This window comes from Adiantum capillus-veneris, chromosome 25 (genome assembly GCF_014529385.1).
Source record: "Adiantum capillus-veneris isolate H3 chromosome 25, ASM1452938v2, whole genome shotgun sequence".
Taxonomy (NCBI): Eukaryota; Viridiplantae; Streptophyta; class Polypodiopsida; order Polypodiales; family Pteridaceae; genus Adiantum; species Adiantum capillus-veneris.
Window position 1 is genome coordinate 5065519 of NC_140955.1, and position 72089 is coordinate 5137607.

General features: G+C 42.3%; 1 protein-coding gene across 3 annotated transcripts; it reads left to right on the top strand.

Annotated features, from left to right (window-relative positions):
- The first annotated feature begins 13001 nt into the window (after nucleotides 1-13001).
- LOC147424354 (uncharacterized) lies at nucleotides 13002-41079 on the top strand. 3 transcript variants are annotated; one of them, XM_086500799.1, is made up of 5 exons: nucleotides 13002-13159; nucleotides 13233-13428; nucleotides 13565-13684; nucleotides 40250-40352; nucleotides 40454-40623. In XM_086500799.1, the coding sequence occupies exons 2-5, from the start codon at nucleotides 13254-13256 to the stop codon at nucleotides 40488-40490; spliced, it is 435 nt and encodes a 144-aa protein (XP_086356925.1). In that variant the 5' UTR covers nucleotides 13002-13159; nucleotides 13233-13253; the 3' UTR covers nucleotides 40491-40623. The 3 variants fall into 3 exon arrangements, with proteins under 3 accessions (XP_086356925.1, XP_086356924.1, XP_086356923.1); XM_086500798.1 differs by lacking the exon at nucleotides 40250-40352 and having other exon boundaries at nucleotides 13565-13624; nucleotides 40454-41079; XM_086500797.1 differs by lacking the exon at nucleotides 40250-40352 and having other exon boundaries at nucleotides 13003-13159; nucleotides 40454-41079.
- The last annotated feature ends 31010 nt before the right edge of the window (nucleotides 41080-72089 follow it).

Consider the following 72089-nt stretch of genomic DNA (forward strand, 5'->3'; position numbering starts at 1 on the left):
GGTAATAGTGAAAATGAGCTTGATAGTGAAGTGAAAAATACTTAATTCGGGCTTCCCGGATCACTTGTTACCAAATTTGACATGTGCTCCTATCTCGTCGTGAAATGCACTTTAGGATTTGAAATTTCTCAATTTGGACTCCATTTGACCTGTTTCTGAGAAATCTGTCCACTTTGCCAAAATTCTGTCATTTCGGGCTTTCCGCAACTTTTTCAGAATTGTACCCCATTTTTACCATGGGTTGCCCTTGTCATTAGGATCATCACCGTCTATTCTTTTCTTTTTTCCGATCTCATTTCACCTGCTTTTTTATTTTTCTTTTATTTTTATTAAGAAAATCATAAAAAATAAAGGAAAATAGCAAATTGAAGCCAAAAAATTCCAAACATACACGATAAATAGCTGGTAACCCTGTGTATATGAATATACACTTCTTTGTGATTTCTGGACTTGGATTACCACTTTTTTCCACTTTTTAGCTCCAAAAACACTCTTATTTAGTGATATTTACACATCTAGAGACCCAAATTCATCATTTGATCTCTTCTTGTTGCAAAACAAGGTATATAAGGGCATAAATATTATCAATATCCGCAATCAAACATAAAAAATTGCAAAATCATGTAAGACACTGCCCTTGTAATATAATTTTTGTTTTTCTTTGTTTTTTCCGCTTGTAGCTGCTTTGTAGCTCCTGTATACCTCCCCCCCTCCTAGTCTGAGTCCTCCCGGACGACTATGAAGTGTCTGTGGGTGAAGCATTGTAGTTGTTTTGGTCATAAGTTCCCAATGCAATTGTAGAGCGACGATACAACATTCTTTCCAATAAAGCTGCTCTTTGTTTGATTGAAGATTGGTGGTCGGGTTTTGGGTTGGTTTTGGCACTTCGGTAGTAGAATCAGTAGATGGATTCTTCATTACCTTGTTGTCTTTTTCACAATCCAAATCTGCTTCCGCTTTGCTTGTGCTTGCCACAAACTCTTTGCGACCCAAACCTGCTTTGTTCTGTGTGTTGATTCCTCGCCTTGAAATACCTAGGAGTTTTCGTTGATTGTATTGAAGGGAGTTCCTTTTACAAATCTTTGGGATCCAAATTTGCTTGCTGTAGCTTTGTGCCGTCATGAACTTCTTTGGAATCCAGATCTGTTTCACTGTCCTTGATTGTCGGGGATCACTCTGTTGTCTGGTATTGAAGACTCTGTTTTCCACCTTTTTGTTCTCTGGCACAGCCTTTTTTGGTCTCCATACCAACTTTGACTCCTTTTTTTCCAAGGTTGAGCTGTTATATTATTGCTTGTCTTCCTTATCCACTGTTGAGAATTCCTCGTCGAAGAGTAATCCGGTTGTATAGAAACTTTTGGTTGCCATTGCTTCTTCTTTTTCTCTGTTTGTTGTTTGCCCTTGTCCGTGGATTCTTCCTTTGGAGTTGGCTCTGCTCCTTTGGTGAACTTAACTGATTGACTTTCACCTTCGTATTTGATAAGCACTGATTTAGAACTCCAGTCAATCATTGCATTGTATTGCTTCTGCCATGGTTGTCCTAGCAATAATGGATGTTGTGTAGCTTGGTCTTCAACCACGTAAAACATATGAGGATACACATATTGGTTAATCTGTATATGTAAAACTGTGCATCCGACAGTTTTGATTGAATTCTCAGAGTAACTTTTTAACTCTTGCTTGGCAGTTTGTAATTTAGTGTCATTTGTCAATTGTCTATACAAACTGAGTGAAAGTAGGTTAGCTTGAGCTCCTGAATCCAATAGTGCTCTGGCTTTGATTTGGTTGGTTCCTACTTTGCATTCAATGATGGGTTCTTCTTTGTCATTCCCCATTTCTGTTATACTAACTGCGTTTATTCGTATTGCTCCTTCATTGCGCTGTTTCTGACGCAGTAGTCTTCTTTTCTCCATTCTTTCCTTCGCCTCGGCTTGCGCTTCCTCCTCAATCTTTTTCTTTTTCTGGACACGCAGCTTTTCTTGATGTATTTTGAGAAGCATGTCTTGTGTTAGCGGCAACAGATACTTTTTCACTCTGCATCCACTAATCCAATTGGGCATTTCTTCTCCGTCTAATGTAGCAAGCTTGACGGCTCCACTTGGTGATAGATCTTTAATCACCAGAGGTCCCATCCCTCGCTTTTTAAGCTTCTTAGCATGCTGTTTCAGAGTGTAAACTAGGACATAGTCCCCAACTTTAAACTCTTTAGTCCGCACATGCTTATCAAAAAATTCCTTTTGTCGCCTTTTTTGAGCGTAGATGGAAGCTACTGCTTTTAGGCGAAGCTCATCTAGCTTTTCCAGGTCATCTATTCTATCAGAGAGCTCGTGCCCTGTCCACTCTAGATCCTTAGCCACCCTTAAGGTTGAAATCAAGAATTCTATTGGTAAGATAGCATTTAGCCCAAAAACCATGTTATATGGGGTCGTTCCTATTGATGTTTTATATGCTACCCTATATGCCCATAATGTTGAATGCAACTTCTGGTCCCAGTCAGTTCTCGACTCAGATACAATCTTCGTAAGGACCGTGCATATGGTTTTGTTTGTTGCTTCAGCTTGTCCGTTTGCTTGTGGATGATACGGGGCTGATTTCCTATGGATTACCATGAATTCATCTAGAAGGATCTCTATCACTTCATTTATGAAATGTGTGCCTCGATCACTCACAATTTCTATTGGCAATCCATATCGTACAAAGACGTATTCATATAGAAATTGTGCCGTGGTCCTGGCATCTGCTTTTTGAGTTGCCTTTGCTTCGACCCACTTTGTTAGATAGTCTGTAGCCACAATGATGTATTGTGCATGAGTCTTATATGCAGGAGGTGAAATGGGTCCGACATAATCAATCCCCCATTTTGCAAAAGCTCTTGCCCCCATCATTGGTCTAAGCGGCATATCATCTCTTTTAAGTGGTACTTTGGTCCGCTGACAGTCATCACACCTTTTAACGTATTCCTCAGCGTCCATATGTAATGTTGGCCACCATATTCCTGCGGCTAAGACAAGTTTTGCTGTCTTATCACCTGAGAAATGGCCTCCACCTACTCCTCCATGAGCTTGCTCCAGGATTATCACATACTCAGACTCTGATGCGCAAATCCTAAGCTGGTTGTCTTTACCTCTCTTATAGAGTTGATCTCCTATTAAAGCGTAATCTCTAGCTTCTGTCTCTACAGATTTCTGACGAGCTTTTGACGTTCCTTCTGGGAAAGTTCTATTTGTGAGATATTCAACAATATACTGACTCCATTCTGGAGCGATCATTATCTGATATAATGTCGAATACTCTGCTGGCGGTTTTGATGAACATACAATACATACAGTGACATATTCATGTACGCTTTCTTTCATTCCTGGCCAATAGACTCCCAATTGTAACAAATTCCTATATGTGTTCCTTCTTGAACAATGAAATGCACATTCCTGAACATGTGCTTCGCGCAGATATATACTATATTCCTCAGGATTGATGCATAGTCGTAAAACATGATCATTTCCCAATTGATACAACCTTCCTGCAATCAATTGAAGATTCTTGGATTGCTGAATAGCAATATGTTTCAGGTTGTATTCTCTTCTATCGAACTCTCCTCCATAGGTTAATAGGTTAACGACATTTTGAGACCACTCGGTATCATTTCTATGTTGAACAAGTACGCGTCTGGCATGTCGTCATCTACTCCTATAGGGTCTTCTCCATTCGTCAATCGCGAAAGATGATCAGCTCTAAGATGTGTTTTTCCTTTCTTTACTACTACCGTGAAGTCGAATTCCAGTAAGATAATGAACCATCTCACTATTCTCCCGGTATTGCATGGTTTATTCACTAGGTAGAGCAAGGCTTGGTGATCCGTAAAAAACACAAACTTGTTGGCTAGAAGATAATGCCGAAATTTCTTCACAGCATATATCATTCCTAATCCTTCTCGCTCTGTTGTGGTGTAATTCTTCTCTGCATTGTTGAGCTGTCGACTGGCGTAACAGATAGGAAAATCCATGTTTCCTTCTTCTGGCTGAGCCAGAATGCATCCTATTGCATATGCCGAAGCATCTATATGCACATGGAATATCTTCTCCCAATCTGGTGATTTCAAGACTGGAGCAGTAATGAGTGCCTCTTTCAATTTCTTGAACGATTCCTCACACTCCTCTGTCCATTCAAAGTTCACTATTAGCCTGTAAAGTGGTTGGCCTATTATAGCGTACATGTAAATGAATCGTCTATAATATCCACAATGTCCCATAAAGCTCTGTACTTGTTTCGCATTGGTTGGTCTAGGCATATCCACTATAACTTTTATCTTCTCTAAATCCGTGGATATTCCGTTTTGTGAGACAATATGTCCCAGAATTCTGCCCTGTCGGACCATAAACACACATTTCTCAGGATTGAGACAAATGCGATATGTCCTACATTTCTCAAATACTTTTCTTAGGTGTTCTAGATGCTCATCTCTCAAAGAGAATGTACACATAAGTCATCCATGTAGATTTCTAGAAACAGCCTTAAGTATTCTTTGAAAGCATGCGTCATCAGCCTCTGGAAGGTTGCGGGAGCATTGGTTAGACCAAAAGGCATAACCCGATAAGCATAAATTCCCCACTCCGTTGCAAAAGCTGTTTTATGTTGATCTTCTGGTGCTATGGCTAGCTGGTTATATCCTGAAAAACCATCAAGAAAGGAGTATGCTGTTTTCCCTGATACACGCTCTAGAACATGATCAGTTATCGGCAGGGGATAATTGTCCCTGATTGTTGCAGCATTCACTTTCTTTAAGTTGACACACACTCGGAGTTTTCCGTTCTTCTTAGGTACTACCACAATCGGAGATACCCAATCGGTGTGTTCAATCTCGTATATGAATTCAGCTTCCATTAGCTTATCTATCTCTTCCTTGATTCGCTTAGCAAAAGTATCATTATATGTGTATGGTCTCTGTCTGCTAGGCTTTGCGTCTTGTTTCAGTGGGATTGAGTGTTGGCATATCGATGGGTCAACTCCCTTTAAGTCCTTATAAGACCATGCAAACACATCCCTATACTCTCTGAGAAGACTCAAAAGTCTCTCTTCCTCGCCTGGAGACAAATCTGTGGCTATGTACACCGGTCTAGGTGGCTCACCTGGAGCTGCTAAATCAACTTTTTTTGCATCCTCCGGTCCGTCATAAGATTCGTTCTCCTTTCTCTCTCGAATAGGTTGGGTTAATACCACCTTCCTATCCTCTATTGTGAATTTCCTATAGTGAGAGGGAACATCCATGTTTTCCTTGATTTTGGCGTTTTCGTCCTCTCCACTCTCAATTTCTGTCGTCCAAACTTCTTTCAGAGTTTTCTTGAGCTCTCTGTACTTGTTTCTACGTTCTAACTTGGACTCCGTGTATTCTCTGTTGCGCTTGTTCTTTTCTGATTTTTCTGTTTCAGTTTTCGTTCCATTCTTTTGAACTTGATTTCTTGAGCCTCTTTTGTCTTTTCGTAAGCTCTTTTGATCATTGCCTCTCATTCTTCCAGAAATCTTATCCTTAACACAATCTTCAGCCTTTACTAGCATTAGGAATTGATTTTTTCCTCTTATTCTAGGCATCGGATTGGTTCTAACCCCCTTTGTTTTTCTCTTTGCTCTATAGCGTTTCTGGCGTTGTTTAGTTTGGTTCGGAAAATCATAAAATCGGACATCCGTTATAGTTTCTTCGTTTCCGCTTGAATTGTCCGTTGACTCGTTGTCTGCTTCATTTCCCCACTCTGGATGATCGGGAATGTCGTGAAACACCTCCTCTTCATCTTCCTTTTCCAGTGTATCGTTCTTTTCAGTTTCTTTTTCGAGTACAGTTCTCAACATGAAATACGGAACCACGTCGTACCCGTCCTTGTCGCAAAATTTCGTTGTGGGACCATCCGGAATTGCACAAACATCTAGGGTTGCTAGAATGTGTGTCCATTCTAATGGTTCAAACGTGTCCTCTGGAAAGGGTTCTCTTACATAAGTTTCGTCTTCGATAGCCCTTTCTAAAACACATTCTTCTCGTTTCAGACTTCCACATTTCGAAGCTCCACACATCCATAACTCCTTGGGTTTACCTAACCAAGCTGGAAATTCGGATCCCGCCAAAGTAGCTGAATCAAACTCCTCTACCGGTGTTCGGTTCACATCTTTGTAGCTATGGTCTTTCAGGTTCACACGTGTAGTGGTTTCCATATTTCTCAAGTATATGTGATCGTAGCCCCAATCTTGGACCATTTTCAACTGTCTCATGAATGGTCTTCCCAATATGATATCATAGTTATTCTCCTTGGCAAAATCGACAATAGCAAAAGTATGTTCGTATTCAATGCCGCAAGAAGTCACTACAACTTTCTCTAATAACCCCATAGGTTTCTCCATGTGTCCATCTGCTAATTGGAGTTTCAACCTAGTCTTCCTTATTGCTGGTTTCCCCCATTTTTTCCAGATTTCTTTTGTAGCAATGGCTACCCCAGCTCCGCTGTCTAGTATTGCCATCGTCTTCACTCCTTGGAATTCAACTGGTAAGGTTGTATTCCCCTCTTCACCTTCGCAATACTCTCCGACCTTGTTTAAGGGTACAGGCTTAGCGTTCTTTTGTGGCTTGCTCAGCTCCTCAATGCTCTCTTGCAATCTCGATGTTGGATCTTTTATCCCGAATTTCTCCAAGCATTTTCCTACAGTGGTCCACATATGTGGTCTTAGCCTCAAAAGCTCAGCTAGAGTGATAGTGCATGTCACTGGTGTTGACAAAATCTCTATCAATCCTTGCGAGTCCATGACTTTTTCTGATGAGATTTTTCGTGAGGGAAGTGCTCTAATCTCGGATTTTGCTTCATACTCTCCTAAGTATGAAGGTAAGGTTTTCAGTGAATGAGGTTTGCTCTCCATTGTTCTAACAGAGCCCCCATCTCCCCAGTAAGATTGCAGATCCAAGTCCACTTGAGATCCTGCCTCAAATTCCACTATGGGAGGATTCCTGATGTCCTTTTCCCAATTTGTCTGATTAGCTTGGCAACTTAGCTCGTTTGCAAAGTTTGCCTCTCTCACTTGTTTCCAAAATTCATTGTAATCCTCATCTTTTCCGTAAATCCTCTGTATGACTGGATGAAAACTCTCTATCTCCTGATCGGTTGTGTTCAATACTATGCGGTCATCCTTTTGTGTATTTTCAGGCTTTTGTGCACTGGGAGTCTTTTCAGCTACCCGTGAAACGATAGTCTCTTGCTGAATTGGGTTTTCCTTCCACAATTCATTGTTTCTTTTGGTGGTTCTAATAAGGCTTGTGCAGTCTCGATCATTCTCTGGCACATTTCAAGTCTCTGCTTTTCCAATTCCGCGTTTGGGTATGTCATCCACCTCTGTTCTTGTGTTTGGTTGTTCTTTAACCTAGCTTCGTAAGCTCTCATCAGTGCGTCCAATGGTTCGTGTACTTTGTCGACTAGCACTGATCCCCCTGAGCTTAAGCTCGTTGTTTCTTTGATACTCTTTTGTTTCGTTCTTTCCGGGCTCATCTCTCGTTTCCCGTTTTGACTCTCAAGTTTTTCTAATCTATCTTTAGTTTGCTTTAGTTCCTCAGCTAGAATAGCGTCTTCACGTTCTTTTCTCAACTTCATGCGTGCTTTTCTAGCTTTCCATGTGTTTTTTGACTCCGCGGTCCTTGACTAACCACTTCAGTCGCTAACTTTCCATTCTCAGGTTCTCTAGTGGTTTTCTTAGCTTGAGCTCTAGTAACAACTTGCGTTGGTATCAGAGTTTCATTTTCAGACCCACTGCTGGTAGGAATAGTTTCTAGCATATTCAATGTCGTCTTTTGCACTTTGTTTGGATTCTTTGAACAATCCTCAATGAAGTGAGTAACCCCACACTCAGTGCAATAAGCGTTAATTCTAATGATTTCCGTATGTGGGCAAACATTCATCAGATGGTCACCTCCACACTTGTAACAGGGTCCTAGTGCTGGTCTTGGTCCCATTTGATTCGTCCTTTGTGGATAGGATGGTCTTTGTCCTGTTAACCCTCCATGAGCTATGAACATCAAGGTTCTTGCGTCCAAATTGTATCTCTCTTCATCAGAAGCACTTGTAACTGTTGGTGTTCCAACATTCCCCATCATGCCCCATGGTTCTGGTTGTTTTGGTTCTTCTGGTGGGTAATACACTGTCGGAGACATGTGTGCACCCGATTCTTCATAATAGGCTTGAACAGGCACTAAGGCTTGTTCTTCCTGATTCTCTAAGGTTGGTGCATATCTAATGCCCACTGGTCTTGCTCCTGGTAAAGGTGGTTGTTGTCCCAATACCGGTTGCGGTCTTTCTATCCCCATAGGTCCTGGTACATTTCCCGTTGGGTATCGAGGTACTGGATGTATCTGAGGTGGTGCTAATTGAGCAGGAGGTGCATACTGGCGCTCCCTTACATACCCTTTGTTGTAATAACACTCCTCTGTTGGATGATTTGTCCATTTTTGTTCAATAGCACACCATTTCAGTGTTTTTGGCAATGGTTTTTGGTATGGTGCCATCCTTTTTAGAGCATCTTCTATCATTTGCTCTACATTTGGCATGGTTGTTGTTTGAACATTCTTTTTAGTGGTAGTCTCGCTCGCTACGGAGGAGGAGCTACTGGATGCAAAATCTGTATCCGCTGACACCTCTCCATAAACCGTACAGTTATCCACTAAGTACAATGCCTCTCTCGTTACTTGCTCGAAACTTGTACAAGCTTTCAAGTGCAAGTCCTTCTTGAGAGTGTCGTTCCTCAGTCCCTCAATAAAGAGAACAGATAGTCTGTCATCTTGTGGTCGTTCACGTACTGGACATCTCTCAATGTATTGTTTGAAGCGAAGTGAAGCTTCCTTCACTTTTTCGTGTTCTCTCTGTTTAAAAGCATATATTTGTGAGACCGTATTGTGCTTAATCCCTCGTTTTGAGAATTCCTCAGCAAACTCTCTTAGCAAATGGTCAATGTCATGGAATCCCCCTATGTTCATTGGTTGAAACCATGTCAATGCAGTACCTTCTAGAGTAAGACCAAATCCCTCGTATTGTGTATGGAAATCTGTTATCTGCTCAGCTCTTAAGACTTGCTTAAAGAGTGACACATGTGCATACGGATCTCCTGAACCACCATACTTCTTTGGCATACACTTGGCTACTTGAGATGGTCTCATACGTCTATGATCTGCTACCAATCTCATTGCTCCTGTGTCTCGGCTAAAGCTTTCTCTAGCATCATGGACTTCATGGGTTACCCTTGTCGGTTCCTCTGCCCTGAATCTACTACTGGGAGGTAAATGTGATGGTTCCGCTTCAAACCTTGGACCTGGAGTGGTATAGGTGGGGATTGGAACTGCACTACCTCGATTCGTCTCCATTGACTCTCTGGAATGTAATGATCCCATTGGTCCGAGCTTCGAGTCCCAAGGTTGACTGAAAGAGTCAGCACCTGAGTTCTTTGTCCTCCTGTTGTCATTGAGTTTTGCACTCCAGTTGTTGGTGCTGGTCTATGTGAGCTAGAAGTAACATAATACTGATGTAGTGGTCCCCCAAAGTATGTATATCCTTCTAATTCTTTCTTGCCCATTGTTGAGTATTGCCTCCCATACTTGTCGTAAGCGGCAATTTTCACTTCCGATCCCTCTGTGTAGGTAAAGACATAGAGTCTTTTTTTGTCTGTCAACTCTCCAGTGTAGGGTTCTTCACATCTATAATAGAGATCTTGCTCCCCATTATTATATTTGTACAGCCCCACATAGATGTTATCAGTGTTGATCCTTGTAGTTTCATTCTCTCTTCTTAACCTCGCATTAGGGAAGTTCATTATTGGTGCTTTCTCCTCAAGTTCTTCATCTATTTTGGCTTTGGTGCCCATCAATCCCCACTTGTCCACAATGTTAGGGTTTAGGACTACCAAGTACATGGTACCCTCGTCATCTAGATATCTATCTCCGCTATAGCTCACAGGCACTAAGTCCTTGAACTCACTAGGTCTATCTTCTATCTTTACACAATAGCGGTCCATTCCATCTTTGTAGATCTTGGCACCTTGCTCATTGTCGTACTGGTATTTTATGAACAATAGCTTCATGGTGGCGGAAGGGTTTGATGATCCTGCTGCCATATTTTCTCTGTTGTTCAGGTTCAAGTGTTCCAAGTTTTCGGTGAAAATCTCGTAAGACCTCTCCGAAGAAGTATCAGAAACACTTCCTTCAAAGATCGGCTCTAATGGTTGCACCCAACTTTGGTTTACACTTCCCTCGGTTGATATGGCACTTGCTGGTTCCCCTTGTTTTGGTTGATTATTCCGGAGATTCCTGCCCGATCTCAAATTCATCAATTCCCCTAAAGGACTGTAACTTTTCCGTCTCGGCAATTTGTTTTCCCAGGTTTTTGTGGTTAGAATTGATCCAACCTGACTGATACTTGGTCAACTGTTTAATCTTGTCAGTTGGACAACTTCTGTTTCATCAAGTGAGAATTTTGTTGCAGTTATGCTGAAAAAGATATTATACGCGTATGATGTCTTTTTTCACAGATTTAGACTATTTTGGTTATGCTCACTCTCAGTGGCCCCTTTATGCTCTGTTCACTCACAAAATTCAGTTTGAACTCTGTTTGAGCAAGTTATGGCTAGTTCAGGCTTTTCTTGGCAATTTTCCGCTTTTGACTTGTTTTTTGGGTCAATTGTGATCCAAATGGAATGAAACTTGAAATATAACCTCTAGACAGCTATTACAATGGATCTGTGTTGGCAAAGTATCAAAATATGTCCAAAATTAGGTCAAAGACATCATACGCGTATGATGTCTTTTTCATCAATTTGGGTCCAAACTTGATATTTATGCTTCCCACAGTGTTTGTAACAATCTTGTCAGGTCAGATTTCAAAAATAAGCAGTGGAAGTGCCAAAAGACATTATACGCGTATGATGTCTTTTGTCCCAGATTTTGACTATTTTTGGTTTTAAGCCTTCTCCAATGTTTATAATTGAGTTTCAAGTGTTTTTGTCAGGTTTGAATGTAAAAACAAGATCTGAATCAAAATTTCTTGTTCTTTGCGTTTTTGGACTCCGACTTGTCTTTTGGGTTTCTTTGAGTGTTAATGCCCTTGTTTTAAGTTGATCTTAGGGTAAAACCCCCCTTCTAAACACTCTGGCAATGTCAAATTTTCAATTTTAGTCTCTGTTTAGGTCCTAAGACATCATACGCGTATGATGTCTAAAGTTGCAGATTTCCAGTTTTTCAGCACAGAACTCTTCCAATAGCTCTTTTAAGTGCTCAGCAACAATCAGTTACACAGAAAATTTTTCTGAACTTTGTTTATTGCATATTTCACTACCAAAGAGACTTTTTCAGTGATCTAACATGCAATCAAACACATCAAGCAAATAGAACACCAATCGATAGCTCTAGATCAGGATCAAATCAGGCCCTACCTAAGCTACTTCTAATCATAAAATGGATTTTTTGCAATTGAAAATATAAAGAGATTTACTATCACACAAGGAGTAGCAAATGCTTTTTATGTCAACAACCACTTAAACACCATCAAAAAACAATCTAATCTAAGCTAGACTAAAAATACTGTCAACACGGAAGACCCAGGAATACCCCACTTCCTAGTATCTTTCGAGATCTTCGGAGTCCACCACTCCTAGATCTTTTCTAACTAAAGTATACAAAGTAGTTTATACGACTCACCTCGTAGGATTAATCTAAGGTCACCTACTTAGGGCTCTCGTTCCCGGCAGCGGCGCCAAATGTTAAGGCGGTTACGCCGCTAGCGGAAGCTAAATAGCGAGAACTCAACCAACAACAGAATTTGTCAGACGAGGACGGAGCTTGACCCGCAGGCGCATGGAAACAACTAGGTGGGTGTCAAATCACCTACTCGACCTTCTAATGATAATCACTACCAAGGAAATCAAATCTAAGTTCTAAAATACGCAAATGACTGAAATCCGTACTACGAACGAATGCTATACGAAACAGGATCTAGAATCATCGAATCGATCTCAAACTCAAGGGGAAGTCTATACACTAGGTAAGAACAACACCCTAAAGATTTGAACTGCAAAATCAACCTATAACCACTCCGTGCGGTAAACGCGTATGAAAACAGGCCGAAAATTACAGGTGATTGAAACTTGACCCCGATGGTACCAATGTGTAGCTCTACTCGTTGTGGTTCTATAGATATGCTGCACGCTCTATTCCGACACACGAGTTGGAAGAAAACTCACACCGAAGCTCGTAGGAACTTACCACACATAGAAGCCGATAGCGCGCACTCTTGGTATCTGTGCGTAGCTCTCGCCGTTGCTAACACAATGGCGGTGTCGCTTCTCCAATGGCGGCTCCGTAGCTCGCGTAGCAAGGAGATAAGACTCTCTCTCTCTCTCACTCTCTCAGACACAGTCACGGCGCTCAAAAACTCACTTTGATTAATAATTGAATCTCTTTTTAGGTTACAAAACTTTGGCTTATATACCTCAGCCTTGGAGGTGAGAACATCTCTAATTATTTACATCAGCAGGTGAAATTACGTCGGGATTACAAGCTGGAAACTCAATTGAGTTCCGTTACTTAATGAATGGCTCAAATCAAAATTAATGTCGGAAAGACATTTATTACAATCAATGGTTACAAAATGATGGGTGTGAGCAAAAATGCGGGTGTGATCCTCTGCTGGCTCAACAACCACCTATCGTGTTTCCACTTTTGAGAACCTCTTCTTTCCTCCTTTCCTTGACGGCCTTGCCGCCACCTGGGAGGCATCGCCTCCAGATTCGCCTTCTCAATGAATTTTTTTAAAATCGAGCACAAATATTTCAAGGTAATCAACTTCTCCTTGTGCAATTGTAATTTTATTTTAAAAAGTCCCTCTAACATTGGAGGAGAAACATAAATCCAGCTCCAACTCTGGAAACAATAAGAACGACACACGTTCTCTATGGAATTATCTTTAAAGTGGAGCAAGTTGTGCCACCTCCACAACATCCGATGTATGGTTTTCTCTTTGTTTGATCCTACATCATCGAACTCCAATTCCAATTGTACGTGAGGTTATACAAGCTTTGGCAAACTGCTTTGCGGAGAGATGCTCCGGAGTCCGAAGTGTTGAGAACGTCCTGGAACCTCTGCATGAAGTGAAAGGTACAATTTTTCGAAAACAGCGACACATATTTGGAAATTGGTTTGATCCAACGACCTGCTTCTCTATACGCAGAGAACGGAGCTTAATAATGTAATGGAAGAGGAGGAAGAGAAAGGAAAGGCAGAAGCGGATGAGCGCGTGTCAGTGGTGCAGCTGCTAGAGGAGAATTTGGGCCTGCTTAAGCGTCTCAACGCTGTCCTATTCCCCATCAACTATCAGCAGCGATACTACGTGCAGGCTCTCGCTTCTGGACCCTTCTCTCAACTAGGTTTCCTCCGTCCTTCCATTTCACCCTCTTGGAAACATTCTCTTTGTCCTTCCTCAGCTCGAGTATGCATGCTATTGCCGGCCCTTTTGGCTTTTCGCCTCTTATCACTGATGCCTTGCTTACTGCTTGCTTGCAGCTTTTTGTGGGGATACTTGCGTAGGATCCATCACATGCCGCATCGAGAGAACTCTTGCAGGCAGGCGTCTCTACATCTTAACACTAGGCGTTCTTGCTCCTTATCGGCGATTGGGGATAGGTGACCTCTGTTTCATGCATCTGGTTGCTTGTGTGCTGGTGGAGTGCTTCATGGTTTCTTTAGTACAAAATGAGAGCCATTGATGATGGTACATGTATGAATATCATGGAAGGTAAATAGAGAAAACACTAGGCAGTTTATAATTTCTGAGTTTAACTCACATGGGTGTGATGTATTTATTGCTTTGGGGGGATCTCTGGGAATTGTATTTTATTATATTTGTCAATAAAGCCATGGCACATTAGAGGACTTGCATTGCATTGTCTTGAGCACATTGGCTTTGCTTGCCAGGTGGATCTGTTATATCTGCTGTGGTGTGGCATTGATGTCATTTCATCAATGTTGCCACGTCATTGTTGCAAACAGTAGCAGGTCGCGTCCCAGGTGACAACCATGTCATCTGTCTTGGGTTGCAGCTGGTGTGGCCCCAATAGCTTGAGCTATTGCCATGATATCATAACCATCTTTGCAACGTCATCATGTGATGGGCCATCACCAAGGGAGAATTGCTTCATCGGTGGAGCTCAAGCCGTGTACAAGGCAACAAACAAGGCATGGGAAATCAACCTTGGATTTCTATAAACACTTTTCGTGAAGAAAAGACAATGAAACACTAAAACAACTGAACAAAAAAACGAGCGGGATGCTCCTGCACAAGAGAGTCGGTGGCCCTGAACCGACACTAACAGCACCCTCCGTTGGTATTTTTAATGGATTTAGTTTGAGTACAAGCGGATGGCATTTTCTTTGTGTTGAGGGCTCAGTCTTCATGTGCCAATGAGCTACTATAACCAGCCAACACCATCTGCGAGCGTGAAAACAATGATAAATATTTTAGTAACTAAAAAACTTCACACTTTCCCTTGAGCTGACACATAAGGGGCGTAGCGTAGTTTCTGTTCAAAGCGTATGGGCCCTTAAGTCAAGAGCCCCGATGGTACTCTTTTTAATTCATTATCAATATCAATTGGTGTTTACATTTCTCAGATGAGGCCACTCACCACAATGTGAGTTACAACTGGCATAGGGGCCTTGAATTTATAGGCACTTAAAGAAAGCCCAAAGCAGTTCAAAAGCTTCACTATTAAAAATTGACCATTGAAGCATCTGCTATTAAAAAAATTGACAAAAAGCAAGCAAAAAAATTTAGCCACATCACTTTGCCCATACACGTTTGCGAAATCCGGCGCGAAATGTGGCAGTTGTCTTCTCTCTCTCTCTTCTCTTGCCTCTTCTTCCTGTGCTCGTGTGTTCTGCTCTGACCATGCTATGTGAGCAGCTTGTTACATAACCCCCCTCTTAGAAAAGAGTAATTCTCCTCGATTATACCTACAAACACTCAAAACTCAAGTGAGCATGTTTAACAGTTACTACTCCATGCATCATACCAACAAAATTCGACATTGAACAAACGACATTTGAGAAAGAGGGAATGCTGATAGACATTCATCTCTTGATCACGTAATCCTTGTGTTATGTAGCATCCTCGTCCGCATGAGTACCTATTGTTGGAATAGATTACATAGTTACTCATAATACATAGATTACAAAGCAAAGAACAAGGTTATGGCACTCAATCTCTTGCTTGATTCATTCTCCACAGAGTACGCCAATTCAAAGCCTCGTCCTTGTGCTGAGGAAGTATACCCAAGTTAAGTGACATCACAAAATGAAGAGCTTTGCCTAAGGTCCACATAGGTCAGTGTGAACCAACTCTAGCAGTGTAGAGGCTCGGTGTGTAAAGTGCTTTGGAGTAGCCTCTCTATGCCGCTTTCTACGAATGGAAGAAGTGCATTGTATTTCCTTATTTCCAACATATTGGGTAAGCCATCAATCATGTGATCACTAAAAGCACAATGAAGAGCATTGATATTCAAGTAACCAAAATGATAATGCCAAAAAATGCCAGCAGGAGAGCGTATATGTAATAGACTTGGACACTCCAAGCAGATTCTACCGCGACACGACAGGAATTCAATTCACCATTCACAGTTCACAGTTGATTCGACACGGCCCGGCGGAGTTCCGTGCCTAGAGATATTGGCCCTAGAGACTGGTGCCCCTTTCGGTATTTCTTTTTGTATTAATCTGTTGCACAAAGTACACTGAGTGGTTGGGTCTCACTCTCAGACTCTGCGTCCAGATGCTCTGAGAAGTGGGAGCACACTTATAAAGAGTTACAAGGGATGCCAAAAGCAGAGTCCCAAAAGCTTTCAAAATAAAAGCAATTTCCACTAAACCTCTCTCTCTCTCTCTTGCAATTTACGTAAAATAAAGCAAGTTAACTTTGCGTAGGATTCAGCAAGCACTTGCGTAGCCAAAAGCAAGCTGAACAGTTCCGCACATTCCGCCGTGAAAAGCGCCGCAAATTGCGGGGGTCCGTACGTTGACATTGCGGGAATTCCGGGACTGCTTCAATAGCTAGCAAGAGAGTGTGTGTGTATCACCATACCACGTCACCAGTTTGTGACATACCCCCCTCTTGAAAGCATTGTAATCGCCCTTGATTACGCCTGCAAAACTGACAGAAGCCATAAACTGTCTTAGCAGACACTGACTGTTAGTACTGACGCACTAGGAACACACATCTAGCACATGTACCATTCGACAGTCACATCACATGACATCACATGATAAATCACATTCAAAAATTCATTCGGATCTCAGACCATGATTTATCGGCAATGTATTTAGCTGTAAGGTGCAACGGAGTGAATGTTGTATTTTCTCAAGATTAGTGATCTTTATTGCTCAAGGTTTCTTTTAGTTCTTAGGGAAAGAGAGAGCTTTCCGTCTGTAGAGTGCTGTGGTCACGAACAGAGTGAGTGGATATTGTGCGTGCAAGTGAATGAGACTGAGAGAAGGAGAGAGAAGAGATACGACACCCGAGAGGTTGTAAAACCCTCCTCCGAAGGCCCCACTCTCGTCGGTGAGAGTGGTCTACTTTGATTGCACAAAAGTGTACAATGCGAATGCAATGGACTGATGCAACTTGGACTATGCCGATGACGACGACGGTGATGATGATGACGACTCGATGGCTGAAATCTGTAGGCTTCTAATCGCTAAATTCGGGGACTGTTTTGGTGGCTGAAAATGACTGTTTTGGTTGCGTTTTCTTGGGCTAAACTTGGGGGTACTTTTGCAACTGAATGGGGGCTGGTCTGCTACTGTTCTAACTGCTGAAAACCTGTGTTTTCCAATGGCTGAACTGCAGATTCCCTAGCGTTAGTAGATGGGGCTGAAAACGCTGGAGAAGCTGAAGGACTTGCTGGCGTTTTTGCATGAAAATGCTGGCTGAAAGGGGAGCTTTTCTGCAAGTGAAAACGCTGAAAGGGCTGATGATCCAGCGTTAGTAAAACGCTAATGCTGGTGCTGTTTTGTTGTGAGAAAACGCCAGGAAAGAGGTTCTCGGCGATGGTCTGCTGTGGGGGAGAAACGCCAAGGAAGGTTGGTGTCGATGGCGATGCTGATGCTTGGAAATGCCAAGGGATGGGGAAGTATGGCGCTAGGGGTCATGAGGGGGGGGGTACTGCTGAGAAGTTGCCTGTTGAGCGGGAAGCTCCTGCTGCCTCTTCTGCCATTTAGTGCTAACTTGGGTTTGCTTATATATTAACTTAGTAAAATTACCCTACCTACTTTTGTTGGAAAGTCACTTAAAAAGAATAAGTGAAAATAACCAATAAATAGGAAAATAGGCTAAATGCACTGGAAAATTCCCCTAACTGATGCTAATGGATTCTGATGGGAATTCTGATGATCATGCTGTGTGCAACCGGAGGATATGCATCTATGCTAAGTGACTGGGCATGCACGGTCTACGAATAGACTCACAAAAGTGTCAGATCACTGCTAATCTAAACTGAGTGGACTGATTGAACCCTGCTGTGGTATAGCTTGTCCACGGACACATAGGGTTGGGATGTGTCACGTGACATTAGCAATCGGATCTAGATCCAGTCGGGACCTCACAGATGCCCGATTGACTAATCCTTATTGCAACCATGTCTATCGAGATCATTCAGACCAAAATGCTGTAGTCATTCCGTCTTTCAGTTCCTGCACTTAAACAAGTCAAGGACAAATTAATTTCATATTATCGGGAATTCCAGTTCGTAAAGTCATACAGTAGAATACTGTCAGCTCACAGTATCCCTGAAACTCAAAAGAAACATCAGTGACTTTAGTATCAAAAATCGAGGCAATCTGTTGACAAACGAGCAGAGCAACTCTCCTCTTGTGCATATCCGCTGCACCAAATTCTGCCCAAGTTGAGTTCAGGGTTCCATTTAGAGTAGACTATGCTAATCCAAATGCTTCAAGGTAAAGATTCACAATCTGAGGAATATCTGCTAGGTCCTCCTTCATCCACTTCGCATCCAATGCAGGATAGTTCTTAAATTTAATCAAGAACTGTCTTATCACTTTACCCTTAATCTTTCTGTCTTTATGTGCCAATATCTGTTATGGAACAAGGATCTCCTCGTTTTCTTCCACTTCGGGTTGCTCATCAGGCTTCCCATCTTCGGGCACATCGCCTTTAAAAGGCATCAAGAGACTCACGTGAAAAGCATTGTGAATTCTCCAAGTATCGGGCAGCTTCAGTCGAAAGGAGACATCATTTATCTTTTGGGGGATCTGGAAAGGTCCGTAGTATCGCATACTAAGCTTTGGAAAAAGTCTCTCCTTTTGCTTTTTCTTTCTCAAGCGTGCCTTCTCAAAACGTAAGAGCACCCAATCGTTCTCCTTCAATTTCAAATCGCGACGATGGCGATCTTCTGCCTTTTTCAGTCTTTCTTGAGATTTTTGCAAAGCCTCGCGGACTTTGGCAAAAGCCTTGTCCAAGTCACGTGTGTACTCATCGGCTTCAAAAATCTTATCTTTCGTGCTTAGGAAGGGTGGAACCTTCGTAGCACCTTCAATAATCTCAAATGGCGCCTTCTCGTCGAAGAGTGTATTGTGTTATTGTAGGCAAATTTCACCAAAGGTAAATACTTTTGCCATTGAGTCTTCTGGTCCGAGATGTAAGACTTCAATAAATCTAGTACTACTGAATTGGCAATCTCAGATTGCCCGTCAGTTTGCGGGTAAAATGATGAGGAGAACTGCAACCGCGTGCCAATGTTCTCCCAAATAGCCTTCCAAAACAAGCTCGTGAATCTGGGGTCCCTGTCGGAGACAATCGTCTCGGGCATGCCATGTAATCTGAAGATCTGGGCCACAAACAGTCTCACTGAGTGATCCGGCTTGAGTGTTTTCTTCATTAAAATGGAATGAGCTTGCTTGCTAATCTGTCAATAACAGTCCAGATACCATCATGACCACTCTGTGTTCTTGGGAGATCAAAAATGAAATCCATTGCAATACTTTCCCAGGGTCGGGTGGGTATGGGTAAAGGTTGTAACAAACCCTGTGCTTTATGCCTGTCAAACTTGACTTTTTGGCATGCCAAGCAACTGCGTACAAAATCGTCCACATCCTTCTTGAGTCTCGGCCAAAAGAAGTATTTTTCTACACCTTTCAAGGTGGTAGCAATGCCGCGGTGACCCGTAAAAGGTGGACAGTGGCATTCGGTCATAACTTTTTCCCTTAACGGCTGTCTAATGCACAACATGGTTTTCCTCATCAAGTAGCCATCTCGAATGTAATATCCCGCTACTATCTCCCCATTCCGTACCCGAGTGAAAATATCTGCAAAATTTGTATCTATGGCATACTGATCGACCTTATCCTCGAAGCTCCTATGATGAATCGCGGAAATAGCTAGAACCAACGGCTTTCGGGAAAAAGCATCTGCCACCAAATTCTTCTGTCCCTGCACATGGACAATCTGGAAGTAAAACTGTGACAAGATGTTCGCCCACCGCATCTGCTTTTCGGAAGCTGCTTCTGTGACAAGAAGTAGCGTAAACTCTGACGGTTTGTGAAGACAGTAAAATCCGCTTCGAGTAGGTAATGTCGGCGTTGAGTAAGAGCATGGATAACCGCCAAAAGCTCTTTCTCATAAATCTGTGCTGTGAATTTCGGCCTTGAGAACAATCGGCTCTCGTAGGCAATGACATGGCCTTCTTGCATTAAGAACGCACCCAGACTACGACCACAAGCATCTTAATACACTTCAAATGACTTTTGCAAGTCCAGCAAAGTCAAAACTGGTCTTGTAGTCAATTTCTCTTTCAATGTCTGAAAGGCAGTCACCCTATGTGGGTCCCCACGAGAAAGGGACACGAGAAAGGGACTCCTTTCTGTGTCAAGATATGCAAAGGGGAAGCAACCTCTGCAAACTTTCTAATGAACCGCCTGAAGTACAAACACAAGCCCAAGAAGCTTCTACTTCATGGACTTTCTTCAAATCGGGCCAATCACGGATAGTCTCTATCTTGGCCGGGTCCATCTGCACTCCAGTTGGCTGTTGACACAATGTGTCCCAAAAAGTGTATCTCTGGTAGGAAAAATTCACTTTTCTTTGCATTAATCACCAACTTGTGATTGCGTAATGCCTGAAAGACCTATAGCAGATGTTCTCTATGTTCTGCCTCATCCTTGGAGAAAACAATGATGTCGTCAAAGAAAGTGCCAACAAATAGTCTATACTCTCGAAAAATCTTGTCCATCATCCGGTTAAATGTCGCAGGAGCATTGGTTAGGCCAAAAGGCATCACCAAAAACTCAAATAACCCAAAAGTCGTCCGAAAAGCTGTCTTATAGACATCTCCCGTCGCGATTCGGATCTGATGATATCCACTCTTCAAACGAGGATCCTTGTAGTCGGTCAAGAATATCATCGATCCTAGGAATCGGAAATCTGTTCTTGATGGTCATTTTGTTGAGAGCTCTATAATCGATGCACATTCTCCAAGATCTGTCTTTCTTCAAAACCAACAACACTGGAGAGCAGTACGGTGAAGTACTAGGTTGGACAAGACCCTTTTCCAAGAGGTCTTTCACTTGGTTCATAATTTCTTCGTTCTGGGCTCGGCTCACACGATAAGGTGGCCGGTTCAGGTGTGCTTCCAGGTATCAGATCAATGGTATGATCCTCAGGACGAGCGGGTGGTAACTCGCCTGGCAGGCCCTCTGAAAAGCAATCAGCATGAGTGTGGAGAAAATCTTGTCGTTCTTTATCAAGTTCCGACAAATTTGTCCTATGATCATCATTCATCTCTTTCAAAAAGATTGAGTAAACAAACAGACTGGATTTCATTAATTTTGAAACGGCCGAAGCTGATATAATAGGGACAGACTCGCCCTTAAGTTTTACACCAAGTACAATAGTTCGACCCTTCTCTATAGTCAAAGTCGCTTTTCTCGCCCGATAGTCGACCACGGTGTTGTTCTTATGGTACCAAGGAATTCCCAAGAGGACATCACAACCTTCCAAGGGCATTATGTAGAAGTCCTCGTGCCAAATACCCTTGACAATGCAACCGAAGTTTGCCAATGAAGAATACACTTCAAAACAGTTCACAGTTCACAATTGATTCGACACTGGCCCGGCGGAGTCGCGTCGGTCTTTGGGGCCAATATCTCTAAGCACGGTACTCCGCCGGGCCGGTGTCGAATCAATTGTGAATTGTGAACTGTTTTGAAGTGTATTCTTGTGGTGTCGTGGTAGATTCACGTGACACATCCAACCCTATGTATCCGTGGACAAGCTACAGCATGACAAGGGTTTAGTAAGTCCAGTCAGTCTAGCTTATGAAGTGTTCTGGCACTTTTGTGAGTCTGTTCGCAGATCGTGCAATGTGCATGCCCAGGCACTTAGAGTAGATGCATATCCTCTGGTTGCACACAGCATGATCATCAACATTACCATTAGAATCCATCAGGAGCAGTTTCCAGTGCATAAAGCCTATTTTTGACATTTTTCACTTATTTATTAAGTGACTTTTGTTGGGAAACTGGGTAGGGCAAAATGAGTAAGATAATATATAAGAAAACCAGGGCTAGCATTATCTGGCAGAAGAGCAAGGAGAACACAGGCACAAGCGCAGCAGGTTCCTCCCTCTCTCTCTAAAGCAAGATTCCCCCCTAGGCTGGCATTTTTTGCCTTTGGCAATTTCAGTAGCGTTTTGCATCAGCGATTCAGCCTCAGGCCAGCGTTTTCAGCAGGGAAATTCAGCAAGCAAAGGACCAGCAGAGCAGCGTTTTTAAAACAGGAGTACTCAGCGTTTTCAAACTGCCTTAATTAGCGTTTTCAGGCAGCAGTAAAGCAGCGATTTCAGCAAGTAAAAAGGCAGCAAATTCAGCGTTTTCATTAGCAGCCCAACCGCAGCAGACAGCAGATTCTGTAGTCGTCGTCGTCTCCGCCTTTTGTACCATAGCTTCACGAGTTTGCATCAGCATCTTGTGCCAGATTGTGCAACCAATATCATAGACTTCTCTCGCCATCGAGAGAAGGGCCTTCAGAGGAGGGTTTGACAACTCGGTGGTGTCGTATTCTTCTCTCTCTATCTCTCAGTCTCAGCACCTTCACGCACAGGGTCTATTCACTTTGTTTGTGATCACTTGCACTCTCTCATTAAGGGCACGGAAGGATCTCCCTTCCGTAATTAAAAGGAATATTGAGCACGATCGGATCACTCATCATGAGAAAGAACATCATTCACTTCTGCTGCACCTTACATTGGTATCAGAGCTTTGGCAGTGTTCTGTATCACTCAAGGAAAGAATCACATAATTTTTTTTGCTTGTTGTGGTCGCATGTAACCCAAGACCTCTTGGACGTGTCGATTCCTAATCGTTTTTTTGAAGAGTGACAGGAAACCCAAGAAAGAAGGTCTTGTGCAGCCTCCCCTTGTGCCTCTTTTTACTCATTGAGAGCGGACCGTTCACTTCGCGACCGGCCAATCGACGTGAGGTGGGAAAAAGCGACCTTGGTGTGAGCGCAAGGCGGCCAAGGGGTGCGCCCGCGGAAAAGAGCAGAACTCGGGTGAAGAGAAGATCCTTCTCTAACACAGATTGCAAGTGAAAGAAGAACCTCAAGAACCCAAGAACCTCAAGACCCCCAAGAACCTCAAGACCCTCAAGAACCCAGGACCCACAAGAACCCAAGTTCCTCGTGAACTTAAGAACCAAAGATTACAGTGTATGGTCATCACCCGAAGAGGAATGGATACTTCGCATGGAGGTGATGGGCATGAAAGTAGTGAAGAAGAATTTCCTCACCATGGAGGTTTTCCTGACCCTCCCCATCTACGCCAGGGATTGTACCAAATCCTATGGAGGCTTTGGTCAAGTCGATGATGGACATGATGGCACAACAACAAGAAGCGAATCGCGTTGTGATGACACAACAAGAAGAAGCGAATCGCGTTGCAATGGCACAACAAGAAGCGAATCGCATTGCGATGGCTCAACAAGAAGTGCAGCGCGTTATTCGCGAGCGTGAACAAGCGCGCTTGGCGGACAAGGAACGAAAAGAAAGAAAAGCAGCTTTGGAGCGTGAGCGCGATGATGCACGCTTGGCGGCCGAAGGAAGACGACGGCCTTGGAGGCCGATTGTGAGGCACAGAGAGAACTACGCATGCAAGAATTGGTTTGATAGGTTCTCACCTCGAAGTCCGAGCTAGCCAAAGATGTTGGTAGTCCATTAAGTGGCGTAAGTCGAGATTTGGAATCCAACAACCCAGTCACAGAGAAGCTGACTTTTAGTAAGTATGATGGTAAGATGGATGCTACTGTTATTCATTCTTGGTTGCATCAATTTAATGCTTATTTTGCGACAACTAAGAAGACATGCAATAGCAAGGTTTTGACGGCAACCATGTACCTTGCCGATGATGCCATTAATTGGTACCACGCATGGCAAGAGGCACAGTTGGCCGCGCACCTAGAGGAAGCCGACGAAGACGCGCCTCTTTCCTTCAATTGGGCCGACTTCCAAGACAAGCTCAAGGGACGGTTTATGCCACCCCAGTACCTCGCACGTTTGAAGGACGATTGACGCGCTCTAAAGCAAAATGGTATGCCAGTTATGTCTTTCTCTAATTGTGTTTTGCAGCTTGGCACTCAATTATGCAAATCGGATGCGGAGCGCAAGGAATTATAGGAGGGTACATAACGGCTGAAGAACAAGTGATTTATGCTAAGGAAGGTAGATGCTATCAATGTCACGTCAAGGGTCACATTAAGAAGGCTTGTCCTAAGACAACCCCACGTAAAGAACTTAAGGCACCCACAACAATCACAAGCACTTTAATGAACCAAGCTGAATCTCTTATGTCTCTGATATACACATTTATGAGTCTCTCATGAAGTGTTACGGTCATGTAAAGGGTCAGCGTTTTATCATATTGTTTGATCCAGGCAGTATGCATGATGTGATTAGTGCCTCTTGTTGAGAGAGCATGCCTAGAGGTTAGTCAGAAATCTCCTCTCGAGGGCTCCCGTTATGGACTCTCTCATCACGAAAGAGTACCTTAATGTGTTGTTTACAATTCAACAAGCTGCTTTCCGTAGGAAATTTCTCGTGTCTTCTCTTTCAGGATGTGGTATGCTTTTGGGCATTAGATGGTTTCGTGAGCATAACCTTCTCATTGATTGAGAGGCCAACACTCTCACATTAAATGCCAAGGCTAACTCCCCCATCATCATTTGTGTTGAGAAAGGTCTGCATTCTTTGCCTCTCATTTCTCATGTGCAGGTAAAGCGTGAATTACGCCGAGGAGCACAAGTGGCATTCATCTATGTTGCTCCAGTTTTCCAGAGCATATAGGCTCCATTCAAGTATTCAGATTTGTTTACCAAGTTTAAGCATCTCTTTTTGCAGGATGATCTTCCACCCCGTCTCCCACCCGAGTGGTCGGAGGACCATTGCATCGAGCTTATGGAGAGGGCACAACCTGTCAGCAGGCTCCCTACCGTTTGAACAAGACACAAGAAGAAGAGTTAGAGTGACAACTCACGGAGTTGGTGGCCAGAGGATTCATACGTCCTAGTGTAAGTCCTTTTGTTGCTCCTATTTTGTTTGTCCACAAGAAAAATGGTTCGTCTCGTTTGTGTGTTGATTACAGGGCATTGAACAAGATGACCGTCAAGAACAAGTTTCCGATGCCACGCATTGAGTATATCCTTGATAGGCTCAATGGGGTAAAGGTTTTCAGTAAGGTTGATCTCAAGAGTGGATACCATCAGGCACAGGTATTCAAAGGCAACATCTTCAAGACCGCTTTTCGCACCGAGCGAGGGCAATGGGAGTACGTTGTTATGCCTTTTGGATTGACAGGTGCCGTGGGTACATTTAATCGTCTCATGAGGCCGTTTCGGTGATATGGTCGGTGTATGTGTGCTCATCTTTTTGGATGATATTCTCATTTTTTCTGCATCGTAGGAACAACATGAAAAGGATGTCCAAAGGGTACTAACCCGTTTGGATGAGTGTTAGTTGTACGTTGCAGCTAATAAGTCTGAATTTTTTCTTACTGAAGTCACTTATCTGGGTTATATTATTTCCGCCAAAGACGTTAAGTTAGATCCCGTGAAGGTGGAACAGGTACGTAGTTGGGATTTTGTCTAAAAGTGCATATGATGTGCGTTCTTTTCTTGGTTTATGTCAAGCATATAGTTCGCATATAGAGAATTTTGCACGCATTGCCGTACCTATGACTGATGTTTTGAAAGGGGTAAAGACTCGCCGTCAGCGTGTAGACGTGTCCGAAGCAGCCATTGAGGCTTTTGCAGCTCTCAAAGTTGCGGTAACAGAAGCACCGTGTTTTATCCTTGCCTCTTGGGATGACCCCTTTGAGGTATGGACGGATACGAGCAATGTCGCCATAGGCGCTGTGCTTCAGCAGCATGGTCATCCTGTCGGAAGCTCAATAGTGCGGAAAAGAACTATTCAGTTTATGATAAAGAACTTTTGTTTGTCATTCACTCTCTTAAGCATTGGAAGCATTTTCTGTATGGTAGAGAGTTTACAGTTCCAACAGATCATCAAGCCCTCATGTAGCTCCAGTCTATGCCTAGTGTACATTGGAGTGACTGCGAGGCACGGTGGTCACAATTTTTTGAGCAATTTGGAGGTTTGATTGAGTATGTGTCTGGAAAAGCTAACCCTGTTGCAAATGTGTTGAGTCGCAAAGGACAGATTTTGGCTCTTCAGTCAAGATCCACAGTTTCTATCCAGGGTGTGTCTTTCAACAACATGAAGAACCAATATGCGGATTCCGAGTTTGGTAAGCAATGGTTTCTGGCTCTTGCTTCCCAAGGGCCAAACAACTATCTCATTCGTGATGGTTTGTTGTATTTTTGTCAACGTTTATGTGTGTTGCCCTCTCTTAAGCCAACCATATTGCATGATGCACATGATTCTCTCACGGGTGGGCACAAGGAAATGAACACCACTTTGGAAAAAATAGAAAGATTCTTTTATTGGCCTAAAATGCGAAAGGATGTGTTTCGTTATGTCACACAATGAACTATATGTCAAAAGGTAAAAGCTCCTCTGGGTAAGCAGCAAGGCCTTTTGCTTCCACTGCCTATTCCCTTTCAGGATATCTCCATGGATTTTGTGACTAACCTCCCACCAAGTTTGCATTCAAGGAACACTGAATGTTTGACAATTGTTGATGTTTCAGCAAGTTTTACATGTTGATTCCTTGTAAAGTCATAGTCACGGCACAAGATGTAGCACGGTCGTTCATTAAGCATTGATACCCCCTCTGTGGTTTGCCAAAATCTATTGTTTCAGATAGGGATGTTAAGTTCACGTCCAATTTTTGGTGCGTACTCTTGGAAAATTATGACACTAAGTTGAATTTTTCATCGGCTTTTCATCCACAATCAGATGGTCAGACAGAGATTTACAACCAGTTGGCTTTTGATGTTCTAAAGTCATATGTTCATGATCAGCAGTCTCAGTGGGAGCTTTATCTCCCATTGGTCCAGGCTACTTTGAATGACTCTTTTTCCTCTGCCATTGGTCGAACTCCGTATGAGGTAGCTTTTGGCCGTATATCCTAGTCACTTTTGACTCGCTCGGTCAGTCAAATGCCTGATGCCACTGCTGAAATTCAGTCACTGGATGAGATTTCTGAGAGTGTGAAGCTTCGGCTAAGCAAGGCTCAGGAATCTTATTCACGGGAGGCTAATAAGCATCGTCAGGATGTTTCGATCCCGACGGCCCAACCCCGGGATGTTGCATGCAAGACGACGCGGATGGCGTTGGAAGCGCCGCGGCCCCGCTGGCCCGATGTCGGGAGGCAGAGCCGCGTCCGCGGGAAGGCTGTATTTAAGAATCATGAAGCAACGTCTTAAGCAAGTTGGAAAGAAGTGTCCCAAGTTGTCTTTTCGGATGTAACGTCCATTTCCAGTCATTAAAAAGATAAATGAGGTTTCAGTGAAATTGTAGTTACCTAACTCATGGTCAATGCACAATGTTTTTTATGTTTCTTGGTTGAAAGTGTTTCAGAGAACGCCTCCAGAGGACATTTCGGAACAAGAAGAACCGGAGATCATCGATGAAGCTGAAGTCATGGAGCCGGAGCAATTGTTGTTGCATCGGTTTCGACATGGTTCGAAGAAGCAAGTGAGACAATACTTTTTGAAGTTCCAAGGATCGAGGAACCCACGAAGCAGTGTGGGTCGACGAAGAGCTTTTCAAGATTACCCGGAGTTGTTGGCAAACTACAAGGAAGCCATGCAGCTCGGTACCAGTACCTCACTTTAAAAGGAGGGGATGTCACGTGACACATCCAACCCTATGTGTCCGTGGACAAGCTACAGCATGACAAGGGTTCAGTTAGTCCAGTCAGTCTAGCTTAGGAAGTGTTCTGACACTTTTGTGAGTCTGTTTGCAGACCGTGCATGCATAGGCACTTAGAGTAGATGCATATCCTCTGGTTGCACAGATCATGATCATCAGAATTACCATCAGAATCCATCACGAGCAGTTTCCAGTGCGTAAAACCTATTTTCCCTATTTTTGACTTTTTTCACTTATTTATTAATTACTTTTGTTGGGAAACCGGGTAGGGCAAAATGAGTAAGATAATATATAAGAAAACCAGGGCTAGCATTATCTGGCAGAAAAGCAAGGAGAACACAGGCACAAGTGCAGCAGGTTCCTCCCTCTCTCTCTCTCGAGCAAGATTCCCCCCTAGGCTGGCGTTTTTCCACCAGGCAACATCAGCGTTTTCAGCCCTGCCTTTGGCGATTTCAGTAGCGTTTTGCATCAGCGATTCAGCCTCAGGCCAGCGTTTTCAGCAGGGAAATTCAGCAAGCAAAGGACCAGCAGAGCAGCGTTTTTAAAACAGCAGCACTCAGCGTTTTCAAACTGCCTTAATCAGCGTTTTCAGGCAGTAGTAAAGCAGCGATTTCAGCAAGTAAAAAGGCAGCAAATTCAGCGTTTTCATTAGCAGCCCAACCGCAGCAGACAGCAGATTCTGTAGTCGTCGTCGTCTCCGCCTTTTGCACCATAGCTTCACGAGTTTGCATCAGCATCTTGTACCAGATTGTGCAATCAATATCATAGACTTCTCTCGCCATCGAGAGAAGGGCCTTCGGAGGAGGGTTTGACAACTTGTTGGTGTCGTATTCTCTTCTCTCTATCTCTCAGCCTTAGCACCTTCACGCACAGTGTCTATTCACTTTGTTTGTGATCACTTGCACTCTCTCGTTAAGGGCACGGAAGGCTCTCCCTTCCGTAAGTAAAAGGAACCTTGAGCATGATTGGATCACTCATCTTGAGAAAGAACATTATTCACTTCCGCTGCACCTTACAGGTAGAATCTCTACTTGGAGTGTCCAAGTTTGTTACCGTGGTATCAGAGCGCGGCTGAGTTCTCTTCTACGGGAAATCCGATCCTTTTTATGCGGCATGTATGGCTTCAAAGTTCAGACAGAGATCGGTCGACTTCCTTTGCATCCGGAGATGCGGGAAGAGATCACAACGAGGATTCACGCGAGGAGTACGGCCCGCCTCGGCCTACTTAGGCGGAGATTGAAGAGATGGAGCGTTGACGATTGATTGGCGATGCAAGAAAGATGATGCTAAATTTTGCGAAGGACCCGAAATTTGCAAAATTTATGAGCCTGACCTTCTTCGACGAGGTGCATGCACAGTGACGGCAGACCACAGAACCACCCCTCAAGCTGGCACTAAAGAAACCTCCTACTCCAAGGATGTACACAAAGCAAGAATTAGAAGAGGTGGTTGATGCACGAATTGCTCAGCTTTTTGACGCGCAAAACAAAGCAGAAAAGCACGACAAAAAGCAGAAGAAAGGAACTCATTTTCCGGGTTATTTGGGTCGTCAATCTACATTTGCTTCGGCAAGAAAACAGAAGAAGTGTGTTCGATTTGAAGAAGTACCTAATTCTTCTTCTTCTTCTTCTTCTTCTTCTGACAATTCTTCTAGCTCTTCTGAAACATTCAACCGTAGGATGGATAGGATTTTCAAAGAGTACCGATCGTTTGTGGACACATTCTTTGACGACATCTTCTCCTCCAAGAATGAGATAGAGCACAGACACCATGTGTTACAAGTTTTCCAGACACTGGCAACATAAACTCGTTGTAAATGCAAAAAAGGGCGAGTGTGTCTTGCGCGAGATACACTTTCTGGGACACATCGCTTCAGCGGAAGGTATAAAGATGGACCCGGCCAAAGTCGAGACCATTTGTGATTGGCCCGATTTGAAGAATGTTCATGAAGTTCAAAGCTTTTTAGGTTTTTGCTCCTATTATCGGCGGTTCAGTCGAAAATTTGCAGAGATAGCTTCTTCTTTGCATGTGTTGATTTAAAAAGGGGTTCCTTTTACTTGGGGACTGTCACAGATTGTAGCCTTTCAAACTCTTAAGAAAAAGTTGACAACCTGACTAGTATTGGCTTTACCTGACTTGCAAAAGCCCTTTGACGTTTACGGTGATGCATGTGGTCGCAGTTTTGGAAGAGCCTCGATGCAAGAAGGCCATATCATTGCTTACGAGAGCCGGATGTTTTCACGTCCTGAATTGGTTGCACAAATTTACAAGAAAGAGCTGCTGGCAGCTATCCATGCTCTTATGCAGTGGCGACACTATCTACTCGGAGCTGACTTTACCGTCTTCACAGACCATCAGAGTTTACACTACTTGTCGTCGTAGAAGACACTTTTGGAAAAGCAGATGAGGTGGGCTAACATCCTGTTACAGTTTCATTTCTAGATGGTCCATGTTCAAGGACAAAAGAATTTAGTGGCAGATGCGTTGTCTAGAAAGCCCTTAGCTCTGGCTATTTCCGTGATACATCATCGAAGCTTTGAGGATATGGTAGATCAGTACGCCACAAATCCTGATTTTGCAGATATCTTTCACTGGATACAAAGTGGAGAGACAGTTGCAAGCTATTCCATACGGGACGGCTATTTGATGCGGAAAACGATGTTGTGTGTTACATAGCCTTTGAGGCCTACTTCATTCCGGTAAAGAAGACAAGATTTCCAAATTCACTAGTTTGTTTTGAAGGGCAATCTGGGAGAACATTGGCATGCGGTTGCAGTTGTCACGATTGTGACTTGTTACACTCTTCTTGATTCATTATAGATGCAGATGCGAAATGTGACTAACCCGGGAGGATTCCTGTTCTCGAATGGTCACAACCCTTCACTCAAAAGTCATACCTCTTCACCAATAGCCACACTCCTTCGACGACTAGTCATGTCCCTTCAACCAATGGTTGCGGCTCTTCATCGAATGGATGTGTCCATTCGCCTAAAGACATGTTTATTCGCCTAAAGGATGTGTCTCTTCGTGAAGGGTCATTCCTTTTCATATGTATCTGTTCGTCTCCTATATAAGGAGCCCTTGTATCACACTTTCTATCAATCAAACACAGAGTCTTCTGAGTCTTGTTTCTAAGTTCAATTCAAGTTTCTTAAGTCTTAATCATGAGTTTAAGTAATTAATGAAGGATTAGCAACTAGAATCCTTACAGTTGTATCGGAGCAAAATCTATTTCTAGGACCCGAAGGCTGTGAGCCTCTCACCCTCACCACTACCCTCTCCCTCCCTTCCTGGAGTTGCATGGAAGCAGAAGAAAGATTGAATACACACAGACCAATATGAGGTAATCCGAAACCCTCTCTTCTACATACATAAATAACTCAAGAGCAGGAGATATGTGTATGCGGCATACCTGCTGCAATTCTCGACGTATGCCTCTTCATCAAGTGGTGTCTCTTCACGTAGACGGGTTACACCTCTTGCCGATGAAGGGTCGCACCCCCTTGCGGTACCCGGCCTTGGCTTATGCCCCTTCCCTAGCGTGCCTTTCCACCTGGCACACCAAATGATGCAGCCCATGTTGGGAGCCCTTCGTAAAAAATGTTCTACGCAATAACTCTTCAGCAACATCGTATCTTTTTTTATTAACCCACTTATCAGTCAACGATTCATTTACTAAGTGGCCACCCTGTAAGTGGTTTGGCCGGCCGCCCAACTACATAGTTCAGTGGGCACCCTTTGGTACAAACTAAACGTAATAAATCAATCACCCACAAAATTCAGCACAATGAACGATAACCAGCGTGGGTGCTCTCCGCCAAATGCTCTTCTGCATTTTTCCAGCGTTGAAGTTTCTGGTAGTCTCCTGGTGTGCGCACGATGGCTTACGACGGCTTGCCTGCACCTAACGGCTTGCTTGCACCTATTCTCTATATCTCGTATATAGACGAGGTCCCTGAAGAACCCTTGCTGGAAAATCCCCCTCTTATACATGACGTGGTCGTCATTCCCGATATCTCGGAGCCGCAACGCGAACCCGCACAAACCGGAAGTGAACATAATTCCGGATTCCCCAACTTTAGAACCTGCACCTCTTCCAGAAGAGATACCTGTTCCCGAACCTGTTCAGGCGCCCGCACCTGCTCCTGTTCTTGCACTACAGGCAGCAGTTTTGCCTCTTCTGCAAATACTCAGAATAGACGACACAATCGTCCAAATCATAGAAGGAATGGTCGCCGTGACTTTCGGCAAGATACTTCTTCTGGGTAGCAAGCCTCGTCATCGGCTCCTTCAACCTCCTACTCCAACTGTCTTGGATTATACACAATTTGCAATGGACAGCATAGGTGGTATGAGTGCCCCAAGAAGCCAAATCCTTCAAATTCTCGCCAGAATTCTCATATGAAGACCACAATTTCAGAAACTGTCCACAGCCAACCTCCTATCCCAGACAAAGGCAAGCAAGCAGCACGTTGTGTTCGAGTTTCTAAGGTGGTGACTGCTTCAATACTAAATGCTCAAAATCATCTCGCCGCCTCAATGGACCTTTCAAATCAGGTCCTTAGCCTCCTTGGCTTTGTCGGCAAGCATATTTGAAGGGCCAGATTGAGCAGTTCTGTTGTGGATTGCCAAAAGAGTTTCGACGGTATTGTCTGCAACAAAATTCTGACTCCATTCAGAGACTTATGGGACATGCCAAGCAAGGTTTTGGTATGCATGCTGGCTCATTGACCTATCCTACGGACAAGTCAATGTCCACCTCAATAGGGCAAGAGTTTTCCAGGGACGAGAAAGAACAAAGGGAACCGGATGAAAGTTCATCGGAGGATTCCGAAGAAGTGAATCAGTTGAAAGCGCATCCAAGGTCTGATGAAGCAAGAAAATCAGCTGATGGTTCATCACAGAATTTCGACGATTCAGATTGAGGTGTCAGTGGACAGGGGAGGCGAGTAGGGCTACCAACAGGTCACAGGGCACAAGAGAAGAACAGAAAGGTAAGCTAGGTCCAACGGAAAATTTGGTCAATGATAGTTTTTGGCTCTTGATGCAAAGTGGATGGGGGAGGAGAACATCACAAATTCTTTTCAGTTTGAGCTGTACTTTGAAGCTTTTGGATTATCAGCAGTGTTTATGCCAAAAGTTACCGGGGAATCAACAGGTTGAATCTTGTGTGGTGCGTATTGCTTAAGAGGGGAGCCACTCCACTCCTCTATCACAGATTGCCTAGATTGAATAAAGTCACTAATTTCTCCTCGAAAATTTAGGGACACTGCAAGGTTACAGTATTTTGCGGAATGACTTTATGAACATATGTACATTGAACTGGAAATTTCCTTGATTGAAATGAAGACATGTGCTCTTTCATGTGTGTATCGTTAGAGACATGTAGAGAAAGATGAAATGTTTGCAACATTTTGTTTGATGAATGATTTGAACTTAGTGCATCTAGACATCCGTTAGAGATCAGGGAGATCTAGATGTGATGGCTAAGTGACAGAGATTTGAATGAGATTCTAGTGCATCAAGATTTCTATATGGATGAGATGATTGGATATTGTCGTGAGTGCATCAAGAGTTCCAGAAGGATGAGATGGGGGGCTTGAGTCCTTGGAGGTAGTGCGTCTTGGCTCGGAACTCTGCCGTGCCGTGTTGACTCTCCTCTTCTCTCTCTCTCTAGTCAAGTTAATTTATTTGCAAATTTTGATCTTGTGTTGCTATTGATTTCTTGCTTGGAGTGTCCAAGCCTGTAACAAACACATGTCGAGTTACGTAATCTTTCAATTGGAAAGACAACATATAATTTTTTTTTGGTCATTTACAAAAGCTGATGACATTGGGCTAGAGGCCACATGTAAAATGTCTATATGCATGGCGAGGGCCTGATTAGCCTCTCTCTCTCTCTCTCTCTCTCAGCGCCCCAAATTTCCCTCTATTTCTGTAGAAAAAGCAGGTGCAGCTCCTCTATTCTGGAAGGCTGCCAGAGCTTGTAAAAGCAGCCCCTCCCTTCACTTCTTGGCATCAAACTGCAGGCGCCCTGTGCAAGAGGAAGCTTTGTCGTGATTCCACCGCGACCAAGTTCAAAATTACATGGGGCTTTTGCATCCGAGACAGTTTTTTCATCCGCAGTCTGAGTCAGGTGATGTTTTCTTGTGAGATTTACTTCACCCCTTGTGTTTTGCAGGATTTCTCTCGTGTGAATGCCTCGGCCTCTGCCATAGGGATTCCAAGAACTCGAAGGACTGCCATACCCTTAGATCAAGCCAGAATTTCAGAGTAGAGAGCGTTTGCTCTTCAGATCTAGTCAAGAGAGGATTCTCCCAAGTTCCATCAAGATCAAGATTTAGGACGGAGTGGGTGCTAAGCCCCACCTTCAAGGACAGGATTCTCCTAAGCTCCATCAAGATCAAAATTTAGGACGGTGTGGGTGCTAAGACCTATCTTCTGGTTCATGTGCTTGTGTTTCTTTCTTCCCCATTAATAAAGATACACTTAAAGATGGGGGGGGGGGCAGCCCATCTTTTGGTCCCTAGTCTGGTGTCGATTCTCTATTCTCCTCTCTTTTTCCTATTCTCAATCTGGCTGCTTGAGGGATTTCTCTATATTATTTAAGCATTACATTCAGTTTTGCTTCCGTTTTGTGACACCAAGACCCGTTCTACAGTGTACAGCGCACTTAAGGTATTCGTGTCCAAGTGAATGCATCTGTGAAGCATTAGCTCTAGAAATTTCAAATTCTAGTAAATCAAAAGTTCCGGCTTGGATGAGATGACTAGATAGATGGTGAATAGGATCTAAATGTTCAATATGAACTATGTGTGGAACTAGATTTTGTGTGGATGCATGCTTGGAGTAGGCGTAATCGGGGGCAAGTATTCTTTTTAAAGGAGGGGCGTATGTCACAAATGGATGACATGGCATGACCCTATGGACCAGAAGAGGAATAGGAAGTATCCGTCTGGGACAAGCAGGGTTGAGCCTAGCACAAAACCTGGTGCGATTTGTGGCACAAAACATGGGTTGTGTGGTTGGTGACGTGGTAGTTATTGGGTAAGCCCAACTTGTGAACTATTAGTTGTCACAAACTGGTGACGTGGCATGCCCGGACACATAGGCAGAAGGGGGCAGTTTCCGGAAATTGCACTGCATTGCTGACATGGCAGTTCGTACGGTGCTGACGTGGCAAGGCCGGAAATCGCAAATCACGCTGATGCTTTTTTTTGAAAGATTTTTGGGATCAGTTGCGTTTAGAACAATTGCTTTATTTTAAAAGCTTTTAAAGCTTGAATGCTTTTGAGTTTAACTGCTTTTGGGGCTCTGCTTTTGGCATCCCTTGTAAGAATAAAAGAGCCCTCAGGGCCTCACTCTTGAGAGCATTTGGACGCAGAGTCTGAGAGCAGAGGTTCCTGCGGGAGTTGTACGTTGCTCAAAGATTAATATAAAAAAAATACAGAAAGGGGTGCTAGTCTTTGGGGCCAATCTCTCTTGGTACGGAACTACGCCGGGACGTGTCGACCTAATTGTGAAGTGTGAATTGTTTTGAAGTGATTCTCTGCTGTATCACGGTAGAATCTTGACTTGGGGTGTCCAAGTCTGTTACAGTGGTTCTTGGGAAAAAAAAAGTTTGTTACAGTGGTATTAGAGCGCGGCCGATTTCTCTTCTACCGGGAAATCCATTCCTTTTCTCGCGACACTTATGGATTCTAACGCAAATCAATGGACTTCTTTTGCATCTGGGAATGCGGGAGGAGATTGCGAAGAAGATTCTCATGAGCAATCAAAGGAAGAGTACGACACACCTCGGCCCACTCAGTCAGAGATTGAAGAGATGGAACGTCGACAATTGGTTGACGACGCGATAAAAATGATGGTTAACATTGCGAAGGATTCGAAATTTGCAAAATTTTTGACTCAGCAATCCTTCGACGAAGTGCACACCCAATGGTAGAAAGCCACAGAGCCACCCATCAAACCGGCACTCAAGAAACCTCTTACTCCCAGGATGTTAACAGAGCAAGAATTGGAAGAGGTGGTTGATACACGGATTACGCAGCTTTTTGACGCGAACAACAAAGCCAAACAGCTTGACAAAAAGCAGAAGAGGAACTGACTTCTCGGGTTATTTGGGTCGTCAATTTGCTTTTACATCGACGAAAAAGCAGAAGAAGCGTGTATGATTTGAAGGACTACCTAGTTCTTCTTCTTCTTTTTCTTCTTCTTCTTCTGACAGTTCTTCTAGCTCTTTTGATTCGAGCGAAGAAGATAGAAAAGGGAAAAAGCGAAGCGAAAGGAAAGGACAAGAAAAAGACTAAATCTTGCCCAGTTTCTGACAATTCTATTGAGGACTCATCTTCCGACACTTTGGACTCTTACGATCACAGGTTTTATGCCCAAAAGAAAGCATTTTTACAGAGCCAATCAATATGATTTCCTCGATAACAAGGGCAAAAAGCCCAAAGGATTCAAGGAGGGAGGACAGACATTAATGTTTGAGCATTTTTCAGGGTTTCGAGATGTCCCGAAGACTTTAGCCTTTATCCAACAGTTCGACATAGCATTCTCTGGAGGTTGCTATACAGAGCACTCCAAGATCAGACGGGCGACATCCTTTTTGAAAGGCAATGCATGGACATGGTGGTCTGCTTTGTTGGTAAGGAAACAAGCGTCGACAAAGTTGTTGAAATTTAAGAAACTCTTTATTTCTTCATGGCTTACACAAGAATACGAACGAGACGTGATTATTGACTGGAACCATGTTCAGATGGTCAAGATAGAATCATTGGATTCTTATTGTGAAAGATTTTGGAAAATTTTTCTACCCGTTTCATCCTTTAAGAATATAAGTTTCAGGGAGCAGATTGAACGATGTAGTTGTGGGCTTCCCAAAGAAATTCCAGACTACTGTCTCGAACAGAAGTCCGAGTCTATACAATAGTTGATGGGACATGCGAAGCGCGTATTTGCTATACATTCGGGTAAATTGACTTACCCATTAGATGAACCTTCAACAAGTCGTAGTAGAAACAATCGACGAAGAGATAGACGACCTTCACTGACAGAAGATCAAAGAGATGAATATTTTAAAGCAGGGAAGTGTTTTGAATGTGAAGAACAAGGACATATCGCTACAAAGTGTCCCAAAAGGACACAAGAATCAGAATGACTGGCACATTGACAGAACAATAGAATGAGGCGATACTCGTTCCAGGATAGCTTTTTGAATTAGCATTATTCGGCTTTATGGATTTATGAAATAAGACTTTCTAGAAGATGATTTTGAATTTTGAATAAAACTGATGTTTTCTGAAAGAATCTGGAAAGAAGAGCAGGATTAAGAATGAGATCGAGCAATGACAGCTCTTGAAAGAACCTGATAACGAATTATGAATCACGACTGATTCAATTGAATGAATGACTAGACCACTCTGTTCAGTATGAACTTAGTGATGGATTTAGATTCCTGGAAAAGATTTCTCGCACACGACAGTGCTTGAGGTGAAAGATTTTTCGCACACGACAGTGCTTGAGGCGAATGACTACTTGCACACGATAGTGCTTGAGGGGAATGACTACTTGTACACGACAATGCTTGAGTCGAAAAATCTCTATAGACATGTTCGCAAGATAGGATTAGTTAACCCGACATCAATGAGGTCCATAATGGATCTAGATGTGGGTACTAAATGCGTTGCTGGTAGTCATTGTCTAAGATTTGGAATGATTTTTGAATGTGATTTGTCATGTGATGTCCTGTGATGTCATGTGCAGTAATGTGACTTGCGTCTTTGTAAATGTGCTAGATGAGTCGTGTTTAGTGCGATGTATTAACAATCAGTGTCTACTAAGACAGTTTATCGCCTTTGTCTGTTTTGCAAGCGTAATCGAGGGTGATTACAATGCTTTCAATAGGGGGGTATGTCACAAACTGGTGATGTGGCATGCCCGGACGCACAAGCAGCAAGGGAGAGTTTTCGAAAATCGCACTGCATTGCCGACGTGGCAGGGCCGGAAATCACGCTGACATGTTGTACGGATTTCCGCAAATCACGTTGATGCTTTTTTTTTTTTGAAAGCTTTTTAAGATTAGTTGCTTTTGGAACAAGTGCTTTATTTTAAAAGCTTTTAAAGCTTGAATGCTTTTGGGGCTTTGCTTTTGGCATCCCTTGTAAGAATAAAAGAGCCCTCAGGGCCTCACTCTTGAGAGCATCTGGACGCAGAGTCTGAGAGCAGAGGTTCTTGCGAGAGTTGTACTTTGCTCAAAGATTAATATAAAAGAAATACCGAAAGAGGCGCTAGTCTTTGGGGCCAATCTCTCTTGGCACGGAACTACGCCGGGCCGCGTCGACCAAATTGAACTGTGATTTTAAAGTTGTGAAGTTTTTTAAGTGATTCTCTCTCGTGTCACGGTAGAATCTTCACTTGGAGTGTCCAAGTCTGTTACATTAGTGGTGCCTCGTTATGAGTCTTGCATAAATTGGCTAGATCGGAGGTCCCTAATACCTTAAGGGTTTGGGGTTTGGATGGCTAGACCGTTTTGTGGAACATCTCGTCTAGGCGCGTTTGCGTTGGAACAGTACTTGGATGGGTGACCTCGCGGGATGGTATTTCCCCCATGTGGTATCGGAGCCATGGTTCAAAGTCCAACCTTTGAGTTTGTAGAAAGGGACATGTTGAAATCGTGGATGGGCTTCAACCTCTGAGCCAAAAGAAAGCGGACCATGTTGGTACTAAGGAGGACAGAGGAGAAGTCTCAAGTTTGGCTTGAGGGGGGGGGGAAGGGGCTCGTTGTTGGGGTAAGCCCAATTCATGAACTATCAATGGTGCCTAGCTATGAGGCATGCATAAATTGGCTAGGTCCCTAATATCTTAAGGTTTTGGGTTTCAATGACTCGACCAATTTGTGGAACGTGGAAGTTAAGTGCGCATGCGTAGGAACTGTACTCGGATGGGTGACCTCATGGGAAGGTGTTGTCCCCATTCAAAAGTTGGGTTTGTAGAGCTTTTGGTGTAGCAATTACAAAAAGCTTTGATTTTTGAAGCTTTTGATATCAATTATTCAAGCAGTCGCTTTAAAAAGGCCAAAGGCCCATTAATAAATGCCTTGTGTGAGCTCTGAGTATCTAGTTGCAGAGCCAGGCTCACATCGGTAGTGGTACCATCAATTTTGAGCTCAATATAAAGAAACACCTGCCAGTCGTATGACTCACCAAAACACAAAATTGCATTGAAAGACTTGGAAAGAACTAAGAATATCAAGTTTGCACTTTGTAGACAACACGAGAGTGGTGGAGTTCCGCTTTAGAGAGTATTGGCCCTCAAGTCGAGCGCCCCTGACGGTATTTCTTTATCAATTGATCAAGAGAAGTTTACAACTATGCTACCACGCGCTCAAGATCTGAGCTTACAATGACACACCAACCTCTTATTCATAGGCAGTTGGCCTAGAGAAAAGCAACTTGGAAAAGTAGAATTTTTTTTTGCTTTCCATAACTTGAGTTAAAATGTACTGCTTTAAGGTACTAGTTCCTCCAACTTCCTTGTTAGAGGCTAGAGGATATGAAATCAGCTGGCACCACGTGCCAGAGGTGTAGTCACTGCAAAGACTGTGTACACCACTGAAAAGAAACTGGAACACGCTTTCACAAGTGAATATTGTAAGAGAACACAGAAAAGGTGGAGTTCCCTCAGAGAGTGTTGGCCCCCAAATAGGCCTGCCCTGGCGGTGATTTTTTATTTGTATTATTTACAAGTGAAATGTATAGCTTGATTGAAGAGCGGGCCTCGAGCTACTAGTGGCATTGAGGTCAGTCATTTATTGAATCAGTAGCCAAAAGCAACTCATAAAAGCACTTTCCAAAACAACTTCAATTCTAAAAGTAACCATTAAGTTTTTACTGATAAAAAGCTTCAGCACGAGCAGCCTGCCATGCATGAGCCTGTACAGATGCCCATAGAACGTGCCATAATCCACACTGCAAATCGCCACAAGATTTCATACGGCTACCACATCATTGTTTATCTGTTCAGTGTGCAGAAATACACAAACCATCTAGGGATCTGCAGGAATTTAGCCCTCATTGTCTCCTGATTGTGGAAGCTCTGGGCGCTTCTTTTGCACGGGACCTTCCCTTCAATCTCTAGTACTTGACTTCTGTTTCTCGTGATTAGAATGCAGGGGAAAGGGTATGGTTGAAATCTCTTTTTCTGAAGTCGTTTTGCATTCAATATCAACAATTTTACCAAGTTGGTGTTATATGAGAGGCATTAACTTGTGTTTGAGGGAGGCATTGAAGCTGAGGGGCTTGCCATGGATTGCTGGGCGGAACGGGGAATTTGTTATGGTCTATAATGATGTGCTGCTGGAGCACGTGCTCCAGCTGAGAGACGGGTTGTAACTTGTAAGCTGGGAGTTGGAAGTGTATGCTGCTCAACTCTGCCAATTCCACTACAGCAAGTTGTTATTGCAGAACCTTTCACAGTCAGGATTTAAGCAAGTCCAAGGGTACCTTTACAGATAGAATTGTTTCTACTGCTTATGAACCATAAATGTTTAGTAGCCTCCAAGAGATCTGTTTACTAAGGCTGCTCAATCCTATTGGCAAGGAAAGGCCTAAATTTCTGTTTGAATTTTGCCTATGTTTCCTACTACATTCTGGGAAATGTGCTCTGTTGATCGGTCAATGTGGTTATTAATGTCCAGGTATGTGAACTAGTACTAATGTAAACGCATTGACTTGACCTCATAAGTCTCCTGATGTTCACGTAAACCTTGGTAGGGTTAATGTGGCAACCCAAATTTTTAGGTGAATCTATACTGAAATGGGTTCGTGAAGTTCTGTTTATTTTTGACTTTTTCTGGCTAGAGCTGGCAAGCCACCAAGGGGAAAAGATCCTTGAGCTTCCAGCAAGCCGGCGGAGGCAGGAAGCAAGTTTCCCCCTCGGGGAGTACCTTTGGGGGAGTAAAAAGTATTTTCATCCCATATCCATGTCCTGTTAGTGAAGTTCTGTACTCTGCTAATATTTGTAAACTTGATACTGAGCTCTACCCCGTGGGCCGTTGCTTGCAGGCTCAAAATTAATGAACATTGTTTTGGAGCTTTCTGAGAAAGAGGAGGATTTGTTAGACGTCTATTTGCACGTGCAAGTCAACAACGAGGAAGCACTCCAATTTTATAAAAAGTTTGGTTTTGAGGTCCAGGATATAATACGAAATTATTACAGACGCATAGAACCTCCGGATTGCTATCTTCTTTCTAAAAATTTAGCCAGGAAGCTTGTAACAGCAGATTAAAAGCCAGACCTTTTATATCCTTTTGGTGTTAGATTAGTGCAAGGATCAATTTTCTACTTCATTTGCATAGCAAAGGTCCTTTGCATGATGGGAAGGACTCAAGACATGTGCCATCCGCCGCCATTGTTCAGAGTGTATTATATCCTTTTTACCGCAAATCAAGCTAAAATTCTGTAGTAAGAGAGGGTTTGTCCTTTTGTGGTATAAGCCAATCTCAGTTGAGGGCATGGTTCCGAAGCTTATGGCCTCTTACCTGAATGGTTGAGATTTTTGGTTTATTCTGTTAGGCCTTACTCAACCAACTATTTTACTCATACTGCGTGAGGAAGTGTATTTTGAGCAATGGGTCCTTGGGGAGCAATCTATTAATACCAGCATCATGCTCTTTTAGAGTTGAGTTTAGACTTGAATGGTGTTAAGGTAGCTTTTAGAAGACTATTTAGTGTAAAAAGCAGTATTTTGAAGATGCACAGTTTCCCATTTCCAAGTTGTAGCCACCCACAGTACACTGTCAAGTGATTGTTGATGGGTAAATCTATATTACAAGATGTGGTTGTATTTTCTAATTTTGATTCCATTGAAGCACCAACACTTGGTTGTTTGGTACCAAATCAAGACACTAGAGTGTTTATTTTGCTAGCTTTTGGCTAAAATGCTGTGCACTTCAAAATGAATTTCAGTAATGCTCTTGAGAACCTTATATACGTCAAACTTGTTAAATAAAGCTATGACGACACTCCTTAAGCTCGCCATGGTAACTCTGTGAAATGAATTGCATACAATGTTTTCAAAGAGTAGGCCATGTATTGAAACAAGTGCTTTATATATCTATAAGTCTCCCTTGATTTAAGGTTATTATGCTTTTTTTTTTTTTGACACACCATAGGGCCCATAGGTGGAGGTGCTTATCCCTTCCAAATATTAGCCATGTTACATGGTCGGGCAAGGGCCGCGTACCATCGGGCAAGAGCCACGCGTAGGCATCACCATGGCCACTTAATTGATGTACCACATGCTGGGAACGACGGAGAGAACTCGTAGCAACCAGCTAGGAACCTCCTCCTCGGGTGACCCACCCCAGGAGGAGGATGCACTCGAGTGTCCAAGGGCAAGAGCCCTAGCAATGTGAACACCAGGTGAGCACAAGGTGTCCCTCTAGAGTGTGACCCAAGAGGAGCTTTGAACCCACAACCCGTAGGTTGAGAGGCCAAAGCCTTACCATTAGACCAACTCTTCATGTGGGGTCGATACATAAAATCTCTTGCATTCTATCTTGTTATATGAAAAATGTGCTTTATGTAAATTACTATTGTGTCGTGGTGAGAACATGTTGAGAGGTTGATATTTTTGCTAAACGTAGGACGGAATACGATCAATACGATTTATGCTAGATTGGAGCCCCAATAACATTATAAAGATTCATATCAACCTTTTAAAACGAGATCACTTTAGAATATCTAAATTTTCTCCCTTTTAGCATTTTCAATACGTTATTTGTATTAACGATATTAATGGTGTGTGGTAGGCATAAAAATTAAGCATTAAAGCATGAACTTTTATTGAAGATGTGTGTAGCAGGTATGAAAATTAACCAATGAAGCATTAAAGCATGAATTTTCTTTGTTGAATGTCAATCATTGAAAACAATTGATGAAGAGGAAATAGAGTCTAATGGCTTATTCTTCAGTATTTGTATGTGTTGATCCCATTTATTTACTAAGCAAAAAATGGCTATACCCAAAATATCAAAACGCCATTAAAGAATATGATAAAAGGCAAAGAAAAATTTCATTTCTTTTAGCTATCAACAATGACAAAAAAAATAGACAAGTTTATAGCAAAGATGAAACTTTCAACACTCAAAACATGTAGCACATAAAATGTTTTGAACTTACAACTATGAGTAACTCTGAATGAGTCTATGGTAGTCTTCCATGAATGGTCACCTAGATGATGTGGTATTCACAATCATCAATTTGTTCGACGCCAATCAAGCTCTTTGTAAGCATTGACAAATATACTATATTCTCAAGCATAAATGAATGATCAATGGCAAAGCTGAGGTGGATATATCTCACACACAAATCTCCTTTCACTATGCACCATAGAAGGAAACCGATATTCTATAAGGAGTTATATCAAAAGATGGACATGAATGTATGATCTACTTTTGAAACAAACCATCATCTATCTATACTATCTATAAAGGTGGGACCCATCTCTCTCTCTCTCTCTCTCTCTCTCTCTCTCTCTCTCTCTCGTCGGCTAGATCTTTAAGGTCTCTTGGGATAGTTTTCTACAACGTTAAAACTCTCTTCTTCTTGGGTGTGTGCGCGCGCACGCACGCCCTAATAAAAAGAGGAAAATGGTATAACCTTTCTATTACCAGATTGGTAATGCCATTTCCCTCTTGAATAATAGGTCTTGAGTTCAACTCTCCTTGTCGGCTAGATCTTTAAGGTCTCTTGGGATAGTTTCCTATGTCGTTAAAACTCCTATCTTCTTCTTCCTCTCTCTCTCTCTCTCTCTCTCTCTCTCTCTCTCTCTCTCTCTCAATGCACACTGCCTTGAAACCTTATCAATGCACACTGCCTTGAAACCTTTCGATGGATGCACTTGTTAGTTAAGGTCTAGATGGCTAGATCATTATCTAGAAACCTTGCAGTTAAGGGCACATGTGCAAGAATAATACTAATGATGAGCTTGAACCACCTCTGTTCGCAACCCTCACCTTAAGTTCCTGTTCACAACCCTCACCTTAAGTGCTTCTTCATCAATTAAATTTATGTACAACACCCACCAAAGTTGATTTTGTGCGTTGAGCCTTAATGTCCTCCACCTCATTGTTCATGTGTTTAGTTTGTCTGGCACAAAGATGATTGCCACAAAGCTTAGCCTAGAGAGAGGTGAGGACACAGATCCTATGGAGCACGGCTCTAGGACGATGACACAAGGGCCCCTATTAGTATAAACAAGGGGTTGGATAAAACAAGGAGTTCCAAGTTATCTACCTGCTATGGTACCAAAGCAAAAGGGGGGAAGTGCATGCACATGTGCATGACCAAGGCCACCTACACACAAGCCCCACATGAGGTTGACCGGCATCAAATGTAGCAAGGGCAGACTCGATGGGCGCACACTACCGAGGGGAGTATCTCATCATTAGGTATTTTGATCAAAGTTGATCAATTCAAAAAGAAGGTTTTTTTGACACTATAGAAGCATACGGCTACACTTTCTTGCATGCACATGCATGCAAAGGCAATTACCAAAGCCTACTTCTATAAGTACCTAGGTACATAGCAAAGTGCACGCAAATTATTTTTCAGGCTTCTCATCAACTTCACAATAAATTGGGCCGATCAACACTGTTATCTGACTACTTCGAATCCAACAAAAGCAGCGTAGCAAAGCTTCTCATTCCAAGAAACATGTGGTTAGCTTTGCTTGCTCATTGAGCAAGAATTTGAGGCATTTGTTTTCACTTCTCTAGCACACACTTCATTATGGCTCCAACTATTCTAGCTACACAATTTGTTTGCCTGGTCTAGATCTCATGGAAGTCAGACAGCTTGCTACATAGCTGACATTAATATACTTTGAAGAAGGGGCATTGTAGAAATCCAGAGTGTTGGCTACATTATATACCCTTCTTACTAGAGACTTGGTAAGAGGGATTGAGCTCACGCTTTTGGCTTTCATGGTGAACCTAGAGTGTATATCTTCATGTATATACATGCTTTGCTTGCGTGTGTTGGAGAGCTCTCTAGAGAGGGGTTAAGAACAAGCAGAATTTTTTCACCCTACCTTTATAACTGTTCACAAACTCGTTGCCCGTGCACTTTCTCTTCTTGGTCTATAGGAGAACCCAACTTCCAACTGTAATGGTGGTGGAAACCCATCGACCGTTGTCCAAATCGAAGCTGTTGAAAATTTTGACAGATTTAATACTTGCATATGGTCGTCGAGGTCTTTTGTTCTCCATTAGTGATTCTTCTATGGCAAGATGCACATCACAGATGTGAGAGGGGAAGTGTTTCTAAGCGCAAACACAATACAGTCAAATGCAAGCAAAATAGTTAGTTGAGCGTAATTGAATGAGAATGAGCAGAAATACTATGAAGTCTCTCCTATCGAAAAAGTGCGCACAAATGCATTGAGTGTGATTATGGTACATTTGTCCTATATTCGGTCCTAACAAGAAAGATGCGAGCAAATCACAATTTATATTAGCGGTAAAGTTTTTTATGAGACTAAATTTTTTTTTAAAAAAATGCTGAAATTTAAGATTAAAAAAAGGAAAATTCGAACTACCGTTACGGTAGCCTGCCATCCATTGGTCGTGTTGCATTCTCTCTCTTGCGCTAAAAGGACCAAATTTGAGTCCAAACTTTCCCTAATGTCCATTGTCAATGGTTTGGGCTTGAGGGGGGGATTATTGGGTTTTCAAGCCCATTTGGTGCCCATGGGAAAACACCCTTATGGCATGCAAAAACACCTTCAGTCTGCATGCGGTTTGCATGGCCATTTTCCTTTATACTATTGTAAGTCTTTTCAAATCAATTAATATATAGTGTTGTTTTATTTTTATCTCGTCAAGTCTCTTCTCTTCTCTCTCTCTCTCTCTCTCTCACACACACACACACACACACACACACACACACACACACACACACAACTTTGGTGCACCCTCACCTCTCCCACCATGGCTTGTCATTGGCACCCACCATAGCTCCTCATGCCTAATAGTAATGTATAACCATGTAGAGACCATAGCATATATAAGACTGCCCTCTACTGAGGAGTACAAAATTTGAGCCATTTTAGTCTTCTTAGCATCAGACTTAGGAGAATCATTCTTACTAAGTTTCAAATTAGCTGGCATTGGGGGTACTCGATGCCTTCTCGCACTACTAAAATGCTATAAGACCTTTTGAGTGTACAACTATTGAGAAAGTTCAAGAATACATTTAACCCTATCATGCTTGATATGCATACCAAAAAAGTGACTAGCTTCTCTCAAATCCTTCATGGCAAAAGTTTGACTAACATTTGCTTTAGCTTTGTGATTTTGTGACGTTATTCCAAGAGATTAGCATGTCATTGACATATAACATAATAATTGATCCATCATTGAGATCCTTTGTGTATAAGTAGTGATCCTTGTGACTCCCTTTATATCCATGAGACTACATGAAACTATTCTTTTTTCAATATCATTGCTTGAAACCTTACCTTAAACCATCAAGTGTTTTATTGAGTCTACACACAAACTCTCCTCTACTTGGATTAACAAACCCTTCATGTTGTTGTACGTACACATCTTCCTTGAGATATATATGAAGAAAAGTTGTTTTCACGTCCATTTGGACTAGCTCCAAGCTTCTATGTCTAGTAGTCCAAGCACAATACACAAAGTTGTCATCTTGACCACAAGCAAAAAAATCTTGTCAAAATCTACATCTTTTTGTTGCTTGTATTTAGGCACTAGATGTCATGCAGTATACTTCTTTTTGTAAAACCACTTGCAAGGTAATGTTGTCTTTACTTCATGAAATTTGACCAAATCCTAAGCCTCATTACAAACAATCAAACCGTATTCTAACTGCATCACTTGCTCCTACTTGTCCATATCATCCATTTGCATGGATTCTTGGAAACAAAGTAGCTCCTCGCGGGCTAGATAGCATAAGATAATCTAAAATTGGTTTAAAGCACTTAGGCTGATTAGAGGCTCAATAAAATTATTCCAATCCCCAAATACTGCTCTCTAATCTCTGTAGAGTGGAAGGCTTCTCACTAAACTTCTAAGTCTTGATTGAAAGTGAGGCATCATCCTTGAATGTGACTTTCCTGTACTCTACCTCTTTGATAGGATTTAGATATATCTTGGTCATTGAATATGACATCCAAACTTTTAATGATCTTACAAGATTCAAAGTGCCAAAGACAAAAGCATGTCCCTCTATCTTTGCTAAGATACATTTGTGTGACTTTGGGTCAAGCTTCTTTCTAAGATTTTTTGGCACACGTGCATATGCATCATAAAGAAATACATGTAAATGATCATAGTGTGTTTCTTGTCTAACCACAACTCCTATGGAATCTAGGATTTTAATGGTGTACTGAGTGATCTATTTACAATGTGAACCGTTGTCGATACATTTGTGTGACTTTGGGACAAGCTTCTTTCTAAGATTTTTTGGCACACATGCATATGCCTCGCAACCAAAGAGATGTAAATGGTCATAGTGTGGTTTTTTGCGTGACCATAGCTCCTCTAGAATCTAGTTGCTCAATGGCATATGAGTGATTTGCTTAGAATGTGAATTGCTATCAAAACAGCCTCTTGGCCCAAAAACCTTTAGTCAAGTTTTCCATAAAAAGTCGTGACCCTTTCTTGAATCATTCAGTTCATCCTTTCAACTACTCCATTTTGGGCATGTGTGTAATGCACAATAGATTGTAACCAAATTCATCTTCTAGCACAAAAGTTTGCATATTGCTTAGAGATATATTGATCCCCATTGCTAGTCCTTAAGCTGTTGAGTTTCTTGACTGACTAATTTTTGACTAATGCAAAAAACTTCTAACATGCAGAGAAAACATCGTCCTTGTGTTTCAAAGGATATATCAACACCTTCCTAGTACCCATCTATGAATGCCACAAAATAGCTAATCCCCCATAGAGACTTGGTTGACATAGGACGGCATATGTCATTATATACAAGTGAGTGAATGAAAGCATATGTAGGTGGTACCCTCCTTTTGAACACCCCTTTGGGAGGAGAGAGAGAGGTCTTCCTTTTTTTAATTTGAAATATGAGAGGAAAAAAATAAAGCCTTCTTGGTAGAGTGGGGACAAAGAAATGAGGCGGGCTTAAAAATGCCAAAAAATAGACTAAATGGAAAAAGGACAAAATACCAATAAGGAAAAGGCATGCCCATTAAATGATGTTGAATATTCTCTCTCTCCTCCACTATATCTACATCCCTCCCATGCTCGTTCAATTAGCCTCTCCCTCCCTAGCGTCTTCCAGCACACAATTTTTTGGCTTGTCGTGACTCTCTCTCTCTCTCTCTCTCTCTCTCTCTCTCTCTCTCTCTCTCTCTCTCTCTCTCTCCCCCCCCCCCCAGCCTCTACTTCTTGTCTGGACAGGATGCCTCTCTTTCCACCTAAGGAAGTTGTATTCATGAGTACTATGACTCTCTCTCTCTCTCTCTCTCTCTCTCTCTCTCTCTCTCTCTCTCTCTCTCTCTCTCTCCATGATTGCTATGGTTGTGCTTTAGTGGTGTTCTTTGCTATAACCTAAGCCTCATAGTAGCTGCCTCATATCTAGCTCCACATGGAATCTCATGGTGAAAAAAATGGCAATATAGGTTTTGTATATCTTCATCGTCTATCAACACATCCCAAGGGAACTTCTATCCGGTCTACAAAAACTACTGGGTTGCAAAGAAGAGGGAACAAAGAAGCTTTAGGAATAGGATGATGTGGAAGAGTGAGGATGGTGACATTGGTAAGAAAGAGGCAAAGAAAATATGCAGGTCATTTTCTCGATGCTGGTGCAAACAAACAAATGGGCTCTCCAAGGGCCTTCAAATGAAAATTATATAGCAACTCCTCCATCATCCAAAGTTCTCAAAGTTGCAACACCGTTAGGGACAAGTGAGAGAGTCATTTTATTTAGCACTTCTCATACATTATTTGAGTTGAAGACACCCGATTCAAATAATGACTTAGTTTTAAAGCGGGCTACTACCATGGCATGCCTCAATGGCACATGTGATGGTGACAATGAAATGAGCAGTAGAGATGTTTCCAAAGCTTTAGGCCTCCATCAAAGGAATGTTAGTGCTGACAATTTTTCGCTATGTCATGAAGCAGAGGAAGGGTCACTTCCCTTGGATGCTTGCCACCATCAAATGCACAAGGCAGCAACATCACCAACAAAATTAAGGAAATCGTGTTTCAACTCTAGTTGGCAAAAACTCGCATCTCTCCAAACAAGAAACATATTGTTCAAAAGAGGATAGACAAGAGTGTGCATGTGTTGCATTCATTTTATCTACTTGATTTTCCTTAGGTATATCTCTCCAAACATGTTGAGAGTGCATAATAATGGTTTGCTAAGTGCTTGACCATGCTTCTAAATGTTTCCAAGTGCCTGATAGCTCATTACAGTTCTTTACATAGCTTTGCAAGTGATTACAAATGCTTTTGAGTGTTCCATGGTGCTTCCAAGAAATTCCACATCATTTTGTGTGCATCTTAGTGCTTCTAAGCACTTTTAGGCTATTTAATAATGCTCTATAGTGCTTGATAGGCTTTTACAAGTGATTACAAGTGCTTCTGAGTGGTTCATAATGCTTCCAAGTGATTCCATTTCATTCCAAGTGAATCTAAATGTTTTTGTGTGCCTCTCAGTGCTTCCAGGTGATTTTGAGTGCTTGTGAGTGCTTCCTAGTGCTTCTAAGTGATTCATAGAGCTTCTAAATGCTTCCAAGTGCTTCATAGTGATTCTAAGTGCTCCAAATGTTACTAAGTTCTTCCAAGTTCTTAGTGATTCTAAGTGCTTCCATGTGCTTAGTAATTCTAAGTGCTTCTTAGTGCTTTATAGTGCTTCTAAGTTGTTTATAGTGATTCTAAATGCTTCTAAGTGATTCTTAGTGCTTCTAAGTGTTTCTTGGAGCTTGTGAGTGCTTCTAAGTGCCACTAAGTGCCACTAAGTGCTTCTAAGTACTTCTAGGAATTTATCTTGCTTCTAAGTGCTTCTAAGTGTTTCTTGGAGCTTGTGAGTGCTTCTCATTACTTCTAAATGTTGTTGAGTGCGTCTAAGTGATTCTAAGTGCTTCTAAAAGCTTCCAAGTCCTTCTAGATGCTTCTAAGTGATTCATAGCGCTTCTTATTAATTCATAGTTCTTCCTAGTGCTTCTAAGTCATTTCCATGTCATTCCAAGTGTATCTAAATTCTTCCTAGTGCTTCCAAGTGCATCTAAGTGCTTCCGAGTTCCTAAGATGCTTTATAGTGCTTAATCATGCTCTAAAGAGCTTGATAGAGCTTTACAATAATTTCCAAGTGCATCCAAGAGCTTCTAGTAATTCTAAGTTTTCGAGATTATGCTTGTCAGTGGCACCCAATGCTTCACAATGCTTTATACTGCTTGAGAGTGCATCATAATGCTTAACAATGCTATGGATTGCCTAAAAGAGATTTATAATGCTTGATAGTGTTTTTAAATGTGTCTCATGTTTCACAAAAAAGACTTCTATATGCGGTTTCAAGGGGCTCATCGGGACACAAGCATCTCCCTCAGATGTTTTGAGGGTCTAAAGCCATACTTTGTACGCAATTTGAAGGACCGCAACACTTTCCATTGTGAATACCATATGCAGCCTGTATACTTCAAGGAAGCCCTCAATCAGTTGTGCTATGAAAGATATGGGCTACATGGCCAGCCATGCAATAGCACATCCCTTGTTTGCAGTCCCCATGATGAAACGGCATAGTGCACAACATCCAATTCAACATTTCCAAGCTTAACAGACTTGTGGGAGTTTGTAGTGTGCCCAAAACCCATTGTCGCTACTTGGCACTGCAAAAAATGTCTTTTGGGAACACCGACATTGTGGCATTAAATAGCTATCATTGTGTCCACACAAAATAAGCAATAGCATCTCTACGATGAATGTCAATCTTTTTGATGACATTTATACACAAGAAGTGGATGACAAATGTCAAACAAAAACTTGGAAAGATCTTGTAGTTTGCTAAGTTAGCTCGAGGAGTGTCACTTCCTTGCTTGTTTGCTAAGTCAGCCCCCCGAGGAGTTTCACTTCCTTGCTTGAAGGAAAATTGGGAAACTTCATCCAACACAATTATAAGTAGAAATGATAGTCTCAACAATTCAAAGATTATTTGGTAACTTTCCAGAAAATGTGGTGGTATCAATGGTGGATTTTGCAAAGAATTACTCCTTCAAGGTGCAAAATAAGATTCAACCAATGCATTGGTATTCAACGCAAATGACAATCTTGGTTCACATTTTGTACTTATGTGATGCACTTGGTGCCATTCAGAAGATGACCCTCTTCTACATCTCTGATGACAAAATCCATGACACTTTATTTGTGTAGAATTGCTTTCTTCTACATAATGAGTGGTTGTTGAAAGTCCAAGGATGTAGTGTCAAATTCCATTGGGTGAAGTCTTTGACGGTGCTGCTTCACAATTCAAAGCAAGGGGCCCATTCTATTATTATAGCTAGATACTTCAATATGATAGGTACTGAGATGAATGCATAGTTTCTTTGCATTTGGCCATGGGAAATGGCAAGCACGATGGGGTTGGTGTGGTGCTCAAAAGAGCTCTCACACATGAGCACTTGAAATATGACAGATGGTTTTTACGTAACGTTTCAAGTGTAGTCACATTCCTCAATGCAACCCTCCGAAAACAATGTTCGGTAACATGGAAGCGTGTTGATTGTATCTGGGAGGTCAAGCTTGGTGATGTAGACAGAGACAAAGAGTGTGATTGCATGAAAAGGGTCTCAATCCTTCCATGATTTCAATGGCTACATTTAATTAGATATTCATGGGCTAAGGTGTACCTACTTTTCCATGTGTGCATGCAATGCCAATGGAGATGTGTAAACAAAGACCACGTCGAAGGGTGGGAGTACTTGCGGATACAACCCACCTTCTCAATGATGAAAGTGACAAAGAAGCATCTAGTGATAAAGAGTTACTAGGAGCACCCATGTACACTAGCCACCATGACAACATGAGTGATACCTTGATGGTTGCCAGAACTTTGCAGTGAATGCAAAAGAGTCAGGTGAAGACTTGTACATTTTGAAAGGCACTAACACCAAACACTTGACCATAAAATTAGAAAGGGATGAATGGCATAATCGTATTGAGAAAAATTCATTTTTCATTCAGGGACTCTTCTACAACAAGGTAAATGGCAATTTGGGACAATTTAGGAATCACCAATGTCTTGAAGATTTGTCCATATGGACAAAAGTCAAATTGCTTTAAAGGCCAAAGCCTTCCACAAGGTGGTACTTGAAAAGCTCTTTTAAGCCATGCTCTCAAAATTTTGGCTAAGATTTGGCCATGTGCTCAAATCTTAAGCTTGTTTTGAAAGTGGGAATTGGAAAATATTCAAATTCACAAATGCTACAGATGGTCCTCTATAGTTGTCTTCAAGAAGATGCAAACTTGAATGTTTCTCCTTTTTCCAGTATTGTCTCCAACAATAGTGCAGTTAAGACTCATCTCTGGCATCAAAGGGGAACTCTCTGATAGTTTTTTCTTTGTCAGCACTTTCTACCCACTTCATCACAAACTCGGCCACATCCTCTTTTAGGAAATTTTACCATTGCCCCTTATTTTGCCTTTCCAATTTAGGAAGAATTACATAGCATGCCAATTTTTAAATAACATTAGTCTAGGAGGATTATCAAAGAACCAAGTGCTGACATGGAAGGCATTTTGTGAGAGCCATCCACTCAAGCATTTTTTGGCTTGAGGTAGGCACTTATCCAAGGTCCACACAAACACCTCTATAACCTAACTCAATGCTAGCAAGAACAACTCTGCACCCTGCTGAAATTATTTCAACTCATTGTATTTGTGTTTGTGCTCAATTTTGGACAACTTCATGGCCTTTTCAGAAATACTCTGTATGTGGCTTTTGTTTGTTCTTTTTTTTCAATTTTGTTTTGGTTGAGTGAGGTTTCATGTACCTATTTGATATTCCATCTTTAAGGCAATAAGTTGCTTCAACCAACCTTAAATAATGCGTTTTGTCAATTAGAAGATTGAATATTCTTTTGTCTTGTTTCATTTGCTCATGCGTTTATTAAGATATCTACAATGTCTTAGAGGATTTTGGTTTGGAAAGTCATAGTAGATCACTTGTCGATCCTTCCATTTGATGTCCTGATCTGAACTACTAGAAAGCTTGTCATCCGCATTGTCTTCTAAAAGCTTATCCGTGAAGGCCTAGAATGCTTCCTCGTTAGTTTGGTCAAGGTCCCTTACCAAGATCTCATCCACTATGTGTCGGAAATCTACAACCCCTTTCTTGTCAGGGATATCCAATTCTGATTTTGGACTTAGGCTGACACTCATCATCTGGAATGGAATGATATCATATCCTTACTCATCACAGAATTTGGTCAGGGTATCCTCATTCACGCACACATCAAGAGTGGCCAGTATTTGCTGGCATCCAAAAGGTTCAAACCTCTCTTTTGAAAAAGGCTCTGGCACATATGCCTCGTCTTGTATTGACCTATCATGAATGCATTCCTCTTTTTTTCAAACTACCGTCCTCAAAAGCTTCATATGTCCAATTGTGAGCTTTGTTTTGCAGCCAAGCAAATATTTCTCCTTCTTTGTCAATTGTGGAGTTTAGTTCCTCTCCCGTGGTTTGTTCCACATCTCTATAACTATGGTCCATGACACTGATCTTCGTAGTGACATCCTTGTTTCTTAGGTAGATATAGTCATAGCCCCAATCTTGTACCATTTTGAGTTAACGCATAAATGGTCTGCCCAAGATGATATTGAAATTGCCGCTCTCATCAAAATTCATAATAGCAAATGTGTGTTCATATGCAATTCCGTAAGAGGTTACTACGATTTGCTCCAAAATGCCAATAGGTCTCTCTAGGTACCCATCTACTAATTGAAGTTTCATTCTAGTTTTCTTGAGAGCAGATTTTTCCCATTTTTCCCACATTGCTTTGGTGGCTATGGCAATTCCAGCTCCACTATCTAATATTTCTACCAGTTTTACGTCCTTGTACTCCACATGCAAGGTCGTGTTTCCTTCTTCACCTTCGTAATAGTCTCCTACCTTGTTGACTGGCACTGGCTCATGTTTAATTTGTTTCTAGGTTTGGTTGTTCAGTGTTTTTGGAGAAACATATGGTGGCGGAATTACCAACCCTATTTTCTCAAAAAAAATTCCCACTTCTTTCCAAAGATGATGTCTTGCTTGCAATAACTCAGATAGAGTTAGCGTATGACGAATAGGGGAAAACATCAGCTCATGAAGAGTTTTGGTATCCATCATCTTAGGATTAAACTTTCATTGAGATAGTAATTTCTTTACTTCTGATCTGGTTTCATGGCTGCCAATAAATGAAGGTAACGTCTTCAACGACTAAGGTTTGCTATTTTCCAATATCTCCATACGTGCATCATCATACGGTGATTGGATATCATTTGGGTAGAGCTCCTGTTCGAGGTGGATCTCTATGATAGGGACTGACTGAAGCGTTGCACTTCCATATTTTCTATTTTGGATATGCTCCTATAGTCGTGTGGCCATGTTCTTCCACTTCAGGAATTGGCATAGGTCCTTGTGAATACATTCCATCCATCGTATTGGCTACCACACTCGTATCTGTTAGAAGCTGTACACACCCCATGGAAACTAAATACTCGGAGGATTATTATTTTTGTAATTATTCATTCATTGAGGAAAACCTTGTAAATATTGGGACTTACAGAAGTTTTCAGATTGTATCCCAGTTTTGATAGTTAGATTGAGTAGATGGTTGATTTTGGAACTTTAGGGTTTGAGAATTGTAAGGTATATATACCACTTTTTGACCTTAATGAAACACCTTTTGTCATTTTTAAAACAAGTTTTGAAGTCTGTGAGTGAGCGTACTGTGTACGAGAGAGAGTGTGAGCTTCATCTTGACGCTACGTGTGCTCCGGTGGTCGGAATCGAGTGTGGAGAAGTGCAGCGTGTTGCCCCCGACGAGAGCTACGTGCCGATACCTACATTGCACGCGTACGGTCCGGTTCTGCGAGCTCCTTCTACGAGCTTCATCGGGTGTTTGGGTGAGCATACGTTGTCCAATTTTTCATTGCAGCATATCCACGCGTTCACATTGAGTAGAACTACACATTAGGCACTTTAGATTTCGGAAACGAAGACCTGCAGATTTCGTGTCGCGGCGTATCCGTCCAGCATTGGCGTCGTTGCCGGGGACGAAAACCTTAGGTAGGTGACCGAGACTAATCCTTGAGGATTGGGATTTTTGGCTTGCCAAGAGTCTCGCTTTACATTTAGATAGGATCACAGGGTGGAGGACTCTCTAGGTCTTAGAGGGAGTCTAGGAAGGGTGTGTCTGGCCTAGATCCTTCGATTTAGATAGATTAGGTAGACCAAGATAGTTTTAGGTAGTAGTCGAGTTCTTGAGTAGGAGTTGGAGTGGTAGAAGCGGTGAGAGGAGAGCTTGAGAGTCCGGAGAAGCCAAAAAGCAACCAAAAACACCATTATCACCATTTCACATGATAAGTAGCAATAGAGTAAATAGGACATCATGACTCAGGATCTAGAGCATTTCATGCATTTACACTTGCTTGGTAAAGTCATTACAAGTTTGTAAAAGACGCAAAAAGACGCAAAAGTGTGTTTGAAAGCCTAATTGAAGTCCAAAAGTTAATGTGAGTGTTTCTGATAGATCTACAGAGCATCAGGAGCATTCCTGTCAGAAAAAAAATTAATTTTAAGCCAAGAGACATCCTACGCGTAGGATGTCTACATGCTAATCTGGGAGGAATTTTGGGATTTTGAGTTGACCAGTGTGTTCAGAAGGTGGGGTTTATCCTAATTTCAACTGGAAAGTGGAAATTTGACCATATCTCGACATGATAAGGCCAAATAGACTGAAATTGCCAGACATCGCACCCAAATTGTGCCAAAACTATTTTGAGACCAAAACCATAAGATGGCTGCATGAGCATATCTTGCATGATATATTGAGTGACTGAAAGGGGTTCACCTCATTTGGGTGAGAAAATTGGGTTCAAAGCGGACTTTAGCACTTTTGACTGAAAAAGGAAAGAACAGTTGAAATTTGGGACTTTTGAAATCCAAACCAAAATCTAAGCATACCACTGGGTTATTGACATCAAGGGGAAGCTGTGGGACAAGTCTGGGGTCAAACAGGCCAAAAAGACATCCTACGCGTAGGATGTCTTCTGAGTGATTTTCGACTCCAAACCAAATTTTGAGTATACCAAAGTGATCAGCAACTCAAGGGGAGCATGTGCTTTGACTTTGAAGCCATTCTGATGAAAAAGACATCCTACGCGTAGGATGTCTAAAGCAAGAAATTGAATCCAAACTTTGACAGTGAGCATAGCAAGGTGTTGTATAGCCTAAGGCAAGCCTCCTAGTCAATTTTGGTCCAAATTGGAGTTGATTAGACTGATCAAGATCAACAACAGGTTGTCGGAACATATTTTTGACTCATTGACCCGCTAATAGATGTCCAAATCAAAAAGTAAAAGCAGCTATAGGCTCAGTACAACAAGGGGAAACCACAGTGGAAGAATCCAGGTAAAACAAAGCAGGAGACATCCTACGTGTAGGATGTCTATTGGGGCCTACCGAAGAGAAAATTTGACTGGGCATAGACAGTAAGATTCTATTTGGCTTAAGGGTTCCAGGACTTCTTCCAGAAGTGAATTTGGACCTTGTTTGCCCATTTGACGAAGCAAAGACTGAATTCAGACTATTTCGCGTAAATTGACCAACATCTGAGGGAAGTACAGTTTCAGATTAGCAGACCTAATCCAGAACATCAGTAGTGTATAAAATACAGTAGTGGTTGAGATTAACTCTCTAGTTATACCAATCATTACTAAAATAGCCTCTAACAGATAAATTCTTTGACTCGATTGCCGAAATTAAAACGCTTGTGTACAAGTATATTCAGCAACAAAGCAAGAAGTTATGCAAAAACTGACCCTTTGCCAAGTGAGTGGTTGGATTTGTGATAAATTGCATTGATAAGTTTGATGAATTTAAGATCAGGAAGATACATTGTTAGAGACCAGAAGGCGGCAGGTGACCAAGGTAGCTTAGTGTCCACCAAAGAGAGTGTAACTCAGGCAAGGCTAGATCCGCCAGCACCGATTATTGAGGAAGGTAGTGATACTGACACTTCGTCGGACAAATCTTTCTTTATGATGGGTAGTCAACAGCCAGGAGGTTTCACCTATGATGGACATATGGGAGGAGGAAGCACCTCCCAAAATCCTTTGAATGATTCCAAGCTCACTGTGATCTTCTTAGAGGGAACAAACTCGAGGGGAGCCCTAGTCTATTCTAATTATCGAGGACGCAAGTGCATTTGTATCGAAGAGAGGCCAACTCAAAGATTGGAGATAATCTGAGTCTATGATGATGGAGATAGATTCCGAGACGAAAACGGGAACCACTATCTGATAGTTAGTAACCATGAAAATTAAAACAAATATGGAGATAACGTGGCGAAAGGGAAAATGGTTTCAGAAATTCAAGAACCACCACCAAACATTGATTGGCCTGGAGCTATTTTTATGTATGATAAGAAAAAAATCAGGGTTCCAACTTATAACGAGAACGTGGGAATCTACAAACATGAGAGTGAGGGTATAGTCTCTTACTTTCGCAGCAAAGAACCATACGTAAACGAATTAAGCAAAGACAAGGTTCTTTACTTATTCTCTTATGAAACTGCTACGGGGAAGGGCATAGTTTTTTTTTATAGATACGGGCGAGAATACCAACGTATTCTCCCAAAGGAGGTAGAGAGGGAAACAGGTCCAAGAGCATCAACATATGCCCCTGAGGAAGTGCCAAGAGCCACCTACACCCCAAGAAAATCAACGAATCCTTTTTCAGATGAGTATGACGCTACCTCACATTCCACCTGACCGCAAGCATTCAACGACCAAGACCAACCAGCAAACCAGCCATCATTGCAGGCATGGCTTCGAGAGAGTGCAACAATGGAATCAGACCAAAACCGAGATGGTTATCAAGCCGCACGAGGGCTCAGGGATTTGCAAGAACCACCACTCTATTCAAGGTATCAAGCAGAGAGTAAGCCAAAGACACAAGGGTCAATGAAGCCTGGAGGACCACCCATAGAACAAGTTCGAAGAGAAGAACCACCTCCAGCAAGAACCGTTAGAAATTATGGTTTAGGAGCACCACTGGGAGAGGAACCAACCTATTACAGAAGGCCTAAGGAGGTATATCGACTAGGACGGGGTAATCCAATGATGAGGTTTGTAGACCATCGAAGAATTAGACCTTCTCAAGTGCCAAAATGGGTAAACAAGAAATACACAGGAAGCAGAGACCCAAGAGATCATGTAGCAGCCTTTATGCGTGATTAGAGCCGAAGAGGTGTTAGATTTTCCTACCCAATTTGCAGGGTTTGGACTAACCCTAGAGGATGATGTTGCCACTTGGTTTGACTCTGTAGAGCGTAGAGACTTTGAGTTGATGGAGGAAGTGTTTGACGAGTTTATCGAGGAATTCTCACAAAGGGGGATAGCTCATAATACCGTCTCAGAGATCCATAAATTCAAACAGAAAGATGGAGAATCTGTACGAAAGGCAGCCCTAAGACTAAAAACATATGTCAAGTTCTGTCCTGTTGAAGAACTGCCAACTCAGTCCAGACTTATGCTGATATTCATCCAAGGACTAAGGAATGAGGATCTCTAGAAAGACTTACATATGAAGAGGAGCACGACATTGAATGAGTTGACCAAGGAAGCTCTTTACCTTGTGGACAATTGTGCGGTCTACAAAGAGGGGGAGTTCAAGGACCTTGATGACGATTCGTCTTCACAACAAAGTGGAAGCAAGTCTTCTAAGACAGCACCGAAAGGAGAAGTAGCTGTAAACCAGGAGCAGCTTGTAGATGAAGTGCTAAAAAAGATCAACTTGTACGCCAAACCCCAGGCTAAACAGCCGAAGTGGTGTGCTATTGAACAAAAATGGACAAACCATGGGATTGAGGAATGTTATTATAACAAAGGATATGTGAGAGAGAGACCTTACGCTCCCCAAGCTCCGGTAGCTTCTCCTCAAGTTCTACCGATGCCTAGATATCAAGCAGGCAACCTACCAGGACCTGTAGGTGTACAACCTGTGTTGGGGCAACAACCACCCCTACCAGGATTATGACCAGTTGGTATAAGATACACACAAACCGTAATTGAATTAGAGCATAAGGCTTTGGTGCCTATGCATGCATATTATGAATACCCCAATGGATATGCGACAAACCCTGTCTATTATCCACCGAAAGAACCCTCGACACCAGAACCATGGAGCATGATAGGAAATACAGGACCACCAACTACTGCACAGGCAGCAGGAGAAGGAAGATATAGCTTAGATGAACGAACACTGATGTTCATCGCCAATGGGGGCATGGGCAGACAAAGACATGCTTACCAACAAAGAGAAGCTCAAGGAGCACCTCAAAAACCCAAGGGACCCTGCTACAAGTGTGGTGGAGACCATTGGCTGAGAGACTGTCCTCATGATGAAATCATTAGAGTCAATACGTATTGCCCATAATGTGGAATTACTCATTTGATTCCCGATTGCCCTAAAAACCCAAGCAAAGGAGCAAAAACCACCTTGTTAGAAACAGTACCTTCTAGTGGAGGATCGGAAAATGAAACAATCATACCTATCCAGGCGGTAACACGAGCCCAAGCTCAAAGAAGGACGAACGAACCCATAGTTGAAGAACCAAAAACCGATGCCCAAAGTTCAGAAACGAGAAATCAGAGAAGCACTTGGAAAGCTAGAAAGGCGTGTAGGAAAGCCAGGAAGAAACGAGAGCAAACAACTCTATTCGAGGAGTTAAAACATACAAAGGATAGATTGGAGTGGTTAGAGGATCTAGCTAGCTTAAGCTCACACACCACAACAACCATAGCACCCAAGGAAATAGCAGGGCCCAAAAGTGCGGGATCATGAGGATCTGTACTGGCTGACAAGGTAAATGAGCAGTTGGATGCATTGATAAAATCTTATGAAGCTAAACTTAAAAGGAACCAAACCCAAGAGCAAAGGTGGATGACTTATCCATACGCAGAAATAGAAAAACAGAGGTTGGAAATGTGTAAAAAGATGATCGAGACAACTCAATCATTGATGGAAGACCCGCTGGGTAAACCTGCGAATTGGCACAACGCACCGGCTCCAACCCCTGTCCAGCCAACTTTAGAGGAACATGTAGAAACAAAGCAAAGACTCACTAATGCCTATGAGTCCAGAGGAGAGCCTATCATAGTGCCAAATACCACAGATGAGGCAAGTGACGGGTTCTAGTCTAAAACATTGGCAGAAATGTGTAAGGACTGTAACGGTCTAGACGATCTGTGGAAGCAAATCCGTGAGGCCAACGAGGCTAATAGGATGAGTAACCACATGAATAGCACGAGAAAAGAAAAGAATGTAACCTTACCTCCTATTGAAGAATTTGAGGCAAGGTCACAAATGAACTTTGAGATACATTCACAAGGGGGAGACCAAGGATCAATTAGCTCGGGGCACAGCCAACCAGATTCGCTGAGAACTTTACCCTCTTACCTAGGAGAGTATGAAGCCAAGTCGAAAGTGAGAGCAATCCCATCTCAAAGACTTTCTTCTAACAAAGTGATGGATTCGCAAGGATTGATTGAGTTATTGTCCACCCCGGTGGCATGCACAATCACATTAGTAGAACTCATAAGGTTACGACCAAACATGTGGACCACAGTAGGTAAATGCCTAGAAAAATTTGGAGTGAAAGACCCCCACCATGAGGCTATAGGAAGGGATCAGAGAGTTGGACATACTTCAACTAAACACTAGGCCAGTACCATTGAACAAGGTTGGAGAGTATTGTGAGGGAGAAGATGGAAACACCACGCTACCAATAAATTTCAAGGAGTAGTTTCCAAAGCTATTCTTGACAGTGGAGCGGGAGTTGCTATCACCACCAAGGAAATCTGGAAAAAGTGGAAAAAACCAGCTTTAAGGGCTACTAGGATGAAACTGCAATTGGCAGATGGGTTCATGGAGAAGCCTCTAGGACTCTTAGAAAAAGTGATTGTCACTTCGTGCAACATCGAATATGAGCATACATTTGCAATAGTCGATTTTGCCAAAAAGAACAATTATGAGATCATCTTGGGGCGACCATTCATGCGACAATTGAAGATGGTCCAAGATTGGGGTTATGACCACATATATCTCAGACATGGCGAGACAACAACTAAAATACACCTGAAAGACCATAGCTACAAAGATGTGAACCAAACACGTGTGGAAGAGTTTGATTCAGCTATAGTAGCAGGATCGGAACTCCCAACATGGTTAGGGCAACCAAAAGAGCTATGGATGTGTGGAGCTTCACATTGTGGAAGCTTAAGAAAAGAGGAATGCATCTTAGAAAGAGCGATAGAGGACAAGGAGTATATTTCGGAACCTTTCCCTGAAGATGCCTTGGAACCTCTAGAATGGGAACACATACTAGCAACATTGGATGTCTGTACCATTACAGATAGTCCAACAACAAAATTTTGCGATAAGGATGGCTATGATGTGTTACCCTATTACACGGTAAGCGCCATCCTAGGAGAAAAAGAGACGGTAAAACCACCAGAACAAGAAGAGTTTTACAACTCCTCTGAACATTTGGAAGTAAATGATGATGCAGATAATGAGTGTTCAGACACATCAAGTGAGCGTGGAAATGAAACCGAGAATATCAAGCTTTATGATTTTGCTAATCAACATCCTAGACTCCAGGAACGCTATAGGAGGAAACAAGCAGGAAACAAAGCGAGAGAGAACCTGATGCCCAGGATAAAAAGTAAAACTTACTATTTGATGCTTGTAAAAGCAGAGGATTGTGTAAAAGATCACATATCAGGAAGATTCTTAAAAGATCGAAAAGAAGGAACGCGGGAGGAAATAAAACAGGTACGAAAAGCTAAAACAGAAACAAAATCACAAAAATCTCAAAAATAAAAAAAAGAAACAACAAAAGACCAAGAGTGGACCAAATTGGAGCGTAAACAGAAATACCAAGAACTGAAACGGTCTTTACGTGAGATATGGACTACTGAAGAAGATAATGATGGTAAAGGGGAGTCAGAAAAGGGGAACATGAATGTACCATCACACTATCGGAAATTCACTATTCAGGATAGAAAAATCATCATGACACCGCCCGTCAGGGAAAGAACCAACCAAGAATCTTAGGATGGGCTTGAAAATGCAAAAAAGATAGACCATGCAGAACCAGGTGAAAAGCCTCAGTCGGTCTATATAGCTAACGATTTAGAGCTTGAAGAGGAAGAACAGGTAACACAACTTCTCAAGAGGTATAAAGATGTGTTTGCTTGGTCCTATAAAGACCTCAAAGGAGTTGATCCATCAATATGCCAACATACAATTCCTTTGAAATCGGATGCAAAACCTAGCAAACAACGTCCTTATACATATAATGACACATTTGCTAAACGAATCAAAGAGGAGATTGATAAACTGATGGAAGCTGAATTCATCTATGAAATCGAACATACAGATTGGGTGTCACCCATTGTGGTAGTTCCCAAAAAGAATGGAAAACTGCGAGTGTGTGTAAACCTTAAAAAGGTAAATGCAACCACCATAAGGGATAATTATCCCTTGCCAATCACAAAACATGTACTTGAGCGAGTGGCCGGGAAACGGGCTTATTCGTTTCTGGATGGGTTTTTAGGATACAACCAACTGGCAATAGCAAGGGAGGATCAACATAAAACAACGTTTGCCACAGAATGGGGGATTTATGCGTATTGAGTTATGCCATTTGGTTTAACTAATGCCCCAACCACTTTCCAAAGGTTAATGATTCACGCATTCAAGGAATAGCTAAGAATATTCTTAGAAATTTACATGGATGATCTTTGTGTACACTCTCTTCTACGAGAGGAGCATATTGACCATTTGCAAAAGGTCTTTGAAAAATGCAAGACATATCGAATCTGTCTTAACCCGGAAAAGTGTTGATCCGAGCCTATCACAAATTTTTGTTTATCATATTTTGTTGGTTTTCCTTGCTTCTAGAGGTTTACAATAAAAGAAAGAGTGAGAACAACCTCTTGGAAAAATTTAAAAAAAATGATTTTTTCTTGACTAGTTCACCGGAGGTGAAAGGTAGAGGGAGAACCTAGTGGTAAAGGGAAGGGAAAATATGTAAATGTGAAAAGAAAAGATATGATGTGGTTGTGGAGCCATGCACCCATGATTCAAGGGACATGAGTGGCTCATATCATCATGGCTTTGGAGCCATATGATGATTCAAACAAATGGGACCCAAGTGGAAGACTTGGTAAAGGAAGAAACCAGACACATGATTTTGTTGAATTTTTAAAAAATACTTCCACTCCGATCCAAGAAAAGTTGTCTTCATCAAAGTTGTAACTGACGAGCTGAAGATTCTGGCCATATTTTTTTTATAATTTTTGCACCTACGGTCTAGGAGATATGGCCAAAATGGTGGACGGCAGTTTTTTCAACTGTGGTGGAGACCACCCCCCTACCTTTACACACACACACCCTTCCTTTTCCACATTGAGACCTTCTTTTAAATCAGCCATTAGTCTTCTCACCCTCCTCTCCTTCCTCCTCTCTCTCAAGCTCAAAAACCCATCAAAGTTCCTCTTCTAATCACCTCTCAAGTCATGCTTAATCTTGTTGTAATTCATAAGTTCTCATTCAACCCCTTTCTATTATTACTAGATATGTATTGATTTTATGTAGATTCTTTACATTTTAAAATAAGGAAGCTCTTGGACTCAAGCTATGGAGGAAGGAGTGAAGACAACACAAGTGATGATGGAGCTAATTGGTCAACAAATCACTTGGAAGGAGCTTCTTCATTGGTTGAATGTCCCTAATCAAGCTTCATTTGTACAAATTACACTTGTATCTTAACCTCACTCCTAATCACTCTCTTTCCTATATAAAGAGGCCTTCCCCTTTGTAATTTCAAGCCTCCCTCAGCCCATTGAGCCTTTGTATCACTCACCATGAGCCCATAAGCTCATTCATTCACTCTATTCTTGCACATCCTAGAGTGCAAATTGTTTCATGCTAGTAACCTCTCCTCCTCTTACTTGTGTTAATTAAGTGAAATGTTGTATATGCGTGTGAGAGTGCTTGATGTGATCATGGCTAATCCTTGAGTGATTGTTTGGTAATCTATATGCTATTTGTGTTGGGAGTGTTTGAAGTCATCCATTCCTTGTGCACACACCACGGTTAATGCTTCATTCATAGTGCTCTCTCTCTCTCTCTCTCTCTCTCTCTCTCTCTCTCTCTCTCTCTCTTTGTGTAGCGGTCCTAGTCCACGCTTCCAAGACTAGGTGGTGCCCTCATCTCATTTCCCTTGTGGCGCAATGGAGTTTGTTTTGGTGTAGAGGCCGCCATTCCAAATTTCCTTCGTCATAAATTGGTGCCCCCACTGAGGAGTTCTCAAGCAGCGCTCTATCAATCCTATGAAGGAAGATCCATCAAATTCTCCGAGACTTCCACTATGGTCTCCCCAAGAAGCTCGAGAAAAGAAGCGTCTTTATCTACAAACGGCACGTATGCGGGTAAAGAGAGTTAACTACACACACCCTTCTTTGCTTCAAGGAAAATCTTGTAGTCATCAAGTCCCTAGGTCAAAAAACTGTGTTGAGTGCTTTGTGGCTAGTGTGAAGACACTTCCTTTGAAGCCTCGACTTCAGGTGGTGAAAGCACTCTCAAACTCGGGTATTAACAAGTTTTTGGAGGGGGAGCTACACATCAATGGGGTGCGGTATTGGCAAGAGGCTACATATGGTGATGCACTCCAACTACTACTAGCAAGAAGGCTCAAGGTGGTTGAGAGGGTAGCCATCGAACCCTATGAACTCTACAAAGCTGAAGATGGTCACACCAAAGCTAGGCTAATCACCGTTGAGCAAATTCTTCGCATCTCTCAAATGGTGGGATCCAAGAGAGCTCAACTTCAATGAAGTGCTTCATGGAAGGTTGTAATTAATGCACCAATGAATAATCCCATTTTCCACAACTTTCAATCAGTTCAGAATATTAGGGTGAATGTGCGCATTGATAGAAAGATTTTTTTCCAACAAAGATTGGTCTTCTATTTTGGAGCTGAGAGGTTGAGAGAGATATTGCTGTCCCCTGACCCTATAATATTTCCTATTTTGGAGTATAATGTATCTTTTGATGTTCACATCTTCATCTTGCTTTAAGCATACTCCATGAATCATAGGGATTTATATGGACCTTTCCAACCTCTTGCTAGACAAACTGTGCATATAATAGCTAGCACAAAGCTTAGGTTCCAAAACATCATAAGGGACTTACTAGGCCCTCGTCGTCTAGCTGAGATTAATGCATCTATCAATCCATTTATTCTACCCTTAATAAGATATGATTTGGGCCTAGACGTTTTCATCTTTGTGCTATATTGAGAGGAAGGCAACCCACTTTTATGATGGCTTTCCCAAATTTTTTCGGGCGTAGTGGGGAAAATGCTGGGGATTTTTTGGATAACTTGGAGATGGCTTTCCTTGTCTCCGGGAGGGATGACGAAGCAGTGAAATTGAGAGCTTTTCCTTTGGTGCTCAAAGAAGAAGCTAGGGTATGGTTCCAGTCTCTAGATCCAACCCAAAGAATTGATTGGGAGGGATTGAAGGTGGCTTTCCTACGAAGATTTCAACGAGCCAATTCGGCAGAAGAACTATGGCAACGACTTCTGTCCCTTCATCAAGTTGACCCTCATGGTTATGCAACCTATGAGGAAGGTTTTCTGAAACTTTGGGGACAATGGTCAGACTCACTAAACCCTGGTGAGCGAGCTCCCAATTGCCTCCAAAAGGATCGATTTATCTCAGGTTTGTACCCCTTGCTAAGGGAGAAGGTAAAGGGAAAATTTCCAAATGCTTTTGAAGATGCCTTAAGAATTGCTAAGGAAAAGAATAGAAAGATTCTCTATCAAGCCCAAGCTGGCCAGCTAGCTTTGGGAGGCAATATCACAACTATGGAAGCTTCTCACATACCTCCAAATGTGCCTAATGCACCAGACCTCAATAGAGGTCAACAAGAAGATATGCTCCAACAAATAAACAATCTCACAAACCAGCTAGAGGGGTTGAGAGTAAATCTTGTGCAGGGTGTAAGGAGGCCTATTGAGGGAAATGGTGGGAATCGGCCACCAATGCGACGTCAAGCAAGGGAAATGTTGTGTTACAATTGTGGGGAAATTGGCCACGGCATGTATAATTGCCCTCATCCCAGAAGATATGACTACCCTGTCAGAGGTCCTCGACAACAAGTAAGTCCACCCCGTGCTAGAGCTCAAGCACAAGAGCAACCGCAACCTCAAATTTTGCAGCCACCTCGTGCTCAAGCTCAAGCCCCTGCTACTCAACCAAATGTGAGCATCATAAGGTTGGAGGAGGTCCTCAAGGGCAGAAGCAACCAGGAAGAAATAGCTAAAGGGAAGATGAAGATAGATGAAGTGGCTACAATGCCTATCAAACGTGTGCGTGTCCAAGATGAAGTAGGTAAAGAAACAAGCAAGGATGCAAGCAATGAAGCAAGTACATCTCGGGCAACTAAAGATGAAGCCAAGAAGAGAAAGACCCGTACTAGGTCTCAAATTGACATCTCTGATTTCCCTATGGGATCTCGGACACAACCTTATGACTTGACAGCTGATGTGAGTTCTCAAGGACCAAAGATTACTTGGCCACAACTACTTCATATCTCCCCAAAGCTTCGACGACAATGGTAAAAAATGGTGAGCACGAGAGCAAAGCGAAGTAAGCTAGTAAGTGTAATCAAAGCATATGGTCTCAAGGATATAGTGCCTTTGGTGGAGGCTCAAATCAAGGGACAACGGATTCCAAAAACTTACATTGACAGTGGAGCAGAGGTTTGTGTCATGACAGAAAAGCTAATGCATCAATTGGGTTTAGAGGTAATGGAATCATCAAACTTTAGGGCAAAAATGGCCAATAATGTCTCTGTCACTTGTGTGGGTGTAGTGAAAGCTTTGAGAGTTTCTGTTTTTGGAATCACTACAGAGGTTGATGCTTATGTGATGCCAGTAAAGGGAGAAGGATACCCCCTTATTTTAGGACGACCTTGGCTCATGGGTATAGGAGCTAGGCAAGATTGGGCAACAGGAGACTTGGAGTTGAGGCCTCGCATGGGTGGCCATAGTCGGAAGGTGGTTTATAACCTAAAGAATGGGCGACAAGAGAACCTTGAACTAGAGACGTCAGCTGATGAGTGGAGCTCAAGTGGATGCTCCTCATCCATGGACGAGGAAGAGAGTTCAAGTGAAGAGAGTGATAGCACTCTCGAAGTCATGGGCGTCACCATAAAGGAAACTACCTCATCAGAAGACAACCCAAGGATCCAAATGAAGAATGTGTGGGATGCCAGCCTAGAGGAGATGTTATCCAAGGATATAAAGGAAGAAGAAAAGGAGGGTTATGTAAATGTTCTCAAGAAGCATGCATCATTGTTTATTTCTGATTACACTCACATTACAGGTGTCACTGCAGTGAAGCATCATATCCATCTAAAAGAAGGGAGCAAGCCAGTAGTACAAAAACTAAGAAGATTAGGAGTTGTGCAACAAAATGCACTGTTGTCTGAGGTGAAGATACTCTTAGAAGCAGGATTCATATACCCAGTAGAAGATTCAGAATGGGTCTCCCCAGTAGTGGTGAGGCCAAAGAAGAATGGTAAATGGCGAGTGTGCGTGGATTACAAGCCACTAAATGCTGCAACAAAGAGGGACCACTTCCCTCTCCCATTTCAAGATGAGATTCTAAATGAAGTAGCAGGCCATGAGAGATACACAGTGTGTGATGGCTACTCTGGCTACTTTCAAATACGCATTGCAGAGGAGGACCAGAAGAAGACTACTTTCATCACACCATGGGGATGTTTTGCATTTCGAGTCATGCCTTTTGGTCTCACCAATGCTCCAGCCACCTTTCAACGATTCATGAACATGGTCTTCCAACCTTACTTTGGTAAGTCCATAAGGGTTTTCATAGATGACTTTTGTATTTACAGCTCCAAAAGTATGCATCTCGGCAAGATTGATGAAGGATTTACTCGTTTAGCTAAGCTGGGTGGACAACTAAACAAGGACAAATGTCACATTGGGGAAAGCAAGGTTACACTATTAGGGCATGTAGTGTCCATTGATGGAATCGAGGTAGATCCTGAAAAGATAGAAACATTGCTAAATCTACCTTCCCCAACTTCCATCAAACAATTAATCTCCTTCTTGCAAAAGCTAAGATATTTGAGTAGATTCATACACTTACTCTCTCAAGTGATATTTCCTCTACAACAGCTGAATCGTCAAGAGACGCTTGTTTGGAGTGAAGAAAGTGAAGGGCATTTTAGAGAGATTAAAAAAATGTTAGGGTCACTCCCTGTAATCCTCCAACCTTGTTGGGAAGAAACATTCTTTGTAAACCCTAGTGTGGGAGAAGAAGCCATTGGTGCTGCCCTCCTACAAAAAGATCCAAAAACCTCCTTTATGAGGCCTGTGTATTTTGCTAGCCGCCTCATGGAAAACACAGAGAAGGCCTACACCCTAATGGAACAGCTAGTGTTAGCTCTCATGTTTGCGGTAACCAAATTTCGGCCATACTTGCTGCCGAAGAGGTTTGTAATTATCACTGTGGAGGATATGTTCCCCTATGCACTACAACATATGGAAATCTCTGACAAAATAGCAAAGTGGGTGGTGCGACTTCAAGAGTTTGATTATACAATACAGGTTGAAAGAACAACTCGAGCATGCTTAGCCGACATTTTAACAAACAAGTGCTATGAAAAAGTTTGCCATTTGAAGAGAAAGGAACTTCCGCCACCTCCAGCTCTAGAGGCTTTGGTCAATGCTTATAGCCTCTACTTTGATGGAGCATACAAGAGAACCAAGGATAAGGCAGCTGCAGGCATCGTGGTCTTATCCCCATTGGGAGAGAGGATCCATGGTGAAGGGATCACTCTAGAAGATGTCCACTCCAACAATGAAGCAGAATATCATGCTCTAATTCATGGCCTTTGCTGGTGCCTCGATAATTCAATTAAGAGATTAAACGCTTTTGGTGACTCCATGCTTTTGGTAAGGCAAATGCAAGGTACATGGGCTTGCAAAAATGCCCGTCTCTCTACTAAAATGAGAGAAGCAAGAGCTCTTATGAGGAGATTTAGGGAGGCACAAGTACATCATGTACCAAGAGACCAGAACAAGGATGCAGACCACCTAGCATCATCAAAGTTAAATGAGTCAATAGTGGGAGCAGTGGCCATCAAACTTCCACTTCAGCAAGGCAAGGAGGACTTGGAAGATATTATGCACATTCTGGAGCAAGGAGAGGCTCCTAAACACTTGAATGCAGGGGAAAGGCGATGGTTAGCTAGGAAGGCTACCAGGTATCGCATAGTAAATGATGACTTGTATTGTCTTGGTAAGGATAGTGTGCTTAGGAGAGTTCCTTTGAAGAGTGAAATTGAAGAGATTTTAAAAGCTTGTCACGATGATATGTGTGGAGGACACTTTGCACACGACGTCACTAGTAGAAAGGTTCTACAAGCTGGGTTTACTTGGCCAAGTCTTCATCGTGATGTCAAATATTGGTGTCAAACATGTGATGAATGTCAGAAAGCAGGACCACGACGGCTCATAGCTGAACCTCAGAACCCAATAAAGGTATATGGGCCCTTTGAGAAGTGGGGAATTGATGCCATAGGGCCTCTACCACGCACTCAGTCAGGTAAACAGTACATCATCATGGGAGTAGACTACATGACTAGATGGGCTGAGGCTATGCCGACCAATAGAATTACTGCTAAGGATGTGAGTCAGTTCATCTTTGACCACATTTGTTGCCGGTTTGGCACCCCTCTTGAAATACTATCTGATAGAGGACCAGGGTTTAGAGCAGACTTGGTAGGAGAACTCATGAAGAAGCTAAATATTCAGCATCAACACTCTACTCCTTACTACCCTCAGTGCAATGGTTTGGTGGAAAAGGTAAATGGAATCATTTGCAAAATTCTCACCAAACAGGTACATGCCAGGCGCCAAGATTGGGACAAACACCTGAATGGAGCTATATGGGCCTATAGAACCTCCTTCAAAACCACATTAGGGTACACACCCTTTCATTTGGTTTATGGAAAGGAGGCGCTTTTGCCCATTGAAGTGAAGTTAACAAGTCTTCGAATATTGGGTAGCCAGGTAGGCTCTCAAAAGGAGAAAGTACATCAAAGGATCATGGATCTAGAGAGGCTGCAATTGGATCGTGAAGAAGCCATCAACCACTATTCTCAAGAAGCAGAGAAGCGCAGAGAAAAGTTCAACAAAAAGCTAGCATCCAAAGACATCAAAAAGGGATCTCTGGTGCTTCGATATGACAATCGCTTCGACACTCGTAAGGATGGAAAGTTTCTTTTCCGATGGGAAGGCCCGTTCTTGGTCACCAAAAAGTTCAAAAACGGCTCTTACAGACTTCAGGACATTGATGGTAAAGTGCACAAGACCAGGACAAATGGATGGCGTCTAAAGCCTTATCACATCAGGATAAGGTCAGCTCAAGATCAAAGAAAGTAGGCTAGAGGCATAAATACCCCTAGCCAGGTTTGGGGGGGCTATGATCCGAGCCTATCACAAATTTTTGTTTATCATATTTTGTTGGTTTTCCTTGCTTCTAGAGGTTTACAATAAAAGAAAGAGTGAGAACAACCTCTTGGAAAAATTTAAAAAAAATGATTTTTTCTTGACTAGTTCACCGGAGGTGAAAGGTAGAGGGAGAACCTAGTGGTAAAGGGAAGGGAAAATATGTAAATGTGAAAAGAAAAGATATGATGTGGTTGTGGAGCCATGCACCCATGATTCAAGGGACATGAGTGGCTCATATCATCATGGCTTTGGAGCCATATGATGATTCAAACAAATGGGACCCAAGTGGAAGACTTGGTAAAGGAAGAAACCAGGCACATGATTTTGTTGAATTTTTAAAAAATACTTCCACTCCGATCCAAGAAAAGTTGTCTTCATCAAAGTTGTAACTGACGAGCTGAAGATTCTGGCCATATTTTTTTTATAATTTTTGCACTTACGGTCTAGGAGATATGGCCAAAATGGTGGACGGCAGTTTTTTCAACTGTGGTGGAGACCACCCCCCTACCTTTACACACACACACCCTTCCTTTTCCACATTGAGACCTTCTTTTAAATCAGCCATTAGTCTTCTCACCCTCCTCTCCTTCCTCCTCTCTCTCAAGCTCAAAAACCCATCAAAGTTCCTCTTCTAATCACCTCTCAAGTCATGCTTAATCTTGTTGTAATTCATAAGTTCTCATTCAACCCCTTTCTATTATTACTAGATATGTATTGATTTTATGTAGATTCTTTACATTTTAAAATAAGGAAGCTCTTGGACTCAAGCTATGGAGGAAGGAGTGAAGACAACACAAGTGATGATGGAGCTAATTGGTCAACAAATCACTTGGAAGGAGCTTCTTCATTGGTTGAATGTCCCTAATCAAGCTTCATTTGTACAAATTACACTTGTATCTTAACCTCACTCCTAATCACTCTCTTTCCTATATAAAGAGGCCTTCCCCTTTGTAATTTCAAGCCTCCCTCAGCCCATTGAGCCTTTGTATCACTCACCATGAGCCCATAAGCTCATTCATTCACTCTATTCTTGCACATCCTAGAGTGCAAATTGTTTCATGCTAGTAACCTCTCCTCCTCTTACTTGTGTTAATTAAGTGAAATGTTGTATATGCGTGTGAGAGTGCTTGATGTGATCTTGGCTAATCCTTGAGTGATTGTTTGGTAATCTATATGCTATTTGTGTTGGGAGTGTTTGAAGTCATCCATTCCTTGTGCACACACCACGGTTAATGCTTCATTCATAGTGCTCTCTCTCTCTCTCTCTCTCTCTCTCTCTCTCTCTCTCTCTCTCTCTCTCTCTCTCTCTCTCTCTTTGTGTAGCGGTCCTAGTCCACGCTTCCAAGACTAGGTGGTGCCCTCATCTCATTTCCCTTGTGGCGCAATGGAGTTTGTTTTGGTGTAGAGGCCGCCATTCCAAATTTCCTTCGTCAGTGTGTATTCATGGTTAAACAAAGCCGCATCTTATTACACATTGTCTCAAGAAATGGCATAACCACTGACCTAGACAAAGTCAAAGTCATTGTAGACAAGGCCTACTAATGCAAAACAAGTGCAATCCTTCATGGGACACTGCAGATATTATCGAAGATTCATATACATGTATGCGGTTATCGCACAACCTCTGTATCGTTTGCTAGTCAATTTCGAGTGGACCAAGGAGTGTGAAACTTCATTCGAAAAGCTGAAGGAAAACCTTATATCAGCACCTGTACTGAAGGCACCAGATTGGGAAAAGATATTCCATGTTCACATTGATGCTTCTGCATATGCCATTGGAAGTATTGTGGCTCAACTTGGAGACAGAACAATGGATTTTCCGG

Excerpts from the sequence above, each read along its gene's own strand:
- LOC147424354 (XM_086500797.1), top strand. The coding sequence starts at position 13,254 with ATGGAAGAGGAGGAAGAGAAAGGAAAGGCAGAAGCGGATGAGCGCGTG. Across the intron at positions 13,429-13,564 it reads TGGACCCTTCTCTCAACTAG|CTTTTTGTGGGGATACTTGC; the intron begins GTTTCCTCCGTC and ends GCTTGCTTGCAG. Across the intron at positions 13,685-40,453 it reads TTATCGGCGATTGGGGATAG|GCTCAAAATTAATGAACATT; the intron begins GTGACCTCTGTT and ends CGTTGCTTGCAG.